The 72,089-nt window shown below is 38.3% G+C and overlaps 3 protein-coding genes across 3 annotated transcripts in view; 2 read left to right on the forward strand and 1 right to left on the reverse strand.

The window, feature by feature from the left end:
- Positions 1-10,937, reverse strand: part of LOC138821204 (interleukin-37-like) — a 13,695-nt gene extending 2,758 nt beyond the window's left edge. The window contains exon 1 of the mRNA XM_070013297.1: positions 10,856-10,937. Coding sequence (XP_069869398.1) covers positions 10,856-10,937 — 82 coding nt within the window. The remainder of the gene's footprint in view (positions 1-10,855) is intronic.
- A 25,791-nt stretch (positions 10,938-36,728) lies between these two features.
- Positions 36,729-42,984, forward strand: Il36g (interleukin 36 gamma). Its single transcript, XM_070013258.1, has 5 exons — positions 36,729-36,878; positions 37,405-37,438; positions 37,939-38,049; positions 39,193-39,332; positions 42,229-42,984. The coding sequence occupies exons 2-5, from the start codon at positions 37,423-37,425 to the stop codon at positions 42,436-42,438; spliced, it is 477 nt and encodes a 158-aa protein (XP_069869359.1). The 5' UTR covers positions 36,729-36,878; positions 37,405-37,422; the 3' UTR covers positions 42,439-42,984.
- A 3,964-nt stretch (positions 42,985-46,948) lies between these two features.
- Positions 46,949-50,297, forward strand: LOC138821205 (interleukin-36 alpha-like). Its single transcript, XM_070013298.1, has 4 exons — positions 46,949-46,958; positions 47,049-47,162; positions 47,851-47,990; positions 50,085-50,297. The coding sequence occupies exons 1-4, from the start codon at positions 46,949-46,951 to the stop codon at positions 50,295-50,297; spliced, it is 477 nt and encodes a 158-aa protein (XP_069869399.1).
- The last annotated feature ends 21,792 nt before the right edge of the window (positions 50,298-72,089 follow it).

A 72,089-nucleotide genomic window follows, 5' to 3' on the forward strand; every position in this document is an offset into this window, starting at 1 on the left:
ATGAATAATTAGTAAGACTCAAGTCAGCCTCAGAGTGTCTTTCTCTGGTTAGTTTTTCCCACCAACCTACTGATAGAGGAACTTTGGGCCCTCTAGTAGTTAATTACTTGGGTTCTGGGGAAATGCTGACTTGAGATCAAATTTCTCTTCAGCCGTTTACAAGATGAGCAAGTTGCTAAAGTTCTCCAAATCTTATTTTTCCCACTGGTAAAATGAAGATAAGAGAAGCTGTCTTTTGTTGGGTTGATATGATGAATGAGTTACTCAGTGAAAGTTCACTATTATTAGCATTAGAACTGGTATGGAAGCTCAATATTGTTAATGGTGGTATAGATAACCTTTCTGTGTGCCTTCTCTCATTGGTGGGCAATCATCATAGGTTCATAGATCCCTGTCCTATCAGGCATGATATGTGCTGATGGTGAGGACAGCAAAGAATGGGGAATGATGGGACAGGAAAAGAGGCAGCCAGGAACAGCAGCACTGTGTTCCTGCTGGGAAGAACTTAGGGGAAAATCCAGACTGGATATGCCTACCTTCATGGAATATATATGACTGGGCTTATATTTGGCCAGATATTTGGCCAAGAATGTAGTCATTCAGTTTAGTCAGCTATGCTTTTACCAAGCATTTCACTTCCTTTTTAATTTTTTAAAATTGTTCTTAAATAAAGGTTATGTACAAAGGGGTTATAGTTACACAAGTTAGGTAAAGAGTCTTGGACAATGTCACCTCTTCCCTCACTCCAAATTTTTCCCTCCCATCCTCACTGACAAGTTGTATAGTTCATTTTTGCCATAGTGTCTAGTGTGTACCACTGTGGCATTTGTTTACTCTTGTCCTTCCACATTTCACCTTCTAATGGACGTAAAATCCTAAACCAAGAACTTGTTTCTACAGTCATCTCTGATGACTCATTTATCAGTGACTGAACTTAGTTTTTGTATGGGGAATTAGTAATTATCAAATTTAGGGTTGAGTCTTTTTTTAGTGCTACTTCTGAGGCTTGAACTCAAGGCCTGAGTGCCATCCCTGAGTTTTTCTGCTTAAGGCTAGTCATCTAGCACTTCAACCAGAGCTCTACTTTTGTTTTTTTTTTGTTTTGTTTTGTTTTGCTGTTTAACTGGAGATAAAAGTCTCACAGACTTTCTCAGATCTCAGCACCTGAGTAGTTAGGATTACAGCTGTGAGCTGTGGATGCCTGGCTTGACTGAGTCTATTTAGAAAAACAAATTTAATAAGTGATAGGGTCATATAATATAGATTAGCAATTACACTATAAAATTATACATGTACAACTACATACAGTCTTACTCTTTATTCACTCCATAAAGGTGATGCCTTTACTAAGAACCCCTAATATACAGTCCCCTCCCTGTCATCTGTTGCTCTTATGCTCTATATCCTGTAATCCAAGTTCCTATGCTTTTTCTTTGCTGAAACTTTTGTCATTCCCTTGATGGGAACATTTTTTCTCCTTCAGCCTGTGTTGGGCCATAGTGTCTATATTGCAGAGCTTTTCTGACTTGTTCTATATTTTGCATAGGACCTTTTCTGGCTTATTCAATATTTGTCACTGGGACTTTACAGAAGCAAGCTCTAGGTAATCTTTCACTGAATGTGCCTCTTCGGTTCAGGAAGAAGTTATTAGCATGTTCTCCTGAGAGCTCTTCTGGGACAGTCATCTGGGCCTTTGGTTGGGAAATGAAACGGTGAGGGTGAGCACCATTGTCCTAAGCAGGAGCTTGCACTGTCAATATTAACCTAATCAGGCTACCAACAGCATTATTTACCTCTCATGTTTGTCATTTCATGGTAGTTTTGCATACAAGGAAGGTTTAGGCAGAAGGAAACATTCTGGGATTCAAAGTGAGGTCTTCCAACCTCAGTGTGATGCCAAGGAACCTGGGTGTGGAGCCAGGCAGACCACCTTGGGAAGCCCCACTCTGCTGCTTTTCTGGCCAAGGATATTGGGCAATTGATAAAAATATTTTCCAAGCACCATTGTTGTGAAGTTTAAATTACATTCTTTTTGGAAAATGCTCAGACCTTGTACTTGATTAATGTGAGCTTTCTATTGTTTTATCAGGACACCAACTTTTGGATTTAACTTCCTGAGGTGCCACCTCTCCCTACAGTTTTCAGAAGTCTCCAGAGAAAGTTCCTTCTTTGTTAGCCAGGCAATGGCACAATTTTCCTTCCCTGTTATCTTAAGATCCCTTGGAAGATTACCTGAGGGAGTGGAAGCCATAGAATCAGAGCCTGACAATAGAGTGTTCTCCTCCTGATGAGGAGAGTCAAAGACGAAAAGTTCGCAAACACAGTTCCATTAGCTAGGGCTTTACAGTTCATTAGGCCAAGTAAGGATTTAATTCTTTACTTTTGCAGTTTCCAAAGCATGATTAATGAGAACAGTCATGCAGAAATATAGTAATGTTTTTAAGAGGTTCTATGTTTAGTAATTTTGGAAGACTCTGGATTAAACAATATTAAGGAAGGCTCTTTGTATCAGAGTTCCTTATAAACAGTTTTCCCAAATACTTTGGGAAGATTAACAAGATATTTTACCACCTATTAACAGGTGGTAGACTCCTCCTGTCTGAGGAGGGATCCTCCCTAGGGACTGGAAATTTATGTAAGCCTTATGATATGAGAAGATTTCTGTTATTTGTAAATGTTATTTTGTGGGATTTTGTGGGGGAGGGGTACGGTGAGGACAGAAGTTTTGGAGTGGCACATTAGTTACTTGGAAAACAATACTTAAAAAATGTTTTCATCTGAAAGCTGACCCAGAGGCACTGATTATGGCAGTCATTTTCTGAGTGGAACAGAGAAACAGTAAACAAAAGAACTTCATTTGGCCCCAGCCAGCTGCCCCACTAAGAAACAGCTGCTCCACCAGAGGAAACCAGGAAAGAAACTCCATTGACATCTATGGTGGAGGGATTATACTCACTCAAACCAAGTCACAGAGCAGGGCCTGAGACTAGAAGTGCAGATCATCTTGAGAAAATTTAGTGTGCCACAAATGATACCCTCAACTGACTGCTTTGAGATTTTTTTTCGTGTGTGTGTGTGTGTGTGTGTGTGTGTGTGTGTGTGTGTGTGTGTGTGTGTGTGTGTGTGAATGTTTTGTTTGTTTTGGGTTGTTTTCAGTTTGTTTTGAGGTTACTTCTCTACTTTCTGCTTTTTTAAAAAGGAACATTAGAGTCTCATAGATTTTTCTGCCCAGGCTAGCTTTGAACCTTGACCCTCAGATCTTAGCCTTCTGAGTAGCTAGGATTACAGGTGTGAGCCACCAGTGGCTGGTAACTTATTCCATCTCACCCTTCCTTTATCTTAGACCCTTCTTCTCTTTTCACCTGTATCTAGCTCTTGATATTAACACTTCTCCTCACAACTGGTCTATATACCTATACCGAGCATATACAATTCCCTGTGTCACCATCTTCCTTACTTCATATCTCTTTCCTCATTCTTCCTACCCTGAAAAGCTTATACAAAAACTCAGCTCCCATTGCAACAATGAGATGTACAAGTCGGTATGTTGAAAAACAAACTTTACAACTTTGGTGGGGGGTGGGGATCAGGTAGGCGGAGGTGGGGGGAGTATGGGAAGGGATGGGAAGGGGAAACAAAGAGGAGGTAACAATGCTTGATAAGAAATGTACTCATCTTGCCCATGTAATTGTAACTCCTCTGTACGGTATTCTCACAATTAAAAAAAAAAAAAAAAAAAACAGCTCCCAATGCATTTAGTGAAACTGGATTTTAAAATAAAACTATCAATGATATCCTACTGTATGTAAAAATTTCACTGCATTTTGACTTGGAGATGGTAGTAGAGCTGAAATATACCCCCATACTAGCAAGGGGAAGTGGATCATCAAGCCATCATTTATCTAGTCCACTGAGAATACAGAGAATAACCCTTCAGGAAGACTTCAGGCATCCTAAAGCCCATACTAAAAAGGGTTTTCAATGAGTAAATTTCAACTCAAAAGTACAAGAAATACAAGAAAGCAAGTAAATACAATACATCCAGAAAACAATAATCATACAACAACAGAACAGAATGATAGTGAAATAGAAGAAATCTCATTAAACTCAAAGGACTGTTGGTAAAAATGTTTTATGATCACAAAAAGGATGTTAAGAGATAAATGAAGGAATTTAATGAGAAGACTGATAAAAAGTTAAATTCAAGTGGATGCTACTAAAGGGCTAAATGACTTTTTTTTTGGTGGGGGGAGGTCTGGTCGTGGGGCCTGAACTCTGGGCCTGGACGCTGCCCCTCAGCCCTTCAGCTCAAGGCTAGCGCTCTACCACTTAAGCCACAGTGCCACTTCTGGCTTGTTTCTTTTTGCTTATGTGGTGCTGAGGAATCGAACCCAGGGCCTCATGCATGCAAGGCGAGTGCTCTACCACTGAGCCACCTTCCCAGCCCCATAAAGGGCTAAATGACTTTTTTTTTAATTGTAAAAATACTATACAGAGGGTTACAGTTACATGAGTAAGGCAATGAGTACACTTCCTATTGAGCATTGTGCTAAATGACTTTTAAAGAAAATATAGCTACAGGGCTAAAAGAGATGAAAGAAGGCACAGGTAAAGTAATGAAGTAATGAAAGTCAAGGCATGAAAAAGGATCTCAATAAAGAGATATAAAGTCTCTATTGTCTCTATTGTTCCCTCCTGCCCACCATCACAGTAGTCACAGACAAATGAGAGGAAATAAAAAAGACAGCTGTGATCAACAGCTTGAAAATGAGGTTATAATTAGGAAGAAATAAATCAAAGATATTTGGGATTGAGGAAACTTACCATGAAACATGATATGAGAGGGGTTTTCATTCTTTAATGTTATGCCTGTAAGAAAATAATGATTATTTCACTTAACATCATCTTATCTGACCTTTTCTGCTTGTCTCAGACGTATACTCGTTATTGCAAATAAGGGAAACCATGGAACCTATGTTTCTTTGGGCCTGGCTTACTTCACTTAATATAATTTTTCCCAAGTCTTTCCATTTCCTAACGAATGAATCCCAAGATAGGGACACAATTGTTTTTTTCTTTCTTGCTTTTGATTCTAATGTATTTGTAAGGTACCATGTGATTTTTTTTTGTTGCTTTGTATAGCCTTTCCCGATGGTATAACCCCTGATTTCACTGCATTTTATGTTGGTATAATTTGGGAAGGGGAAGGGAAAAACCAAATTGTTTAAATAGGGATACAGGTTGACTCATTGCAACAATGAGATGTACAAGATGCTATGTGGAAAAACAAACTTTACAATTTAGGCGGGGGGGGTGGGGAGTGGGGGGGTAGGGGGGTGGGGGGGGAGTGTAGTTGTGGAGGTGGGAGGGAAGGGATGGTAGGGGAAAAACAAAGGAGGAGGCAACAATGCTTGATAAGAAATGTACTCATTACCTTGCTCATGTAACTGTAACCCCTCTGTACAGTATTTTCACAATAAAAAAACTTATTTAAAAAAAGAAAAAAAAGATGTCTTAAAAATTATCAAGCTAGGTAAGAAATGTATGCATTATCCTGCCCATGTAATTGTAGCCCCCCTGTACAGTATGTTCTCAAATAAAATAAAATACAATTTAAAAAAAAATTATCAAGCTAAAGGTAGACAGATAATAAAATAGAAAGTTAAAACAGCAGAATAGATAATATAGAAGACAGAGTTTCTGGGCTTGACCACAGAGTAGATATAACACAGAGGGGGTGTGGAAAAACTATACATGCAAATGATTTCAAGAATTATGAAAAAAGTAGTTTGCAAGAACTTCAGGACTTAATTAGAAGAAACAATTTACATCTGATGATTATTGAAGCTGGACAGGAGTGGATAGCTAAAAACATAAGAATTATTAAATAAGAAGAATTAAAGAATAAAAGAATTAAAGAATTAAAACAAGAAGCCCATTCAGGAACAAGAGTATTTTATAATACCCAACAGATCACATCAGGAAAAAACTCCTTTGTGACATATAATATATCAAACATTAAACACAGAAAATAAACAGCATACTTAAGGTATGCATGAGAAAAGACAGATCACTTAGCAGGGAAAACCTATCATATGGTAACAGAAGATTTCTCAATAGAAACTAGATACCCAAGGAAGGCTTGAAATGATTCATTTCAAGCATTGAAAATAAACAACTACCAATCCCTAATACTTATCCAATGTTGCTTTCACTCATAAGCAAAGGACAAATGAAGTAATCCATGATTAAAAGCTAAATAAATTTATTACCATGAAACCAATATGGCAGAAGAGACTCAAAGACATCCTGCACACAGATGATCAACGTGAACATTTTTAAAAAGCAGAGAAAGGGATCCTGCCATATGAGTAAACAAAGGAGAAACAAGAAAAGATACAAACCCAAAATTGGGGTAAGGGTCAAGGTGACAGGAACTATTGCATAATTCCCAATGTCAGCACCCAATATTAATAGACTAAATTCTCTAATCAAAAGACACAAAATTGGAAGTTAGATCAAAGGGCAAGACTCAACCACCTGTTGTCTACAAAAGATACCTCTAGGTAGCAAAAAGCACTTTCTTAAGGTAAAAGGTTAGAAAAAAATTCCTCCAAGCAAATAAACCATGTAAACATGCTGGAGTAGTAATACTTCTATCTGATAGACTTCAAAATTAATCAGAAGACCAAAGGAAGGTCACTTTACACTAATAAAGAGAACTCTTGATCAAGATATCATTTTGTGTGTGTGTCTGTATGTCTGTCTGTCTATCTGTCTATCTTGGGGCTTGAACTCAGGGCCTAAGTGCAGCCCCTGAGCTTTTTTTTCCCTCAAAATTAATGCTCTACCACTTGAGCTACAGCTCCACTTTCAGATTTTTGGTGATTAATTGGAGATAAGAGTTTCTTGGACTTTCCTGCCTGGACTAGCTTTGACCCATGATTCTCAGATCTCAGCTTCCTAAGCAGCTAGGATTACAGGTGTAAACCACTGGTGCCTGGCCAACATAACAAATTTTAACAATATGCACTAAATATGGAAGGGTCCCAATTTGCTAAACAAATATTATTGGACTTAAAACACATATAAAACCCAACAAATGAGTTTAAGACTTGAACACCCAACTTGCAATAGTGGATAGATCATCCAGGCATAAACTCAATACAGAAACCTCAGATTTAAATGACACCATAGACTAATTTAGACTAATTGGACATAGCAGTCATTTACAGATTTATTTTTTCATCCAGCTGCTTTACAATGCATATTCTCAGAAGATCATCAAATATTCTCACATAGATCATATTGTAGGTCATGAAGAAGTCTCAGCAATTTTAAGAAAATTGAAACTTTCTGTATCTTGTCAGTCCATGAAATAAAATTAGAACTTAACAGCAAAAGACAACACAATGTATTCAAACTCATGGAGGCTGAACAACAGATTGCTGATAAGAAAGTTGTTGAAGTGATGAGGGAAAATAAAAAGTTCCTAGAATCTAATGAAAATAAAAACACATTATACTAGAACCTTCGAGACACAGCAAAAGTACTTTAGAGAGAAAAGTTTATAGCTGTGAGTGCCTACATTGACCCCGAACAGAGAGATCTCAAATTAATACTCCAATGATATATCTCAAAATCTTTGAAAAACAAAAATAGGCCAAACTGAAAAGCAGGAGATGAGAAACATAATAAAAAAATTAGTTCAGAAATAAACTCTGGACTAAGAACATCAATACAATCAACAAAAAGTCAGTTATTCAAAAAGATAAAATTGATATGCCCTTGGTCAATCTCACCAAAAGATGAAATCACCCAAATAAATAAGCAAAGGATGAAAGATGGGATATCACAACAAAAGAGTAAAATCAGAACATTATTTCCAGCTAACTGGAAAATCTAGTAGAGATAGATGTTTTTCTAGATAAATCTCAAGATAAAAAATTGAGACAAGAGGATAAATTATTTAACAGATCCATAGTAAGTAATGAAATTGAAAAGGCAATAAAGAATCTCCCAACAAAAAAGTCCAGGTTGCAACAGATTCACAAGTCAATTTGGTAAGGCCTTTAAAGAAGACACAACAGCAATATTCCTCAAATTTTTCATGAAATAGAAAAGAAAGAATCATTGGCAAACTCATTCCATAAAGCCAGCATTATATTTGTCCCCAAACTGGAAATGGATTCAACAAATAAAAAGAACTATGGGCCAATCTTTTTGATGAACACAGCTGGAAAACTAATAAAATACCTGTTAACAAAATCAACAAATACCAAAAGAAATCATGCACTACAATCAAATTGTTTTCATCTCAGGGATGTAAAGCTGATTTAATATAAGAAATTCAATAAACAAGAGTGCATTCACAGAACCAAGAACATGAATCACATGATCATTTCCATAGATGCAGAAAAGGCCTTTGAAAAAATCCAACATCCTATTATAACATAAGCCCTGGAAGCTGAAATATGAGGATTGTGGTTCAAAACCAGCTCAAGAAGAAAAGTGTCTGAGATTCTTATCTTCAATTAACCACCAAAAAATCTAGAAATATTGCTGTAGCTCCAGCGGTAGAGTACAAGCCTAGAGCTGGGGACAGTGCTCAGGCCCAGAATTCAGTCTATCTAATAGCAAAAACAAGAAAATAGAAAAAGGAAGAGTTATCACAATTTCAGATTTCAAATTTTATTACAGAGCTATGGTAACAAAAACAGGTTGGTAGTGACACAAAAGTAGGACTGACCTGAAGACCAATGTTACAGACTAAAAGACCCAGAAATAAACCCACATACCCCTCGCCATCTGATATTTGATAAGGGAGACAAAAATATATGTTAAAAATACAGCCTTTAATAAATGGTGATAGAAAAACTGGATATCCATATATGGAAGCAGGATCTCTGTCAACTGGTACTAGTATCAGATCAAAGCAAATCCTCAACATAAGACCTGGAGTCTTGAAATTTCTACAGGAAGTAGTATAAGAAACATTAGATTTTATTGGCATTGAGAGGAATTTCCTGAGCATACTTCTAGGGGTTCAGCAAATAGAAGAGAGAATTGACAATTGGATTACATCAAGCTAAAAAGTTTCTGCACAGAGGAAGACATATTACTAAGTTAAAAAGACAAGACTACAAAATGGAAGAGCTTTGCTAACTATACCATTAAATAAGGCCTAATATCCAGGATATATATAAGAGTTCAGTCAAGAGAATAAACCCCTAAAGAATCAATAGCTCAATTAATGGGAACAGGGACTTAAGTAGAGACTTCTCAGAAGAAGTCAAAATACCCAATAAACACATGAAGAAATGCTTAATATCTTTGGCCATAAAGGAAATGGAAATCAAAAAAAAACCACTGAGATTCCATCTCTCCTCAGTATGACTGGTCATCACCAAGAATACCAACAACAAATACCGGCAAGGGATGTGGGGAAAAAAGGAACCCTATTACTCTGTTGATAGGAATGTACATAAAAGCAACCACTATGGAAGGCAGCTTTGAGATTCTTCAAATATCTAAACATTGAACAACCCTAAGATCTAGCAATGCCACTCTTGGGCATTTATCCAAAAGATTACAAATCAAGACATAGTAAATACATCCATCTTAATTCATTGCTATACTATCCATCATAGCCAAATTATGGAAATAGCCTAGATTCCCTAGAGTGGATGAAGTGATCACGAATACATCATTCACATATATATATATATATATATATATATATATATATATATATATATATATATATATATATATATATATACCAAGTAACTTAAAGGAATGGGCAGATTTGGGACAGATGGGGAAGAAGATGTAAGAGATGATGATAATGAGCAAGATGCACTGTACTTATCAATTGGTATGTTGAAGTAAACCCTCTTTGTCCCTTTGTCTTGTACATAAGTTTATCTGATTTGGGGAGTGGAAGGGGAAGAACAGAAATGGTGGGGCAAATGGTGAACTAAATATTCAGTGATACTCACTGGACACTATGTTGGAAATGAACTATATAACTTGTAGGGGAGAGAGTCAGAAAGGGAAAAACTGGGAGAAAATGAGGGAAGAGGTGACTCTGTTCAAAAAGAAATGCATTACCTGACTTATGTAACCGTAATCCCTCTGTGCATCATCTACACAATAACAAAAAACTTTGTACAACTACTTATAGATAATAAAAAGTAAACATTTTAAACACTCATTTTATCACTTTGTTCTTCATTTTCACAACCCCATCTGTCAACTTGTAAGAGCTATTTTTGTATGCAAGTTGTATACAATAATAAAATGTATTATTATTTAAAGAAAAATAAAAGTAATTTAGGAAAAAATAAAAATTTTAATCTAAGCACATGCATCAAAACTGTCTACTCATGATAAATCTGTTGTTCTCAAGTATAATATGTCCATTTTCACTATGTTCCATTACTTTTCCTCTCTACTTAATGTCATATAAAAATTCTTGAAGCTCATATTTTTTACAAGTTGGCTAGAGAAAGTATTTAACATACCTCCCACTCTGGGAATCACTTTTTGATGTCACAATAAATTTTTACAACTTAAAAAAATTTAAATTTATTATTTTCTTCCAATATAGTTGTACCAAGGAATTAGTTTTACCTGTCCATTTATGTGTGTAACCCTTCCATCAATTCCTTATTCCCACCAAATTCTTCTGACAGCAACCTGTTTTCTAGTTCCATTTTCACATTTGCATGTTTTGAGTCTTATGACTGCATTTGATCACTGTTCCTTTCTCTATTCATCTGCCTCCTCCTTAGCCTTGATCCAAGACATCTTTCAGCTTCTTAGTAGTCATTTCCAACAATGAATTTCTTACCTTCAGGCTCTGGTTGACATTCATCCTGGTCTCTTGAGGATGTATAAGTTTTCATGTCTGAGCTGCTACTTGAAGAGGACATTGCCCAAACTGAGGATGAACACAACAGGGCACAGGAGGGAAGGCAGGACCAACACAATTGGTTATGGAAACTTTCAGCACTAGGAAATCTCTTGTTATATATACCTTCAGGATGTAGCCCTATCACTACCTGGGAATGCAGCCTTAACGTCACAGGGTTAGGTCATTCCAATTCATGATGGAATTCTATTTTAATTTTATCCACCAAAACAATACTGTGGTTTGACCAAATGGTCATTTATTTTTTTTATTTGCTATATTTTGTTTCCTATGTGAATTAGTTCTCCAGGAATCACTTTAGGATCTTTCTAGAACACAGGTTCTAATTTAGTAGGGCAGAGGGGTTGAGAGTCTACATTACTAACGATTTCTCAGGGATGCTGATGCTGCTGAGTCACAAATCACATTGAGTAGCAAGGTTCTAAGAGACTCAGTTTCTAATGTCCAGAAACACAATAGCTCCCAGTTATACTTCTACTGTGGTGATGGGGTCTGGGCTCTCACTTCTCCTTCGGATCTGCACAACACTTTCTAGCATAAAAGCCTATTTTCATATACAAATTAGCAAATCTTACCATGGTACCAAGAATATGGGACAAGTAATTTCAATCCTTTGTTACAGAAAACAAAACAGAAGTTGAGAAATGTCTCAGAGCTAGAAACAAGTAGGAGAGCTCTGGAGTTCAAATCCAGACCTTTCCATGTAACCGAAATAAGGTTCTGTGGAGGGAGAAAGTAGGCCAGTTTTGCTAACTTTCTAAACTTCTTTGGATATTTAATATTAGCTGTATTGGAGAATATGCCATCTAGTATGGTACCTCTCAGAGGAAACTCAGCTGATAAAATACAGGTTCTGATCCTGGATCTGGGATGGGCTACAGATTCTGCATCTCTAATGAGCCCTCAAACCAGGCTGATGGGACTGATAATTAGAGGCTGTTTCGTTTAGCAAGGTACTAGCAGACATAGGAAAAGCTGAGAGTTCACTGAGCACCCAAAACCCCCTGTGTAAGCATGTATCACTCACACATGCTTTTCACAGGCATCTTTCACCTCTTTCGCCTCCCTCTCCTTTATTTCCCTCATTTTCTCCCTATTCCCATGCCCTTGGCTTGTTTTTCTTAGTACACTTCTGCTATATTGAACAGATTAGTCTAACCCATGCTTCCTAAAGTGTGAAACTGTAGAGCACCACAGCACACACACTCAAGAAAAAAACAACCAATATTTACAGTTTTTGAATGAAGTACAGAAATATATGCCAGACCCAGCAAATCATTACCATCAGATATGGAAAAATAGAAAATGTAAAAGATGAGAAAAGAGCCAGGTCCAGTTAATGTGTGTTGTTCCATCTTCCCAGCAATGCAGATCCACAGACACAAAATGAAATTCAGGCTTCCATAGGAAGTGGAAAGGGCCTGATTCATAGGTGTCAATACCAAAAAGGTATTTTTTAAAAAAACTGTAGGTGAAGATTACATACCTGGATCAGAGATGTAATGCGTCTGTAGCTCTGGGAAGATAATGGGTATTCTCTGGTGTCTTCTAACAGAATCATCTCAGAAACTTTGTCTTAAGTGGATAGTCATGTTAGTAATCAGTGTTCAGCCAATAGCACTGTTGGTGAGGCACAGTTAAGATGATGTCAGCCTTTAAGAGGAATTTTGCTAAGAGGTGGAGTCTATATTTCTACATTAATTTGGATTAGGCTCTGATAATAGGATGCAGTTGAAATAATGTATCAATTTCTAGTTTTTTCTAGGTCTTTTTTTTCCTATGCCAGTACTGGAGCTTGAACTTGGGGCTTGACTACTGTCCTTAAACTTCTTTTGCTCTACTACTTGAACCACAGCTCCATTTCCAGCTTTTTTTTTTTTTTTTGGTAATTTATTGGACAAAAGAGGCTCATGGACTTTCTTGCCTAGGCTGGCTTCTAACCATGATCCTCAGATCTCAACCTCCTGAGTAGCTAGGATTACAGGCATGAACCACTGGTGCCTGGCAATTCTAGGTCTTAAAGGGTTAGAAGATTTTTATTTTCTATCATTTGGAATATTTCTTCTTGCAACAGTCATCAGACTACAAAAAGTTCCAAGTAGCCCCCAGATGAGGCTGACATAGAAAGCAATTAAGCCCTACTAATAGCCTTGATTGAAATCTTCTCAGGTGGCCTGAACCAAATGGCCAGCCTGATGAGGAGATTACTTATCACTGCTCCTCCAGCCCTGGGTGAACAAGATGGAGCACCACTTCAGCTGAATCTTCTCCACACTTTAGAATTAATAGCAGTGCAAACCACCAAGATGTGGGCTTCTTTGCTCCACATAAGTGAAACAGAATTTGGTACCAGGATAAGTTGCTCTGACAATTGAAACTTAAAGTATGTGGCATTGGTTTCAGGGTTGGTGGCAGGTAGAGGGTTGAAGGCATCAGGAACGTTGGTAGTGAAGGCTGAAGGACGGTGAAGAAAATACTATAGGAAGCTAGGGAAATGTCAATGCGTGTTACATAATGGAGGGAAGTTTAGCAAAACCGCCCTCTGAAGTAATGTGGAGGAATTGTAATGCCTCACACTCTTAAGAGTATGTCCAGTGTGTTCCTCAAGAAATTGTAATGTTCCATTGGATGAAAAACATACGTATGCTTCTTTTCAAGATATACTTGGGTCACTAGTAAATCTTTCATGGGACAAGCTCTTAGAATTTCTAAACTTTCCTCAACTATGTAACATGCATTGATGTTTCCCTTAGGCAAAATATATCTATCCCCCTCACACAGGGCCCCAAAGTCTGTCATCTAAAATGTTTTCACGGTATGTGCTGTGTTGATTATGTACGTATGTGTTTCATCCATGTCATATTTTTTCATAACTTGCTGAAACTTTGGGGGCCTGTGTGAGGGAGATTGCTGTATTTTGCCTAAAGCACAAAAACTAGACTGTGATAGACTAACAATAGATGCAAATTCCTGATGTTTATCCATTGAGGGAAATCAGTGTATAGGATATAACAGAAATGGAGACATTTTGAATTTTGGAATGTAGGTCTAAAAGCATGACAATATCCATTCTTCTATGTTTCTGTAGATTAGGATACTTACACTTGGAATACAGTTATATTCCCTAAAGCCCAAGAATCCCCGAGAAAGGGATGTAGACAGTAACTAAGCCTCTGGTCAGTAATTTGACTCAGATACCAGTCAATCATCCCTGAGGAAAAGCTATGCCAATACAATACAATACAATACAATACAATACAATACAATACAATACAATACAATACAATACAATACAATACAATACAATACAATACAACACAATACAATACAATACAATCTAAACCCCTGTTCAATAACAGACCCAGATGCCAGTCATCCCTGTCCAAGGAAAGACAGTATGGATAGGAATCATATCCTATCCAGTCATCCTGATTCAGATCCCAGCCAATCAGCCCCAAGGAAAGGCCATATGGACAGGAATCCAAGCTCCTGGATTCCTCCCTGATCTAGCTTCCAGTCAATAGTAAATACCAATTTGAGTGAGCCACCTCCCTGATACTGCACACAATTAACACAAACTGTGCCTTGTCCACATCACAGATTCCTGACAAAATAAATGTGTTGTTTCAAACTACTATTTGGGAATAGTAATGAAGAAGAGCAGAGATATTTGGCTTTCTATAATCTATTAGTGTAACCATCTTCAACTGCATGTACTCTAAAATATGATGGAGGGAGAAAAAGAGGCTGCACATTCACTTCTACAAAGTGACAGACCACAGGATGTAACCATGAAAGAAAAGGAAAGGTCAAACAGTAGAAAAATCAGTAAGACTGAGTTCAGAGAAAAGTTCTGCTCTCTCTTTCTTTCTCTGTGATATATGTATCACATACAAATATATACATACATATAAATGTATCTATCTGCATGTGTATACATGTGAGTATATACACATGTGTACATGTGTGTACATATACATGTGCACATGTATGTATGTGTGTGTGGTATTTATTTGTGGCAGTCTCACTATGTAGCCTCGGGCAACATTGAACTTCCAATCTCCTGCCTCAGCCTTATTAGTGTTGGAATTACAGATATGTACTGAAAGTACTCATCCCAGAGGCTGACAAGGCTACCTTTCCCACAGGAGAGGGAGAAATGGCACACATCCTTTGTTTAGGGTCAAATTTATAGTTAGGGGGCTAGGGGAAAACACAGCTCCAAGAAGTGGACTGGGAGGAACTGCCAGGGCTGATGGCCAACTGCACTGCAATTAAGCCTGGCCAGAAAACTAGTTTTGTGGGAGGGGCTGAGGATCTGAGATATAGGGCATGCTAACATATACCACTATGTCAGACTTCTTTTGTTTTTTGCATAACAATTTCAGAAGTCCAGGCAAAGTGACCTCATCTATTTCTTCTGCCCGAAGTTCATTTAGATTCTAGTAACCTTTCTCCTTCTCCTTCTCATTTTTCTCTTCTTAAAATATGAAACATATTACCAAGGCACTGGTAACTCATGCCTATAATCCTAGTTATTCAGGAAGCTAGATCTGAAAATCAAGGTTTGAAACAAAATCCAAGAGACTCTTATCATCTCCAATTAGCTAGAAAACAAACTAACAAAGAAACCCCCAAACCCAGAAGTAAGAGGTAATAGAGATGTGGCTCAAGTGATAACCAGTCATGAGTGAGAAAGCTAAGCAAAAACCTGAGACACTGAGTTAGAGCCACAGTACTACATGTATACAAGCACACACCTACATATGCATGAAACATCTTAAGGAGACCTCCTTTAAGCCACATAAGAAGCTAACTTCTCTGTACAGTCTGTGACTCATTTGACTATTTATTTCCTTTTTTTGTAAACATTCCTTAAGGTTTTTCTTATATGATTTTGGATGTCTGTCACACTGCTGAAAAATGTTGGTAAATTCAAGGTAAATAACCATAAACCAGTTAGGAACAGAACACCACAATTAGTATAGGGTGAATATATACTGAATGTAAAAGTCGTTAAGTATTCTCTTTGTATTTTTGCACTTAAATCTTTTAGCATCCTTAACATATGATGAAGGAAACACAGATTTGAAGCTAAGTAAATTTCCCAAGACCACAAGGCTTGTAAATGGGAAAAGGGATATATAAATTTTTTGTACTTTCTAGAGTTATGTTCCCTAATTGTTCTACAATTTATTTCTTTTCTTTAAAGTCACTTTAGCTTTTATTTTTGGCAGAGCTGAGGACTGGACTCAGGATCTTGCACTTGTCAGGCAAGTACTCTTCCACTGAGCTAAATCCCCATATCCAACTTCTAATCACTGTAAACACTTAATGCCTATTATTTTACTTTTTATTTTACATGTACTCATATTTACTTAAAAGTATAGAACCATTCATGAAAAATAGACTATTTTGTCACTAAAAGTGTATCTCTATTATTTTCATTAGCATATATTAATTGTACAACTAAATGTCCATATGTGAATATAATATGTTTAAATATAATGTGTTTAAATGTAATGTGATTAAATTTATTCTCTCTGTCATACACACACACTTTTTAAAAACTCCTTCATTTTAAATGGGCTTTATGATTCTATTTTCATACATGGATATAAAACGGCTTGATCATATTTATCCTCTATCCCACCCCGTCCTCTGCTCACCTTGCCAGTTCCCCTCTAAAACAGTTCCTCTTTACATTCAGGAATTATCTCCAGGACTAGATTCTTCATATAAGAGATCTTATGTGATATTTGTCTTTCTGAGTCTCACTTATTTTACTTAACATGATGATCTTCAGTATTTCCATTTTCTTGCCAATGATATAATTTAATTCTCACAGCTAGATAATACTTCATTGTGTGTATATCTCACATTGTATTCATTCCTTCACCCATCAGTGGGCACTTAGATTGATTCCGTAGTTTACATATTATGAATCGTGATGCAATAAACATGAGTGTGCAGGTGTGTCTGTTGTATGCTGACTTGTAATTACTTGGATATGTGCTCAAGAATTATATAGTAGGATCATATCATAGTTCTATTTCTCTCTTTGTGTGTGTGTGTGTGTGTGTGCGTGTGGGTACCTGCGTGCGTGCACGTGCACACACACACACATACACACACACACACACACACACACACACACACACACACACACACACACGCCAGTTTGGGGAATTAAACACAAGGCCTGGGTGCTCATGCCTATAATCCCAGGTACTCAGGAGATTGATATCTGAGAGTTACAGTTCAAAGCCAGACAAGGCAGGAAAGTCCATGAGACTTATCTTCCATATTTTTCTCCAATACACTGCCACTAAGGAGCCATGGCTAAAGTGGTACAGTGTTAATCTTGAGCAAAAGAAGCTAGGATTACAGACATGAGCTACCTGTGCCTGGACTGTCATTTTTTAAGGAGCCTCCATGTTTATCCATAGTGACTGGACTGATTTACATTCCTGCCAACAATATATAAGGGCTTCCTCTCATCCCCTACATTCTCACAAGCATTCTTCTTTGTTTCCTTGGTAATTGCCAGTCTTACCAGGTTAAGTTGGATCGCAAAATCATTTTGATTTGCATTTTTTTATGTCTAAGGATGTCAAACATTTCTTCAAGTATTAATTTCCCACTTGTACTTCTTTTGAGAATTTTCTGTCAATTCATTTGCTCATTGATTAATTGAGTTTCAGTAGCCCTTTGGTATCTGTAGGTATATGGTTCCAAGAAGACTGATATTGAGTAAAAACCATGAATACTCAGGATGCAGAGAGCTGAGTGCTGTACTAATGATATAGGACACATTTCTCTATGATATTACCCAATTCCATTAAAGACATGCTGCCTTTTGACAAATCTCAAATTTCACTTTATTCTTTAAATTAAGCACATTATATACATCTTTTTAGTTTTGGTAGGTTACCATAAATTTTATTTTACATTTTGAGCATAATTTGTTCTCTGAGAAACATATACTCATAAAATAAAGGGCAGGAAAACATGACACAAAATATACAATGTTTAAATAACTCAGGACTGACTGAGAATCTGTCTGTATCAGCTGAGCTGCATAAGGTGTTCATGAGAATGGAAATTTTTGGTTTTGAAATGAATGTGTTTTTCTCCTTATTTGAATATTAGTCCAAACTTCAGGCAATAAATGCATAACTGAGGGCTTACTATAGTTATTCTTTCAGTATTTATTTTAGCTCTTTATCTATTCTTGGTATTAATCCTTTGTCCAGAGAACAATTTTAATAAGTTTTTCTGTAGGTTGTCATTTCACTTTAGTCATTTTTTCCTTTAATGTGCAGAAGCGTTTTAACTTGATGAAATCACATTTGTCAATTCTTGCTTTTGGAGTCCTATTCAGAAAGCAGCTGCCTGTACTTGCCTCTTTTTTTTTTTTCTTGTCAGTTGTGGGGCTTGAACTCTGGGCCTGGGTGCTGTTCCTGAGCTCTTCAGCTCAAGGCTAGCACTCTACCACTTGAGCCACAGTGCCACTTCTCTACCTGCATCTTTATTTTCTTGTAGTAATTTTAACATCTTAGTTGTTACATTAAGCTATTTACCCATTTTGAATTCATTTTTGTGCAAAGCAGAAGATAGTGCTCTAATTCCAATCTTTTACACACACACACACACACACAAACACACACACACACACACACACACACACACACACACACACACACACACATACACACACACACAAACAATCAGGTTTCCCAACACCATTCTTTTGAAGAGGCTGTCTTCTCAACTGACATGTTTCTGGTATTTTGAAAAAAAAATCAGATTGATGTAGCTGTGTAGGTTTACTTCGGCTCTTCATTTCCATTAGTCTGAGACTAATAGTGTATCTTGAGTGCTTGATATCACAAGATGGACTTTTATGAGATCATGTTTAATTGTTGCTTAATGTTCAATTAAGTGTGTAAAGATAGCCATTATTCTTTAGCTATTTCTAGAAAGGAATGCCTTTTTTAAAATTTAATTTTATTGTAAAGATGCTGTACAGAGTGGTTACATGAGTAACGTGAGTTACATGAGTAAGGTAATGAGTACATTTCTTGTTGAGCATTGTTACTCCCTCCTTTGTTGTTCTCCCATTTTCCCTTCCCTCTCCGACCTCCCTTATTCCTCCCTCCACCCCCAAAGTTGTAAAGTTCATTTCCAATATAGTGTCATGTGGGTATCATTGTTGCAATGGATCATCCTGTGTCCTTGTTTCAGTGTTTTGTTATTCCCCTTTGTTGGTTGAATTTCTTGTTAATCTTTCACTGGCTAATCAGAGTCCTCAAATCTGACTAAAATAGGGTAATTAACCTGTGCTCCTGGGTGTCTGTCTAGATTTTTTTTTGTTAAGTTTAAGGTCTTCATTGCAAAGCGAGTGATAAAGTGTATAAAAATTGTATACCAAAAGATCTGTACAGCAAAAGGAATCCCCAAAGAAGAATATTGCAAGCTAAGCTATTAGGAGTGAATTCAATGCATGAGTCAATAATTGAAAACAAATAAAAAATTCAATTAGCAATCAGAATCCAGCAAGTTAACATTAAAAGTTGGGAGCTATTCTGGAAGCTTATAATCTAAAAGCTTGTACTAGTTATTTTTAATTTTTTTTTAGTGTAAATGCTTTCCAAATTGGAAACAAAAAATAGGGATTAGAAGAGTGACTCAAGTGTTAGTCTGCCTAGAAAGAATGAGCCCTGGAGTTCAAAACCCTGTACAACAAAACCAAACCAAACCAAAACAAAAACCAGTAAAAGTTAGTGATATTAACAGTGGCTATGAACTGAGTCTTCCTTTGCTAAGCTTGGGAAGCACCAATTGGACAGCTGCTCCAGTAAGGTGCAACTTAGAAGGCTTGATTTTTTCTTACAGATGACAAAAAGGTGGACTCTGGCTTTGTTGGCAGCCAGAGACTCTTGGCATCAGGAAGTCTCTTTAAGGATTTTTTTATTTTTAGCAAAATGAATATGTACTTTTACAAAACCGTGGGGAGCAGGCAGGTGAGTACAGTCAATTCACAAAAATTGTCGGGGTTTCTTGTAGAGTTCGGATTTGTTCTGTAGATGGTTCAAAGTCCTTGAAAGGTCTTACTCTAGAAGAAGTGAGATGAGGTCGGAATATTAGAATTTCTTGCCCAAGGGAGTGAGGCAAAGGTGTATTATTTTGGCCAGATTCTCAAAATGTTATTACTGAGCTAAAGTTTAGTTACACCCCCGCCCCCCCACCTAGGCCATTGTTCTTGGGATTTCTTGATCTACAGGTGGATGGGAGAAGCTCCTCATACATGTTGATACATTTCCCATACCATGTTCCCAGACAAGCAAAGGCTGGATTAGTGCTTCTCCTGGCTGTGCTCATATTCAGAGGTGAAGGAAACAATGAACCACCCAAGGGCAGGGGTGTGAAATTCAGATCCTGGAGTTAATCAAGCAGGCCCCTGAACTATTGGCCTTTCAGGATTTCTAATGCTGGGCTATGAAACTGGGAAGCTTACTTACCTGCCCAATCCTATGTCAGAGGGATAAAATCCAGCTATAGGAGGCAGAATCCTGGAATCTGAACCTTCAAGACAAAGCAAATGATTGTCACTACAGCCAAGTTTGTTTCATCTCTAGCACTTCCTCATACCAATAAGAGCACTTAGTCTCCTTTCCACCACATGAAAATCACCTGGGAAGTTTTGAATATGTCAACTCTAGCCAATGAGTTGGTCATCTTGGTTAGTAATCCTCAGGAGGCTGAGATCTGAGAATATTGGTTTAGAGTCTGCCTGGCCAAACAATTCTTTGAGACTCTTATCTCTAATCAACTAGCAAAAAGCCAGATGCAGAGCTGTGACTCAAGTTGGTAGTGATAGCTGTGAAAGAGTTGAGAGTGTGAAGTTTTGAGTTTAAGCCCCAGAACTGAATAAAATGAATAAAAAACAGAAACAACAACAAAACCTCCAGAGAAACCAATTCTTATAGGTTACAGGTGATTTGGAGGCACTGTTTGAATAAAATCCGTTCCTATCAAAGAGGAATTTTTAGACTTTAACTTGTATGCAAATCATCTTGAAGACTTCTTATAGTAGATTGGTGCTCTATTCCTAAAGAGTCCTCCATAGATCTGGAGGAACTGAAAACTGGCATTTCAGACAAGCTCCCTTTGATGCGAAGGAGCTGATCCAGAAGATGGCACTTTGAGAACCACTAGTCTAGCATTTTAGAATTCACATTAGAGACTCAATTGTAACAACTTATTTATGCTCTTTAGATCTTCAGCCATCTTCTTTTTGTGCTGACTTGGCAGTGACAGTGTCTTAGCTCAAGGGGACAAAGCATCTGCCCTGATTGGCCCAGCTTAAGACATTAACATCCCAGATGGTTATGGATAAACTCAGTTCTATTGCTTGTTATCAGAAAATCTAGAAGCCTGTTATCTCTCAGAGACTCAGACTAGGGGAATTCCACAGATTTCCCAGTTGGTGAATTGGTTAGCTCCTGCTCACCTTCCCCAAGAGTCTGCTCTGCTGCTCCTGGTGGTTCCTGCCCAAGCCCTCTCTTGCTCTCTGACATTGGATTTGTGTCTTCGTGTCTTCTGTCTGCCATTTCCTTTAACTCTTATGCTGGCAGGCCTACTCAGACTCAGTTCCTTTCTTATCTGGCTTAAATTCCTAGTCTTCACTGGACTCACTCTCTCAAATCCACACCTTAACATCTTTCTCTTTTACTTCATTGTCCTTATGTGGCAAAAGTAGGACTCTTACAAGTCCAGCTCTCTGTCTGCTAATAGATCCACATGGCTGAGGGAAGCTTAAATAACAATGCACATAGAGCATGCTATGTTGCTATGCTTTTGCAACTTCTGGCCTCCAGTGTACTTTGGTACTTCCTGGCAACACATCATGTTGCTTTTCTTAGTTTCTTTGTCTTCTAGATTCCAAGATGACCATTTCACTCTTCTCCCTTTTCCCCTCATTCCCAATACCTTCTCCTTATGTTTATCTGATCACTTTATTCCCTATTTCACTGACAATGCTGAGGCAGCCAGAAGGCAAATCCCAACCACTACCACGATGTTTGCCTGTCAGCCATCATGGTCCCCACATACTCGGTGCTTCTGTTGTAGCTCAGGGTGAACTAAGTATTCTCCCAAGCCAATCCTTCTCACTGATGCACATAGCTTGTCCCCTCTCATCCTTGTGGGCCATGGTCTCAGTGGGACTCTTGTTCTGCATCATCATAGTTCTCTCTTCTGAGGATCAGTTATACCAGTGCAGAATATGCAGTCATTCCTCCCATCGCTAGCACCCTCCCTTGCTCCATCTCTCCTCCCACAGTGTGTTTTCCTCCACTACAGCAGGAATTTTAGAGTGGTACAGATACCCATTTTTCTGTAGTTCCTCCTATTCTTTTCCAAACTCACTCTCTAGATCCACCCCAAAGGGATTTCTGTTTCTATTGCTGCTCCTAAGCTGCTCCAGACCAGGCCATCTGAACCTTCATTGTGCCGTATCCCATGTGCAACTTTCTGCCCTCCTTTTTTGAGACCTGTTTCTCATATGACCATATAAATGATACAAAATGGAATACTTAGAGAAATGAAAGTATATTATTATTCCTGCCTACAAGAGATACATACTGGAATGGGTTGTAGCTCAGTGGCCAAGCACTTGCTTAGCAAGTGTAAAGTCTTAGGTTTGATCCCCAATACCAAAAAAAGAGGTGCAAACTGAAGAAAGCCAGATCTGTACAGATGTATAGCTATCCTACCTTCAGGTACTAACCTTAAAACTATCTTTTCCTCAGACTCTTTCTCACTTGGCTCCAGAATCCATGCTCTGATAATGTTTTCCTCCTTTTCTGGTGGATTGTTAAGTTTCTTTTCTGATTTTGCCTCATCCTCTGTCATATAAGTCATTGTTTTCCAAGCAGTGGTAATTTTCTTCCCAAGGGACATTGGGCAGGGTCTAACAGTAGTTTTGATTGTTGTAACTGAGCTGGTGACTTTGCTACTGGCACCAGGTTGATAGAGGTCAGAGATATTTCTAAAATTCAGAATAGTTCCCATAACTACAACAAAAAATGTTCAGTTCAAAATGTCAATAGTGCCCAAACTGAGGAACCCTCGTCAAAATGTTAGCATAGATTAATGGACCAGCCCTTCAGTGGTACTCTCCCTTTATATCCCTTAGTGATATTTTCTATAGTAAAACCCTGTTAAGCAATAAATTGGACCCCAAATTTCATCTGTGTCAGAGGCAAGCTTATGGTTCTAGGATGTTAATGCGAACATCTGCACCTGGCCAGTGGGAAGGAAGCCCATCTGCCTGGCACACTTTCATCTGCTCCTTTGCTGTAGTTTGGCACCACCTTGTGGCTGTAGTTTCCCTTAGTTAGCTGTCTTTGGCTGCAACGGACTCAGACATCCACAATTTTCCCATTGATTTCCAGTGGTACCTTTAAACTCTCAGTTGATCATTGTTTTATTTTTTAAATTTTTGGTGGGAAGGGTGCAGAACTGAGTCTTGAACTCAGGCCCTCATGTTCTCATTTGGCTTTTTTGCTCATGGCCCATGCTCTGTCACTTGAGGCACACATCCATTTCCATCACCATCATTGGTTTTATTTAACAAGATTCCTGGAAATTATACCTGAAGAACACTGAAACTGAGAAGAATCCTGCCCTGGCCCATACTTTTGGTTCTGGCTAACTCTTACTGTCTAACAAGACACCTTAAAATCTAGTATATCAAAATACAGCCTTTGATGGTTGCTGGTGGCTGGTGCCTGTAAGCCTAGCTACTCAGGAGGGTGAGAGCTGAAGATCACAGTTCCAAGCCAGCCTGGGCAGGAAAGTCTGTGAGACACTTATCTCCAATAAATTACAAAAAGCCAGAAGTGGAGCTACGGCTCAAGTGGTAGAGCAGTAGCCTTGAGAAAAAAAATCTCAGGGATAGCACTACAGTCTTGAGTTCAAGCCTCAGGATACTCCCCCCCCTTCTCTCTCTCTCTCTCTCTCTCTCTCTCTCTCTCTCTCTCTCTCTCTCTCTCTCTCTCTCTCTCTCTCACACACACACACACACACACACACACACACACACACACACACACACCACAAACATTATGATCATCTCATTTTTTTGTAAGTTGATCTGGTTCAGCCAAGTGGTTTCAGCTTCTGGAAGACACATCTAAAGGCTCTGGCTGGATGTTTAGAATGTTTTCCCTTTAATGGTAGTGTATCCTCTTATGTGGCTTTATTTTCTCGTTGCCTGGTTGATCCTAGGGCAATTCCAATTTTTATAAAATGGCTAGATTCCAAAGGAAAGAGGCCAATTGAAGACCAGAACTGGCACCAGGTCAACTCTACCATGTTCCATTGATCAGAACAGCCACAAAGCCAACCCTGCTGAAAGGGGAGAAGAAACTGCAGTGCTTTGAAGGGGCCCAAAAAGGGGTTCACCAAGCACAACATGTGGGACATGCTTTAGCCATTCCTGGGAAAAAACATGTGTGTGAGGACCTCCTATGTCTGGACTCAGTCTTCCTTCTTCTCTGTATACTGCTCACCCTCCTCACCCTCAGAAGGTGACCTAGCTTTCTCTTCACTTCCAGTTTGAAAACTAGGGCTGAATTAAGAAGAGAAGCCAATGTGTTTATATACCACATTTTCTTGATCCATTCATCTACTGAGGGGCATCTGGGTTGGTTCCATATCTTAGCTGTAGTAAATAAGGCTGCAATAAACATAGTTGTGCTGGTAGCTTTAGTATGGTTTTGTTTGTGATCATTTGGGTAAATGCCCAAAAGTGGGATGGCTGGGTCATAGGGGAGCTCTATGTGGAGTCTATTGAGGAACCTCCATACTATTTTCCAAAGTGGTTGAACAAGTTTACATTCCCACCAACAAAGCAGTAAGGTTCCCTTCTGTCCACATCCCCTCCAGCATCTGTTATTAGAGTTCTTGATTATAGCCATTCTAACTGGGGTGAGATGGTATCTCAATGTTGTTTTGATTTGCATTTCTTTTATGGCTAGGGAGGTTGAGTATTTCATCATGTGTCTATTGGCCATCCTTCTTTCCTCTTCAGAGAACTGTATTTGATGTTGATATAATTTGTGAAGGGGAAGGGAAAAAACAAATCGCTTAAATAGGGTTACAGGTGGACCCATTACAACAATGAGATGTACAAGAAGTTATGTCGAAAAACAAACTTTACAACTTTGGTGGGGTGGGGGTGGGGGTGGAGGGAGGTGGTGGTAGAGGGGTGTGGGAGTGGCTGGGTGGAGAGGGGAAGGGAAGGTATGGGGAAACAAAGGAGGATGCAAAAATGCTTGATAAGCTTGTACTCACTATCTTGCCCATGTAATTGTAACCCTTCCGTATGGTATTTTCACAATTAAACAAATAAAAACCCAACAAATAAAGCTGCATACTACATCTTAAAAAAAAAGAAGAGAAGCCAACTACTAACCATCTTATGTCAACCTAGTATGATGGGCAGGGATGTACTTTCTTGTGGTTCCACTGATGACACTGGTATTAATTAGTAGGGTTGGTAAATGAAAACCACTCCAGGTACTTAGTCTCCTTAGACTACTACAACAACATCCTTACTGAATAATTTATAAATTAAAAAACTAGGACTTGGTGTCATGCTACATGCTGATAATCCTGGCACTTGGGAAGTAGAAGCTGGAGGATGATGAGTTCAAGAGCTACATACAAACAATAACTCTGTTTCAAGAAGAAAATGAGGCATTTCTAGATACACACAATCACATAAATGGGACAAGTTCATTAGAAGTTTATTCTCAGAAAAGCTGTTAGCACAAGGGAATTCTCCCTTAGGTTTTAAAATTATTTATTTAAGGGGCTGGGAAGGTGGCTCAGTGGTAGAGCACTTGCCTTGCATGCATGAGGCCCTGGGTTCGATTCCTCAGCACCACATAAGCAAAAAGAAAAAAGCCGGAAGTGGTGCTGTGGCTCAAGTGGTAGAGCGCTAGCCTTGAGCTAAAGAGCTGAGGGACAGTGCCCAAGCCCAGAGTTCAGGCCCCAGGACTGGACCCCCAAAAATATATATTTATTTACTTTCTTATTTTAGTGGTACTGGAGTTTGAACTCAGAGACTTACTGTGCTAGGCAAGTACTCTACCACTTGAACCACAGTTCCAGGCTAAGAATTCCTTCAAATAATTAATAAATAAATAAATGTATAAATAGAAACATGTGCTCTGTCTGTCTATGTGTGAGTGTGTGTGTGTGTCCCCGTTTGTGGGCTCAGGTGCTGAGGATTAAACTCAGGGACTCATGCACAGCAGGTAAGTGCTGGTCCACTGAACCTCATCCCCAGCCCAATCAAAGAGAAATTGAACTATGGCTACATGAGTAGCAGTAGCTGTGTTTTTTAAAGTAAGGAGTGATTTTTTTTTAATACAGTAACACTTCTGGCTTAAATTGTTGGGTCCCTGTCAGAGTAGATCAATCAAGAAATGATCATGTCATTTACTAGAGCCTTTTTTTTTTTTTTTTTTTTTTACAAATGTTCTACCCTTGCGTAAACTAGGATACTGGCAAGACTACAGAAAAATAACCATACTTTAAAAACGAAGTGTATGGTAAAGAATTGTCCTCAAACTTTACTCCTAAATGAAAGTAGCCAATATGCACCACAGAAATAAAATAGCACTCTGGGATCTACCTTTTACAAAATCTTTAGACAGTGATCATTTTAGGGATGAATTCTATCAACTTCTGAAGGAGCAGTTAATTTCCTAAATTCCTGTTTATATATAGGAATCAGAAAGAAAAAGCTCAGTGTTTTAAGGAAAGTATAATTTTGATTTTGGAAGCAGAAAATGATAGCACCTACAGATGAGAATGAAAAAAATCCAAATAAAATAGTAGCTCTCCAAATCTAACAAGGTATTGAAAATATTTTGGGATAATATAAGCTTTATCTCACAAATACAAAGAAGGTTCAATATTATATAATCTGCCAAATTTACCACATAATAAGCAGAAAAAATCATATGATTACCCCAATTGATGAAGAAAAAGCATTTGATGATATTCAGTATCTATTTCTGACTTTAAGCACTTTTTAACTATAGAGGGATAGCAAGAGGAATATTTCTTTAACTTATAAATGGTTGTAAAGCACAAATCTATATTAAATATAAGATGCAATTGAGAAACTTTAAATTCATTCTATATAAGGACAAGTAAAATAAAAAACCAATAAAAAATTAATATTGCACTTCAAGCACTGAGAGATAACAACATTGGAAAGAAATACATAAAATTATTTGTAGGTGTAACAAATTTATATCACTAAACAGTATCTCAACTAATAACAAAGTTCAGTGAGTTTATTAGATACCAGATAAAACTTTAAGATACCATTTCCATGTGTTAGCAACAACTAAAATACAAATGATCTTATGGAAATTCAACTTAGGATTTTTAACTTTATGATGTTGCAAAAGTGGTCTGTATTTAGAAGAAACTGCATTTTGAAATTTGAGGAAAGAAGGATGGGCAATAGGCACATGAAGAAATATTCAACCTCTCTAGTCATTAAAAAAATGCAAATCAAAACAACATTGAGATACCACCTCACTAGAGTAAGAATGGCTATAATCAAGAACTCTAGTAACAGCAGATGCTGGAGAGGATGTGGACAGAAGGGAACCTTACTGCATTGTTGGTGGGAATGTAAACTTGTTCAACCACTTTGGAAAATAGTATGGAGGTTCCTCACAAGACCCCACATACAGCTCCCCTATGACCCAGCAATCCCACTTTGGGGCATTTACCCAAATGATCACAAACAAGACATACTAAAGCTACCAGCACAACTATATTTATTGCAGCATTATGCACCATAGCTAAGATATGGAACCAACACAGATGCCCCTCAGTAGATGAATGGATCAAGAAAATGTGGTATATACACAATGGAATTCTATGCCTCCATCAGAAAGAATGACATTACCACATTTGTTAGGAAATGGAAAGACTTGGAAACAATTATATTAAGGGAAGTAAGCTAGGCCCAAAGAAACATAGGTTCCATGGTTTCCCTTATTTGCAATAACTAGTATATGTCTGAGACAAGCAGAAAACGTCAGATATGTTAGGTGAAATGATAAGTATTCAAATGTTTTTTTTCCTTTCATGCGATTGTTTCTAACATATTTATAAGATGATTTCTTTGTTGCTTTGTATGTCCCTCCCCCATGGTATAACCCCTGCTTTCATTGTTTTTGATGTTGCTATAATTTGTGGAGGGGAAGGGCAAAAACAAACCGTTTAAATAGGGATACAGGTGGACCCCTTGCCCATGTAATTGTAACCCCTCTGTACGATATTTTCACAATAAAATTTTTTTTAAAAAACTAGAAAAAAAAGAAAAGAAATTTGATCCCTGAATGCCAATCTGAAGTACTTATTCTCTAGAGACAATAGATGGCAGCAGTGAGTCTCAGAGTCAGGCCAGCACATAATCCTTAGAATAGATCTCAAGTGAACAAGTAGATCTCAGGTGAACAAGTCTGCTAATTGTAGCTTTAGGAATGGGATAGCAATATTAAACAGTCCATAATTAATATGCAAATTCATTGTAATCCCAATAAAAATCCATTTATATTTTTACAAAAGCATCCCTGGCATTGTTAGCCTTAGGGATTCAGCATATTATCAATTTTTCCCCAAAATATTGTCTACATGTGGTTGCAATTGTACTTTTTTCTCCCTGTAGTACTGGTGATTGAACCCAGGGCCCTGTCAGGAACCAAGGCAAGTGCTCTGCCACTGACCTGTACCCAAGCCCTTGCTGTGTTTACTTCTTATAAATATTTTGGAAGATACATGTTTATCAAAATATTTGATAAACATGTTTATCAAATATTTTATATGATTTCTTTTGAAGTATCTGTAGGAATAGAAATACCAAAACAGTTAAGAATTAATTTTTGGTTCTATAGAGGCCTTCATGTACTTTATATGTAAATATATTTATTGTTTTAAAGATATTTATCTTTTGCTCAAGGCTAGCACTCACACCATCACTTTTGGCTTTTTTTTGTTTATGTGTACTGAGGAATCAAACTCAAGGCTTCATGCACTATATATTTAACATATAGCAAATATAATAAACAACTTTTTATTAAAGCTAAGAAAACTCTGGCTTACCAGATAACCATTAGTTATCAAGAAGACAAAAAATTAAATCATCAAGTAGGTAATATTTTACAGAATGTCTCTCTTCGTATAGGCTACTCCATTAATTCCTTTTAAAATTATATTTTATTATCTTAAGTAGTTGTACAAAGGAGTTATTACTCAACCATCTGTAAATACAGTGAATCTTAATTGATGTTGTCCCTTCCATAATTTTTCTTCTTTAGTTGAAATACATTATTTGCTTGAAAAAAATTATCAAAAGAATCATTAGTACCAAACCGCTCTTGGAGTTTACACAACATTTTACTTTACTTTCTATTCCTTGCCTGGCCTTCTCTTTCCTTCCCTTGCCTTCTTTTCCTTCCCTTTTCTCTCTTTCCCTTTTCTTTTTGTTTTTTAATCTTCTTCTTGCTATTTTCTTTTTATGCTGGGCCTTATCTATGCTAAGCATGTGCTTTACCTCTAAACTATACCCATAGCCTCTATTTTCCTTTTTGAAAGAAACTTTACATTGAAAGAGTTGAGGAAACAGTAATGTTTAAATACATGAATCATCCAGTTTTCTTCTATATTAAAAATGTACTCCTAACATAATAACCAAATTTAGAATATTAGTACTGGTAAAAACATGAAAACTACCGATTTATTTGAATTTTGTAATTTTCTATCCTCATGTCCTCTTTCTGATGCCAGTCTGAAACCCTACTGTCTCATATGTGCCTTTATTCTTTGTATCTGCTTAGTCTTCTGGCATCTGTAGCAAAGGACTTTAACTTGCATAACGTTGACACTTTTCAAGAGTCTTATTTAGTTGCCTTTTAGATTTGTTTGATATTTTCTCTAATTACATCAAAGTCAAATGTTCGGAACAGGAACAGCACAGAATTAATGTGTGCTCATCATCATGGTGCCATATCAATCCTTGAGTATATCTGAGTCATATTTCTGATGATGTAAACTTGAATCATTCGTTAAGGTTACTAATCACAAGGTTACATTTTTGTAATTTATAATGATCACTAGAGAGATACTTTAAATTTATTTTTATCTTCTCTCTGAGTTTGTTTGTGTGATGGTTGCAGATTTCATTTGGTCAGAGCCACAAGGTTAAAAAGTAATATCAGTTAAAGCATTTATTGGTGCATCTTGCCTGTGACAATTGTTTCTGTGGTATTAGTCTCACTTATTGCCTCATTTCTTCTTTATTTGTTAATTGGAAGTCTTTTGTATGGAAGAGTCATTATTTTTCCTCCACTTTTAAATCTTTTAATTTATAATTTTATGGACTCCAGGGTGATCATTTCATATACATTTAATACTCCATTTTTTTAGCTTTTAAAAGTTATTTTTAAGTAGTTGAACAAAGAAATTTCAAATGATTATGTCAATTTATGAGTACAAAACATCTTGATTAGTGTCACCCTTCCATCATTCTTCCCCATCTGTCCCAATTCTACCATCTCCTCAGGTTACCTAGCTTCATTTTCAATGTATGTCCATTGAGTGTTTTGACCATAATCCCACTCTTCCTCTCCACCTTTGTGCCCTCTCTTAAGCCGTATACCCTTAAGACAAAACTCATTTCAGCCTCCTTAATTTTTTTAACTGTAAAATAATTCTTCAAAGGAATTAGAGCATGGGATCCAACCTTATGTATATCATTCTTTTTAGTCAATTTGTAGATAGATAGATAGATAGATAGATAAATAGATAGATAGATAGATAGATAGATAGATAGATAGATAGATATGGCCCGAAGTATGTTTTCATATATGTTTTATATTTTAGGTCTAACTTCCACTTATGAAAGAAATCAATCTACTTGATTAAACTTCAGTTACTGGTTATAGGGTACCACCATTTATAGCTCAAGAGACTATATATATATCATAATTACTAGCTTGTGTGGAAGCTGTTAGAGCTATGTTGAGGACATGAAGCAATGAGGAAAAAGAAACATTTTGCAACACTGTTGTTGGTAGATAGGAAGCCATCCTGAGAGCAGTTACAAAAATAATGAAATCTCAAAGATGAATTACCAAAATGAAATGTGATATTGCGAATTTATAAATCATCAGAATTCATGAATCATATTCAGTTCATAACACTTATAGAATTATTGCAAAGAAATATTTCAGAGCACATTCTGCAAAAATAAAATTCCTGAGCATCAAGTTCTGGTGAGTACACAGAAATGAATGTGGCTGTATACTGGTAATGTGGTTGCCATGACAGTTGTCAATGAAACATATTGTACAGATGTAAAGACATCCAGGATATCAGAAAGAATCAGCTAGGTTCTGGTGGCTCATATCTGTAATCCCAGCTACTCAGGAGACTGAGAGCTAAGGATTATGGTTCTAAGCCAGTCCCAACATGAAAGTCAGTGAGACTTTTTCTCCAATTAACTGCCCAAAATGCCAGAAGTGGAGCTGTGGCTCAAGTGGTAGCCTTGAGCAACAAAGCTCAGGGACAGCACCCAGGCCATGAGTTCAAGCTCCAGGACCTGCACAAGGAAAAAAAATACGACTCTCTTAGTCAGAAGAAAAATAATAAAAATTCCTATATTTGCTCCCACTTACTTATGGGAATAGTCTCTCATTGATGGTGACAGTCAAGAATTTGAGGATACTTCAAAATATTTTTATTAAAAATACTTTTTTCCCTAAGAATTGCAAATGATTATTTCAAGCATGGAGTTATTTAAAAATAAACACACTATAGAAGCAAACTCAAATTTCTTGCTAAATGTTTAGGAAATAAAATTATTATGTTAGCACCTTTGCATAGGGCTTGTCTAGAATTTGAAGCTGGAAGTAGCTTAAAGTAATAGTCTTGTAAGTAGAATTATCAAGTCATGAATATGCACATTTAAATTTGTAATTGCTTCTGCAAAATTGCTTTTCAGAAGCAGGCTAAACTGATTTGCACATTTACTCATGTGGTGAGGAAACATTTCCTCACTCTGTTGCCTACCATCTTAATCTGTGTCTTCCTGGTAGGTGGAAACTAAACCTGATTTATTGCTCTGATTTATATTTTGCCAATTGCTAGTGTCATTAATCATAATTATATTTATTGCAAACTTATATACCTGGCAAAATGCTTTTTGTATCTATTGCCCTTTTTTAGTAAGGTTATTTAGTTTTTCCTATCAATTAGTAGAAACTACCAAAAAAAATAGGAAATATATTGTTTGTTAGATATTTTGCAATTATTATCTCCTGAGAAGCCTGCCTTTTTATTTTCTTTCATGGTGTGTTTTTTTCAACATTTCTCTAAAATTCTATAATGTGATGTTAGTCAATGTTTCATGAATTTGCGCACGCATGCATGCACGCACGTGGTGTGTGTGTGTGTGTGTGTGTGTGTGTGTGTGTGTGTGTGTGTGTACCATTGGACAAAAGCTTAGAGTTCTCTGTTATTTGGCTCTTTGTCCAGGAATTTCAAACTTTATCTATTTTCCTTACAAGTATTTCTCAATGTTGCACTAGGGTCTACTTGATTTTCTTTTTTTAATTGCTTGAGCTTTGTGGTCACATGTGATTTGCAGTTTGATCAATATAGCTACTATAAAATAGAAATGTATCTGTATGGTTCCATTCTTTATCATATTTTTTGTTTTGTTTTGAGGCATGGTCTTTCTACAAGGTGGCCTTGAATTTATGATACTCCAAACTCAGCCTACTAAGAACTGAGTGTGTGCCACCAAGCCCATCTATTAAAATTTTCTTAATGTTTCTTTTATTTATCTCTTCCATATTGTTGAGTAGCTTTGGGGTTATTTTTGATAATGTGAAGCAGATAGAAGATGTTAAAGAGGATGTGATGGGTCAGCCCACAAGGAAGCACAGGCTATGATTAGACCACAGGCTTAGCTATTTGGAGATGAGAAACAGAGGTCTTTGAGCTTGTCTAACCACATTATTTCATCCATATTGGGCAAAGGCTACACAGAGCCTGCCCCAGGGATGTTATTGACCTTTCTAGTCTAATAGAGTATAAATGGACTCTGTGGTTCTGGTACATATCATGTTTTCCTGTCAATACTGCAGAGATAAATGCCAGTGCCTTTCCAGTAGCATCTCCAGAGCAGTCTGCCAGCCATGGTTCTAGGTAGCTCTTGACAGCAAGCAAACAACAGTGGATTTGATCCTCTCTGGATACCGAAGTGAATTTTGTGAGCACCCCAGAAAAGAGACTGGATTTGGAATGGTAGTTATAGATTCTAAGTCTGGTTCTCTCTGTATTTGATTCTGTGTAGCTGGCTATTGGGTGTGTGTTGGGGAAGGGGTGTCATATAACATTTATTGCTTCACAATCCCCTCTGTTTTATTGGTTTTGAGAGTCATTCTGGTTCTGTGAATAGGGAATTATAGACTAGGCGTCTATACACAGATTTTAGAGATTTTCTTGGCAGTGAATGATCAAGCTCGAGCACACTTGATTCCCTTTGATGGCGTGTCAACATTTTGAGGTAAGATTTACAGTTTATCTACTAAGCTGTAGCAATAAATACATAATATCTACCAACAGATTTATAGTTTTGATCCATTTTAAAAATATAGGAAACAGCAATCAAAAACTGGTTAAAAAAGAAAACACCAATATTTCTTATTCAAAATCACTAGTATTAAGTTGGAACAACCAAAATAGCATATAAAGGATAATCTGTAAACTTTAATATGGTTATTAACATAAGATGTGAGTAAATTAGTAAGCTTAATTACCAAAAATTTTAAAATGGTGATGATAGCATCTTAGAGCTTGAAATTGAGAACCTGGACTGAAGGATCTAAGAAATTTTGCCTTGTAAGGACTTAATAGAATTCAAGTTAAGCCACATTTGATGTATAACAATGACATTGTTCCACATGATAATTTAAATTTTTTCTATATATATTTTTATTGTTAAAATTAATTAGAGGGGCTGGGAAGGTGGCTCAGTGGTAGAGCGCTTGCCTTGCATGCCTGAGGCCCTGGGTTCGATTCCTCAGCACCACATAAGCAAAAAGAAAAAAAAAACGGAAGTGGTGCTGTGGCTCAAGTGGTAGAGCGCTAGCCTTGAGCTGAAGAGCTGAGGGACAGCGCCCAGGCCCAGAGTTCAAGCCCCACGACTGGACCAAAAATAAATAAATAAAATAAAATAAAATTAATTAGAGGGGTTATAATTACATAAGTAAGGTAGTGAGAACATTGCTTGTTGAACTTGTTACCCCTCCCTCATTTTTCTCCCACTTTCCCTCTCCTTCTCCCCCCCTCAATTTGTACAGATCATTTCTAACATATTGTCTTGTGAGTATCACTATTGCATTGATTCTCCTTTGTTTCACCATTTTGTTGTTCTCCTTCCCTTCCCCAATTCAGATAAACAGATATACAATACCCAGGGTACCAAAATCAATTACAGTGACAACAGGAAATAAACAAGAGGGTGGGGGGCCACAAAAGAAAAAATCACATAGTATTTTAAAAACAACAACAAAGAAAAACCTTCTTGAGTCCATGTCTTGGAGTTCATTTCCCTTAGCATGATCTTGTATTATCATATGTACATAGCTAGTGAGCTACTCTGCTCATCCACATAATAATTTTAACAAAAAGCATTAGGTAACTGCATAGTGTTAGCATAGCAAAACTATGATATTTACACTTGTACCTAACATCAAATTGACCCAAGTAAAGCTGACTACTAGGCAATCCTAATATCCATCTCCACCATTCTTAAGATAAAAGTTCTAGGCCATTTCATTGGGTCTCTGTACCATTCAATGTTCAACCAACTTCCCTTTTACCATCACCCCTTGTTGCTATAGTTTGGATATGGTTTGAGTATGTCCCCCAAGGACATACATGTGTTGGGAGTGTGGTCATCTGTGTGTATATGCTGGGAACTGGTGGGACTTTTATGAGGTGATTAGATCATTTGATGTCATGCCCAATGAAGGGATAAACATAGCTTTTGTGGAATTCAAGTTAGTTCTTGTGACAGTGTTGCTATAAAAGAGCTGGCTTTTCCCACTCTGGCTTCTCTCCATGAGATTGTTTTCTACAGCTCATGATTTTTTTTTTCTATCCACCAAGAGGCTTTTACCAGAGGCTGAATCAACAGGTTTCACCTGCTGTTGGACTTTCAGCTGCAAGACTGTGAGCTAAGTGAGTTTCTTTTACTAATAAAGTACCTAGCCTATTTCTATTTCCTCTAATTTAATGCCATTCATTCATACTAAAGTTTAAACTAGGGATTTTACCATGAATTCTGGTGCTGGGTATTTGGAGGAGGGCTGGAGTGTCTTTATACTATGAAGGTATTGAAGGGTCAGGACCAAGTTGGAGTAAGAGGCTGAAGCTGTGGGGGCAGGGTACATATCACCAGACTATGAAGGTTTTGCGGTTTTCATTTGGGCATATTAGAGGCTTTTTGATCAAAGAAAATCCAATTCTCCAGGTTGAGTCACATGGACCCTCTGAACATCTGCTAGTTGATAGCTCTTCTCCACCTTTGTGTCCCATGCATCCACTAGACTTCACACTCTTTTTTGGGATCTGAGCAACAGTTTGGTCAAAGATACATCCCTTTCCTGAGATCAGTCCTAAAATCTTTCAGTTGAACTCCCAGGTTTTTCCCTTTTGTTTTCCCCCATAGTTGCTAATTATTTAGGATACCACAGAAATAAATAACTGTTTCTTTTTTTCTTTTTTCTTTCTTTTTTTTTTTTTGCCAGTATTGGGGCTTCAATTCAGGTCCTTGAATTCTTGCTCAGCATTTTTTTCTCACAGTGAGTGCTCTACATCTTTAGCCATGCCTCCAGTCTGGTTTTACTGGTTAATTGAAGAGTCTTTCTAATTTGTCTGCCTTTCTCATTTGAACATCAGTCCTCAGATCTGTCTCCTGAGTAGCTAAGAATACAGGTGTGAGCCACTAATGCCCAGCTTCCTTTTTATTTCTTATCCTTTCAACGTAAGTATATAAAGTCCTTATATTTAGTTCTCTTTGTTTGCAATTCCTACCATGAGTTATGTTTTCTAGACAGGATCCCACTTAAATAAGACCAGAGAAATTTAGACGCCAAATGGCAGGGTGTTGTAGATACTGTTATTTTTTGGTGAGCATACCAAGAACGGAGATATGTCAACAGACAGATAATAGAGGGGATCATCAGCTGGCAAAAGGAATTCACTAAGCTTGAGTTTGAGGTGTATAAATAATAGGATTGGGACCTCAACCGGATAGGACCATGTTCCTCTTAGTCCAGAAAGGAAATAAGGATAGAAATTATTAAAGACTGAGCAAGGAGACTGTTTGGATCCCTTTAACCTGACTATAAAGGGTCAGATTGCCATTGGAGTCTCAGTCACGAAGCTGCCTGGCATTTACATTCCTAACTCTAGAGTGACATGTCAAGAGAGCCGAATGTTGGGGAAGTCCCTTCGTTTTCCCTTTGTGAGAAACCTAAGGTCTGTCATCAACTCATTTCCTTGTGTCTGATTTTGGCTTTGCTCAGCATTTGAGTCAAAGAGCCCAGACAAGTCATACTTGTGCGACTTTGAGATTGCTTCATCTAAGCTTCCTGGGACCTTCTGAAAGGAGAAACTGGATTTCTTTAATGTTTTGTCATATGCCACGGAAGAAGCCGGTGCCTCCCTTCTTGCTCATCCAGATAAATGCTCAGTCCATTAGAGCCAATCACTCCTCATAGAAGCTGCTGGAGCTGTGATCCAGTGCCTTGGACTGCCTTGTCAGGTATAGACCATAGTTGGAAAGCCCTCTGATCTTGGAGCCGTCTGTACTTTGAGGCTCAGTGAAAGGATAGGGCCATGCCAGGGGGGCTGTGGGTCTTGGCCTGTGTGGGATTTGATGTCTCTCACTGAGGAGTTTCTGGGATTCTGACAGAGCTGCTTGGTATAGACCTTTTCCTTACCCCTAGGGCAGAAACAGATGTTGGTAGAGGGGAGGGGTCATTGGAAAGAGGAAACTAAGGAATCCAGGGCCCTGTGGAGGATGTACGATCAAATGTCACACTTGCCCTTGGCACTTAATAGAGGGATAATGTTGGTGGAGGAAAACTTTAGGGAGAAAATTTCTGGATAGAGGAAAATTCTGCATGTTCACCCCTCCCTTGACGTTTTATCCCAAGAGGTAATTCAAACTTTCTGGTCCTCATATTAGGCCAAGCATCCTAGCTTCTAGTCTAGAATGAGAGCCTGAGGGACCAGGGTCCTGGGAAGGTCTAAGAAATATTTCATCTCTCTCATTATTGTCTCTCCAGGTGCTGATACAATCTCACATGGGTGACATAGGAGGTAATATTTAGATGGGGTTTTGGAGGGCTGAGCTATTTGTACTCTACTCACAGCTATGTCCTTTGGACACTTCAGCATTCTTTAGTCTTTTCTATGAATGGCCCATATTACCCCCTGATGCTTTTCACCTGTGACTGGGCCTTGAACATGTAGAGGGTAAGGACCATTGCGCATGCATTACTCTAGCTTCAGGCCCTAGAATTAAGCTAAACACAGCTGGCTCCAAAGAGAGCAATTGGGCCTTGACACAGATATGCTGTTGGAATGCTTGTTACATCTGTCTTGGTGCTTTATCCTCTTACAGTAGTTATCACCCTTGGTAGCCCTTGATCTCCTCATGGGAATCCATGAATCTTCCCTGGAAAGAAAGCTTGGGTTTATAAGTCACAAGAGGGCTGCTAGTTTTGAAGTCCCTGATCTGGATTGGGTGATTTTTCTCCTAGTGTCGAGGCAAGTAATTTTGATCTTCATGCATCTTTTGCTTATTTCCATCTAAACAGCAGCCTCCCATAATGTTCAGCATGTGAAGGTCTCTGATTTAGATCATCAGGTGTGGATCCTTCAGGGTGAGAACTTGGTGGTAGCCCCACGGAGTAAAGATGTGAATTCAGGTGAGTGGTTTTCATATGGCTGTTTGGCTCTCACATTGGCATGGCCTTTTGTAAAAGCATCAGTGCCAATGGTCTGTTGTTTAGTAGGGTGACTGGAGTAAACAGCAATGTATGTTCCAAAATGACAAGAAATGAGATATTTGGATGTTTTCCCCACAAATAAGTGGAGTATATGACATAGTGGATATTCTAATTACCTGGATTTGATTAATATCACATAGTATGTACACATGCCTCAAATCATCTCATTATAACCCATAAATAAGTACAGTAATTACATGTCATAAAAAGTGGTGACTACCTGAAAGGGGGAATATTCACTCTTTTTTGAAAAAGTAATAAGTGAGTGGTTTTCCTCAGATGAGACAAAAGAATTCAGATATGGTGGAGTGTTTTGGGGAATAATGGAGATACTTTTATTTATCCAAAGCTGCCATTTTTTCCTGTAGAAGAGGAATAACGTGTTCTTCATGACTTCAGGGTTGCAGATAGGCGAATACCACAGGAAAGGAATTTCCATATTACATTAGGCAGAACATGCTAATAGAACTCTCCAAAGATCAAAGGAGCTGTTGAGATAGAAACTTCTCTGTCTCCAGGTGCTTACACTAGGTGTTAAAATCTTAAGGATAAAGGGGATGGGCCATCTATTTAACTCTGTGCTCTACTTAGTAGGGCAGTCTTTGTTATATGGGATGGATGGATCAGAGAATGGATGGATATGGTAGTTGGGTATTTGATGGGTCTCACTTAGAAGCCAATACTGCCCTGCTAAGTCAGGTAGAATTGATAGTGACAGGCCACTGGAGGGCAGAAGCAGCCAAGAAAATTCACTTCCTTCTACACCACTTGTCCCAATCATTCTTCAGGGGCACTAGCCCGAAACTATTCAAACTTGCAAAACAAGTTACATGCTAAAAGTTCCTGCTGATCCCAGCCATATAAACCCTGCTAAAACCAGACTCTGGGCAAGCTCTCTGATCCTGACCAGGGAGTTCGCCTGGTAGTGTACCCCAATAAACTTTCTTTCTTCACTTTTACCTCCTCCTGTGCGTTCTTTTCTCGCCTAAAACCTTACAGATAGGATGATTCTGTTTTTCTGATTCAAAAGGGAAATGACACCCTCTTCTTTTATTTTTACAGTAATAGTTACTGTCATCCCATGCAAATATCCAGAGTCCCTTGAGAAAAACAAAGGGACTCCCATTTATTTAGGAATCAAGAATCCAGCTATGTGCCTGTGTTGTGAGTCTGCTGGAAGACAGCCCACACTGAAGCTAAAGGTCAGTTCCTAAGAACAAAACTGTTTAAAAAGCCAGTTTTTCCTGACACAAACTTCATTTGGCAGGAGATCGAATTTTAAAATGGAAAGAGAAATATTCTTATTTTCCTAATCGTATTTATTCATAATTTCCTTTTGTGTCATGTACATGAGATAGACGTTAGTTTACCCTGCCTCTCACTAGAGGAGGACTTCTGCCCTTTTCTCATTTCAAGATGCTCCCTGGATTGTTTTTCGAAGAGTGGTCTCTCCTCAGTTCTGCTTTATCTCACCTTTTGGAATTCCTATTCAAAAGTCTTTGGAATGTTAGATTTCACTTCATGTTTCATAACATCTCACCTAGTTTTATACTTTCTGTCATTTCACTATTGATTTGTTTATTTGTGCTATGCTGTAGGAGAATTTCTTGGTATAATCTCCCAGTCCATCACTACATTTTAGTCTTTTTTGCTACATTGTCATTCTATAGCATATTCTGAAATATCAACCTTTATAATTCCAATTCCTAAGCCCTCCTGTTTGTTTTATATAGATATGTCTATATGTGTTTATATATATATAAATAGAGATATATGTCTATATCTTCATGCACAAACATGTATATATGTTTAGACATAAAATACACACATATAGATATGTATATAATATATATTTATTCCATAAAGTTTATTTTGATTCATTTAATTCAACTAGATCCAATTCAATTTGAAAATGTGTGAGTACTTAACTTGCTTCCAACATTGAACTGGGACTTGAGACATAACTCTACATAGAATGGTAAAGAACCCTGGCCTTAGTTTCTAAGGAAGGATAGACAGAGGAAATAATAAATATAATAATAGGTAGATTTGTGATACATTAAAGGGCATTATTCCTTCTAAAAATAACCCAAAAAACATAATACAACAAAACAAATCAGAACAGAACAAGGACTCAGAGTCCCAGAAATACAAGTGGAGTCAAGTTACAGTGACAAATGGTGCAGCACATGTCACTGAAGTGAAATTTTAGCAGAGTAGAAGGAGGCAGGAAAGTTAGTCAGCAGGGTGTCCAAGTGAAGGCAAGTGCAAAGACTAGAGTAAACAAGTATGTAGAAGTAGAAGGAGAAATTCAGAGAGTGAAAAGTAGTTTGAAAAGAGCCTTTTCATCTTCTATAAGGACTGAGCCTTATGATCTAAGTGAAAATGACAAACCCAGAATAATTTCAACAGAAGAATGACATGAATGGACTTAGTGCTAAAAGGATTACTCTTGTTCCAGGTTGAACACAGACTTGTGGAAGGGAGGCAAAGGTGAAAGTCCCCAGGAGTCAGACTAGAACTCTTTTCAATGAAGATAATAAGCTTTGCTGACAGTATGAATGCCATTCTCAGTCAGATGAAGTACATTTTCAGTTCTATCCTGCCTGAAAACTTACTCGTTGTACTTTTGTCCTCAGATGAAGACTTAGGGTTGACCATTGCATATGGCAATGTGTGGGTCATTAGGGGACTTGGTGAGAAGAGTGTTGGTACAGTGGTGCAGAATTAGAGATTGAAGCCAGATGGAGTAAGTTTAAGAAAGAAATTGTGAGAAAAAAATCATAGATAGCAAATATTGGCAACTATTTCAAGGAGCTTTCTGGAGGGGCACCGGTATTGATGGTAGGTCAACAAAATACGGTAATGTGCCACATAACAATGCTTTAGCACTGTACACAACTTCCTAATGATGAGGCTGTCTTTGTCTGTGTAATAAGCACATTGCACATTGTTGACATAGTGATAACATTGCTAAGTGATGTTTTTCTCAGAATACCTCCCCATCACTGAATGAACATGATTATTAAGATGATAGAAATTAAAGCAAATACTCCGATAAAAATGATTGAGTGCAGAAAGCAAAATCAGTGGAGCACCTGAGAGCAAAGAGAATGGCTAGGAAATGCCAGTAAGTTGGTGAGTTTAGACAGTGTTCATTTCTCAGTCCTCAGGAAGCAGGAGCAGGGATGGGTGATGTACTAGGGACCCAAGCTATAGGATGGTATGTAGAAATTATTTTCTAATCAAATTTTCAAGGGTAGAGTATTTAGAAGTTTTAAGTGGGATAGAAGAAGAAGTGGTAGAGGCATTAAGGATGACTAAGGCTGAAGCTAACCAAAGAATAAGATAAATGGAAGTCACTAGCTGAGTGAGGAAACCCTATAGCAGAAGAATTCTCCCACTCAAGGTAGAATGTGGCTGAATTATAGAGTATCTTGTGTCTATCCTGAGATCTTGTATGTATGTAATTTACTTAGAAAAACTCATTTTTACCTAAGTTTACAATGTTACACCTATGCACATTATACATTTCTATATACAATAGAGAAGGTATTTTCTAATTGCTCCTTTCTTGGTTTCTTTGGATTGTCCTTTAATTTGCTACACATTTCTGTATCTTTTTTATGGTGGTGACCTTCCTCATATCTTTAGCAACTGGTCCAAGACAGTGTGTACAGACATACCACCACCACCACCAACAACAACAACATGTTTGTCTTAACAGCTACTCTTACATGGTTTTAGCTGTCACTGTGAGGCTTGGTAAGGGAATTCCTAAACTTATTTCTGCAAATTTTCCTCTAATCCTTTGAGGATTCCTTCAGCTTATTTTGCAGGAAGAGTAGTAGTTTGTTGTTCAAATATATCTGCTTATTTACTAAGATGCTCCTGATACTCTTCCTGTGATACCTCTAGGTTGGAAGGGGGATTGGGAAGGTGAGATATTTGTGTCTTCAGTCTTTTTTTCCTTTAAAACATATTTTGCTTGTCCTAATTTAATGGATGGCTCAGGTTTTCTGAACTTTGGAATATTTATTGTTTTGTACAAATAGCTGAATATCTCAAATAACCTATTTTTCATCTTTTACATTTCAGAAAGGAAACATTTCAGATTTGTATAACCAACCTGAGCCAGTGAAGCCCTACCTCTTTTTCCACAGCATGGTAGGTAGAACCTCTACCTTTGAGTCTGTGGCCTTTCCAGGATGGTTTATTGCCTCCTCCAAGAAAGATCAACCCATTTTCCTCACTTCAGACCTGGGGAAACAACACAATATTAACTTCAATTTAGATATAAGGGGTTGAACTCAGTTTGTAGGGGGCATCTTGGTCAGAGGACTTCATGCCAGATTTTTTAGTTCTTGGAGTTCATTTTATTTGTATGATTTCAATGATGTTTTCACATTGGTGCTCAGATGTGAGCAGAGCTGCTGTCATCTCATCTTGTAGTAAAAGAAGCCATGACATCATGGCCACTGAATCATAAGTAGATGGGATTAGTGGTGTTAGGGTGTCCTTTGAAGCATTTGTTTGTGGTTTATGAAACCATGGAAGATCATTGGCCTGGGCCACATCGGATGAACCAATGCAACAGCAATACTCACTGTCTATATAACAGATCCTTACATTTGAGTAGCAGGAGCTCCAAGCTAATATGCACTGAACAACTTGATTCCCTTGGATGTTTAGCAACTGATTGTTGTAGGGGGACCAGGATTCCAGGCAAGGGGGTTTTGGATTCCAGCAGGAGTAAACTGTTTAGAATGATTAGAACCATTTAAACCATGCTAGAGTATGATGGCTGCTGGACCTGAAGAAAGTTCCTGGTAACTCATGAACAACTGGGCCCAGGGACTGTAGAGGATGCAGTTTCTTCCTAGCACCAATGAAACCAATGACTGTACTTAGTAACTTGTGTTAATAAAACATTAATTTTTGTTGCTGAGACTTTTTTTTATTATTGTCTTTGAGTAGTTGTACAAAGGGATTTCAATTCAATGTGTCAGCTTATGAGTATAATGCATCTTGACCAATGTCACCACTTTTATAACTCTTGCCATTTTTCCCAACCTCACTCATCCCTTCAGTTTTCCTAGTTCCATTTTCACACACACACACACACACACACACACACACACACACACACACACACACACACACACACACACACACATATACATAAAATATTATGACTGCATTCTTCCACTATTCCTCTCTTCATTCTTCTGCCCATCACTTTCTTTGATTTCACCCCCTTCCACTAATACCACAAGTTCCTCTTATAAAGGTTTTAACCAAAATAATGCATATCTATGACCAAAAGCAATATTCTCCCACCCCAATCCTATATTTTCATGAGGCAATGTCTCTAGTTTTACCTTTTCTAGTTTCCTCCATGAATTGAGGTATATGCTCTGCTTCTAGTTGACAGATTATTAATTTTACATATTGTGTTTTCTATCATTTACATCTGTCATTTACATCTTCATTGAATTAAAATAATATACTCTTTTTTATTTTTTCTTCAAATTTACAACAAACAGTAAATCCAAGCAAAGTTGTATTTACAGACAATGAGATTACTCTTAGGAGAGTAGGCAATGTGCTAGGATGATGCTTTTGCATTTTTTCATAGTTTGATAATTTTTATTAATAATATCAGTTCTTTGAACCTTTTCAGGAGAGAAAGGTGAATAGAGTGGTTATGACTCTGGTAGTATTTAATACCAGAACTAGAAATCATGACACTCATGGTTTTTGGTTTTTAAATTCAGTTGAAGCTGGGATATTATGAAATAGGATGCAAGAAATCAGCAGCAATCATTCCTGAACAAATTGTCCTGGAGAAATCTGAGACACTTCATGTCAAAGGCCAGAGCTCTCTTAGTTTTCCAGTGTATCAACAGACAGCCTGGAATACCTCTGGCTACCTAGGCATTATAGAATTATGTAAAGGCTGAAATTGACTTATTACATACTTCGAATCAACATCAGAATCAGCTGGGTTGGTCACTAAACCCCAGAGATTATACCTCATAAATTCAAACACCTTCTTCTAGAAAGTACAATTTATTAGGTTTAAGGTGGGGCTTAAGACTCAAGTTTTTGTGAAGGACTTGTTTGGAAGGGTTGGGAGAAAATGGTGAAAGGGGTGATATTGATCAAGATGTATTTACTTAGAAACTGATTTGTTGAATGGTGATTCCTTTATAATAAATATCATAAAATATAATTTTTACACATAGTAAAACTCCACCAAGTTTTCTTACCATTGTGACTTGTCCAGAAATTCTTATTCTGGGATTGAAGTCAAGGGTCCTAAGTGAAGAGTCCCTACATTTGAAGAGAAACTTCACAAACCTTTACCTGCATCTGATGACACATTGAGATACCAGGAGGCAAAATTAGCTATATAATTTTCCACCACTTTGAAATCTCCCTGTATGATATAAAACTAGAAAACAAATGTATATGGTTTCTAAGGTGTGAAGTAGACAGACACACACCACCTATCAGGGCAGGGCTGGAATTTCAGTGGACAGTCACCTGCCTTCCCTTCTCTTCGTATAAGATAGCTTCTTAAAATGGGTTTTCTTTCCTTTTCTTTTCTTTCTTTCTTTTTTTTTTTTGGTTCCAGTGTGGGGCCTGAACTCAGGGCCTGAGCACTGTCCCTCAGTTCTTCATCTCAAGACTAGCACTCTACCACTTGAGCCACAGCACTACTTCCAGCTTTTTTCTTTTTGCTTATGTGGTGCTGAGGAATCGAACCCAGGGCCTCAGGCAATCAAGGCAAGCACTCTACCCCTGAGCCACCTTCCCAGCCCCTTGAAATGGGTTTTCATAGTTAGTTATGTAAATCTGCTCTGATTTAGTAACTCCATGATGCTTCCCTGGCATGTCCCACTGACTACCCCCCACTCCCACCTCAGGGGACTTTGTTGAAATTCCCTAGCCTATGCACTAGCCCACACTGGTAGTGTAACTGTGAAATCCCACTTACTACCTCCACCCCTCAGGTGTCTTGTATCTGTTTCACATGCAGGCTAAACCTGGCTCCAGGAACCAGGCCTTTCAGGCCATTACCATGAACTCTCAAAGCACGTCCGCAAACTCTCAAGGCATGTTCCAAAATTCCTTGCAATTCTCCAGCTACATACAACCTCTCTACCCTTGCCCCTAACACATGCCTTGTGTCTCCTGATTTTCCTCAGGTCACCATGGCATCTCTCTTCAACTTTCTATTAAATTTTATCCGGTCTGATGAGGTTGTTTATTGCTCTTTATTCTAATACCTTCATGACTCACTTCCAAGTACCAGGCTCAGCCTAAGCCATGACCTCTTTCTTTTTTTTCTGGTGTAACTACATTACTGAACATGAGTGTGTGCCACAAACACGGAGCATAGAGCTGTTTTAATGCCCCCTGGGTTTCAGATCTTGATTCTATAAATCTAGGGTAGGATTTGAGATTCTTCAATTCTGCCAAGCTGTCAGATAATTCCAACACATCATCTGTAGACCACACTTCGAGTATTAAGGGTGTACATATTTATGAATGTTGCAAAACTTTTGAACACTGGTCTCTGATCTTAGTTTTGGTTGTCCCTAAGATAGATGCCAAGGAAAGAGAGTTCATTCAGAAGATGACCCCATAAAAGTCAAGTAGAGACAAAGCCACTACCACATAGGCCTCTAGTAGGTTTGAGCCCACTAGGGGCCCTCTGAGAAGGCTTAGTATTATTCTACCAAAGGACATGTTGGCTGGGATATTTATCTACCAGTATCCGTTGGAAGTAGATATCCCTGAGATACAAACCCTGGAGGTGTAAAGCTCACAGGCTCGGATCTGGTTCAGAGTCTGGGCTGAAGGTTGGCATCAAAAGCATTATCTCTGTTCCCTTCAATGGAAGACCTAATGACAGGCACTGAGGCATGTGGAAGCCAAAGCTTCCTCCCAGTATAGTAGGGTAATGACTTATGTTAACTGTGGGGGACAAGGTATCTAAGAGTTGCCTTGCTCTGTGTAAGGCTCTTTTGGTAAAGAAGCAACATTCGTGACATTTGTGCTGGCTCTGAGAAGCATGCCCAGGGTGACTTTTCCTGATCTGAGATTGACAGAGGATGTGGTAACTGCAGGCTACATAGGAGTGGTTAGAATTTATCTAGGTCTTAGGAGACTGGTTCCCTCCTCGTTCAACCTTGGACCTGCTAGGGGATCTCACTGTTAGAGACAACATTCCAGTGTGTCATTTTACATCATTAGAGTCCAGTCATTCACCCTGGGGAAGTCCCATAATGCTTCCCTCCTCAGTCACTATTTGTGACTCCATTTCCTCATTGTTTCTATTAAAGGGTTACCATGCCCTCCTGTTTCAAGGTGCTTGGATAAGTCACAACCAAGCTGAATTGACATTTATTCAAATAAATCCTCAGTGAGTCTTCTGATATAAGGAACCAGCAATTGACCAGGATACAAGCAGTTCTGGCTTCAACCAAGCAGAACTTACTTCCTTCTCATCATTAATAAAAGGCATGGGGCATTGTACTCTCTATCCTTTTAGGGCTCTAGTTCTTGCCCTTCACAGGAGTCACGGGTGCTACTGTTTCTCTGGGCAAAAGGCTGATCCAAGAAAGTGAGGGAGCCCTGTGAAATCTGAGGATATAGGACCTAGCTGAGATAATTACCAACAGAGTTCACTAAATCTGAACCCGGATCAAGCTGTGTTAGTTTGGGCCTGACTTATTTCTTATTTCTTCTGAGGCCTATCTACACATAAACAACCTCATTGCTTGGCAGTTGAAACACCACTGACATAATGGCTAAAAGTAAGGAAGCTATGGGAGAGTGAATAATTGGGAAAGGGGACTATTCTGTACCCTTGTTCTTACATGGTTGCATTTTTACTTTCTCTACAGCGTTATCCATGCCAGTACCTTTGCAGAGGTACATTCAAGATCTTAGTAATCATGTGTGGACCCTTCAGGACCAGACTCTCATAGCAGTCCCAAGGAAAGAACATACAGTTCCAGGTGAGTGGCCAAGGTCCAAGGGAGGCAGCCACTTTGTCCAGTGCTGTTGTGTGTTCTTTCTCAGCCTTTCACTTCACAGTAGGTGTGTTTACTGGCTGAAGGAGCCAAATGAATGGAAGAACATCATATGATAGTGGTCTTAGAGTTGTCTGTGATTAAATGAATAAACCAGGGAAGATATGTGAACTCCATGGAGACAGAAGGGTTAGCCAATGATAAATGTGAAAAGGAGTCAGGCAAATGTATGAAATCTATGGTAAAATTAATTGGTTTTTTTTTCGTCGCTTGTGGGGCTTGAACTCTGGGCTTAGGTGCTATCCCTCAGCTATTCAGCTCAAGGTAAGTGCTGTACTGCTTGAGCCACAGCACCACTTCTAATTTTCTAGTAGTTTATTGGAGATAAGAGTCTCATGCACTTTCCTAACTGGGCTGGCTTTGAAATGTGATCCTCAGATCTCAGCCTCCTGAGTAGCTAGGATTATAGGCATGAGCCACCATCACTCGGCTAAAATTAGTTTTTGAATCTATAAGAGAATGACTTTTCTAATGGAAAGAGTCTGGGCTACATAGTGAGTGGCAAACTGACCCTTCCATAAAGATTGGTCCAATCTCTGTTGCCTTAAGTCTGAATCAGAGATGCTACCTGGACAAAGTTAACTGAAGGCCACTTTCTGCACTGTATTTCCAGTCATTGTTACCTTACTCCCATGCAAGTATCCTGATACTCTTAAGAGGGACAGGGGGAATCCTGTGTACCTGGGGCTGAAGGAGCCAAATTATTGCCTGTTCTGCACAAAGGTTGGGGAGCAGCCTGTGCTGCAACTGAAGGTGAGTACTGAGAACAAGGGTCTGGTATTGCATGGCTAGTGGGGAAGGGCCTGGTTATTCTATAGGGTGCTCACTTGATGGAAACTGACTTTAGGATATTTTTAAAGGCAACTTACTAATCATTCTTATGCTTCTTTAGTTTTGGTTCTCTGGTGGCTTCAGGTACTGTGAAAGAATAAGAAAATGTTTTATGGATGTTTTGAATCTCACTTGCTAAACCACTTACATTTTTACTATTTATGTTTTAAAATAGATTTTACTTTCTTTAGATAATTGTACAAAGGAGTTGCCATTCAACAGAGCAGTTCATGAATACAATGCTGTTTATTTTATGAAAGTAAGTAGGCAAGGAAGAAAAGAGAGTTATACTTTTTTTTTGTGCCAGTAAGGGTATTGGACTCCTGGGCAGTGTCCCTCAACTTATTTGCTCAAGGCTAGCACTCTACCACTTTAGCCACAGTTCCACTTCTGGCTTTTTGCTCACTAATTGGAGATAAAAGTCTCATGGACTTTCTTGCCTGGTCTGGCTTTAAACCACAATCCTCAGATCTCAGCCTTCTGAGTAGCTAGGATTACAATCATGAATCCCTGGAGCCTAGCTTTCAAGAGCTATCATTCAGAGCTGGGAAGATGGCTCAGTGGTAGAGTGTTTGCCTCACTCGCAAGAGGCCCTGGGTTTGATTCCTCAGCACATAAATAGAAAAGGCTGGAAGTGGCACTGTGGCTCAAGTGGTAGAGCGCTAGCCTTGAGCTGAAGAGCTGAGGGACAGCACCGAGGCCCACAGTTCAAGTCTCACAACCGACAAAAAAAAAAAAAAAAAAAAAAAAAAAAGAAAGAGAAGATTTTAATAAAGGCATTTACTTTGTGATAATTAACTTCTAAAAATATGTGTAGGTGTTTCTACTGAAATGATAATTCTTTTTTTTTTTTTTTTTTTTTGCTGGTCATGGGGCTTGAACTCTGGGCCAGGGTGCTGTCCCTGAGTTCTTCAGCTCAAGGCTAGAGCTCTACCACTTGAGCCATAGCCCAATTCTGGTTTTCTGGTAGTTTATTTAAGATAAGAGTCTCATGGACTTTCCTGTCAGGGCTGGCTTTGAACTGTGATCCTCAGATCTCAGCCTTGTGAGTAGCTAGGATTACAGGTGTGAGCCACCGGCACCCAGCCTTTTCTTTTATCTTTTTAAAAGCTCTCTCTGTCTCTGTCTGTCTGTCTCCCTTTTAGGCAGTGTCTCACTATATAACCCATGCTATCCTTGAATTCAATGTGTAACCCTGGTTTGCCTCAAACTTATGATCTTCCTGCTTCAGTCTCCCTTGGAATTACAAGCACTCACTACCATATCCTGTCATCTTAAAATGTCCAACTGACAAAACATAGTCACAATATTAAGTGAACAAAGAAATCTCTATTGCAAACATCTTTAACAATTGTGATTTTCCCATTGCTAAATTACTATAGATTATAATGAAATAATTAAACTAGTCCTCTGGGCATTCTAGGAAGACTCTCAACATTTTTGGTAAACAAGTATAGGCAGACACTGTATTTGTTGGAAAGACATAAAATAATGGTTTCACCTAGTGATAATTTGCTCATTTGTCAACATCTGGATCCTTTTGGTTATCACAACAAAAGACTATGGTATGCTACTTGTGTTTACCTGGTAGAAGACAGAAATGCTATTCAACATCCTCCAAAGCACAACAGAGAATTGTGAACCTGACAACAAAGAATTGTCCCATCCAAAATATCAATAGTGCTATGATTGGAGAGATCTGACTAAAATGTTTACATTTTTATCAAAATTCATGGCAACTATTTTGTAAATATTCTTTGGGCTTCTCCTTTTGTAGGCAAGAGACGGTAGCTAAACCAGTGCTTTGTCATTTCAGAAACTTTGGTGTCAGTATCTTCTCTCAGAGACTTACATTAAGAACACTAAGATATGTGGCTCATCTCCACCACCAGATGTGTCCAGGCTTGCTTTAGAGAATGGGGAATGTGACTTTGGACAGGAATATTAGTAGGCAAGGGAATGTGGAACTATTCTGGCAGTAATGTTTTCCACTGGGATCTCCTTTTCATCCTCTAGGAAGGGACCATAATGGAGCTGTACAACCAAACAGAGCCTGTGAAGCCCTTTCTTTTCTACCACAGTGTGAGTGCCAGGACCTCAGCCTTTGAGTCTGTGGCCTTCCCTGGCTGGTTCATTGGCATTTGCTCCAAAGGGGGCTGTCCACTCTTTATGACCCAAGAACTGGGGCAGACCTACATTACTGACTTTGAATTGACTGCAGTGTATTAAGGTCAGTCTGATGTTGGGGAATGCTTCCCATGAAGAAAATCCTGTCTTTTCTTCCTCCATTTTAGTTCTTGAAGTCTGGATGACATGGTCATTCAAATCCACCCAACAAGAAGAGGCCGAATTGTCACAATTGTGCCCAATTTTCAAGAACAGAAACCAGGTTAAAAGGGAAATCCAGTAAAATCTTAGCTAGATCAAGAAGAGAGAATCTGTTGTTGAATTCTCAACTCAAGGATGACTTGCCCTTCCCCTGCTCCCAATAAGGCATCACTTGAGAATGAGGATGATAACTGCCTCATTTTATGTCCAGATCTCTGGATTTTCAGATACATTGCTCTGTGGTGTTGTATCAAGACCCTTTGAAACCTAACTACTAAAAGAAACACAGAAGTTCCAGCAAAAAGGAGAGACCAAAAAGGCAACTGAGTCCTGCTTCCCTAGGTTTGGCTTCTCTTTCAGTAAAGTTTGTATTCTTTAGTGGTTGGATGAAGAACTGTTGATACCTTATTGTTTATAATGCTTTCATCTAAAGTGTTAGCACTGTGTCTCCAGAGGAGTGAGTTTTTTGGAATATTTTTTCTCCTCTCATTGTCACTTTTATTACTGTAGTAAGAAATTATGGTCATGATATTGATTTCTTGCATTTATAAGAAAATTTACAGTTTATAAAATAGTCTTACAAAAAGTCTTTTACTCCTGAAAGGAATCAGCAAGTTCACTGGGAAAACACTGGAGCAGGGGTGGAGGAGGGAAGTAAGGAGAGACAAACAGGTTGCCATTAATAAGAAGTCTAGTCCATAGTTCAGTACATAGGAACACAAGACAGGAACACAGACAGCTCAAAAATCCCTTTGCCACAACTGGCCAGGGCTGTGTGAATCCCTGTGAGTTTTTCCCATGAAAAAGGTTATTTATTTGGAAGGGTTGTCCTTTTTCCAATCTTTCTTAACAAAGTTTGTTCATAGATTATATCAATTGACATTAATAATTTATATAGTCCTGTTATGACTTTGCATATTTTAATCATATTTTTACTTGTCCCTCTGTTTTGGAAAAATGGAGATATTGTTTTCTGAAGCATACCAATAATTTCCAGGGACCTTCTGCTGACATCTTTGCTTTCTGCCCTTAGGTAACCTGTTTGATATGATATTTTTCTTGATGACAACACAGCACTCCCTGATGCTATTTTTCCCATAGTTCCTATAAAAACGTAGGCTTTCCAGAGTGGTTGAACATGTTTACATCCCCATGAACAGTGTTCCCTTTTGGCCACATCCCTGCCAGCATCTGTTATTATTTGTATAGAGGTTCCTTAAATGACTAAATATAGAATTTCCCTATGACCCAGCAATACCACTCCTGGGCATTTACTCAAATGATCACAAACAAGGTCACACTAAAGCTACCAGCACCACCATGCTCATTGCAGCATTATTTACCATAACTAAGATATGGAATCAACCCAGATGCCCCTTAGTAGATGAATGGATCAAGAAAATGTCGTATATATCCACAATAGAATTCTATGCTCCCATCAGAAAGAATCACACAGCCTCATTCAAAAGGAAATAGAAAGACTTGGGAAAAAAAAAATCATATTAAGTGAAGTAAGCCAGACCCAAAGAAACATAGGCTCCATGGTTTCCCTCATTTGAAATAATTAGTTTAGGATAGTCCTAACAGAGGATTACAATAGCCCAATAGCTATGTATATATGACCATATAAAATGATGATAATCTAAATGAACTCCATGTTATGGAAAAAAGAGGGTTTTTGTTGTCATTTTCTCTTTCTTTCTTTTTTAGTGTACTGTTTGCAAGTTATTGCTCTTGTCTAGCATAATTTTCCTTTCTAGTTTATTCCCTGTGGTCACTGTTTCTGATTTTGGTATTCTTTGTCTTGTATATAAGTTTATCTGATTGGAGGAAGGGAAAGGAAAACACAGAACCGGTGGGACAAAAGGTGAATCAATGCAACAGCGATACTCACTGGACACTATGTTGGAAATGAACTTTACAACTTGGGAGGCGGGTTTGGGAGAGAAGGAAAGGAGGAGAAAATGAGGGAGGGGGTAACACTGTTCAAAAAGAAATTTACTCATTACCTTACTTATGTAATTGTAACCCCTCTGAACATTACCTTTACAATAAAATTAATTCTTTTTTTTTAAGTTGACTTGTTTCTCCCCTGTCTTTCTCTGTGTAAATGAGTTCCCTAGAGCTGTTGAGTGACCACTGCATTTAAAGGAAGGATAGAGCCTCTGTTAACAATTTCCCTGCATTGATGGGCATTAACTGAGGTGCTCTTGGACCAGATGGGGTAGATAGCTACCAAACAAAGAGCTATGAATACACCTAACACTTCTGACACTACCTGGACTTTTTCTAGCGGAAGGAGCTCAACCCCTTTAAATAATTTGTGTTGTTTCCTTTTATTTTTATTTTTAATAAATGTCTACAACTTACAGCATTTTCTGTTAGTATTTATTGGGACATGTACTATAATATTTTACTATAGTAAAAAACACAATATGAAACATATCTGCTTAATAATTTTTTTTAAATTTTAAGTGTACTTATTAATTTTACTAAGCCAGTTTTAGCTGTTGAAAAGAAGCTTCTTGTTTCTCTTCCCCTGTACTACTCTACTCTGTTTCTATCACCTCAACTGGTTCTTAAGACATTGACCAAGATGTGTTGTACTCATAAACTGTTTTTTTAAATGGCAAAGAAACTTGAACATTTCTCATGAAAAAAGTAGAAAGCATTGTATCAAAGTTGTGTTGTCTCTTTCTTTCTTTTGAGTACATAAAATAAATGTATATCTCACAATCCACAGCATCTTAGAGTTAATAAACATGATAATATAAAATATCTGTGGCTAATATTTTCCTTGTATTCATTCCAACGTATTAAAACACTTTGAATTATTTTCCCTTACACTCATGCCAACATACAAGTAGCTGTGTGTGTGTGTGTAAACTTGATAACTTTGATCTTTTTATTGAAATTTAACCCATTTTCTTTTATTATGATCATTGGTAGAGGTATATTTGACATCTTTTTGTGTTTTTCAGCTTATTCCATCTCATTATCATTATCCAGAAATTTCAGTTTGACACATACTATTGCATTGTCCTATTCTACAGGCAAACATGTCCTCTTATGAGTTCACTACTGTTAACTAGTGTTTTAATACATAACACTGACATATTACATAGATATTTAGGGACATTTAGGTGGTATTTGTTATTCATGGGAATTTGGATTGTTGAACCCAGACCCTTGTTCATAACAGGCAAAGGTACTATCATTAAGCATCTCTAGCTGTTTACCAGGATTTTGAGTGGACCGAGAATGTATCATTACTCTATTCACTATCAGAATCAGCATGGTTTCTTGAATGAATGAATCACTTGAATTTCTGCTTTGTGAGTTGCCTATTGGTTAAGTTTGCCCCTTCTGCTTTTTCTGTTACTTTCATATCTCTTATCTTTTCTTGTTGATTTGTAGAAGCTCCTTGTAAATCTTAACCTGTTATTGGTTTTAATCATTACAACCATTTTGTTTTGACTGTTAACTTTGTTTTGTGGCATCATCAACAAGAAGAGTCATTCTGTTTTCTGTCAAACTCATCATTTTGGAAAAGTTTATGGTTTGAACAATTGTGAATTTTTTCATTTTCTTTTGTTTTCTTTTTTTTGGGGGGGGAGTCCGGTCATGGGGCCTGAACTCTGGGCCTGGGCGCTGTCCCTCAGCTCTTCAGCTCAAGGCTAGTACTCTACCACTTGAGCCACAGTGCCACTTTCTGCTTTTTTCTTTTTGCTTATGTGGTGCTGAGGAATCAAACCCAGGGCCTCAGGCATGCAAGACAAGCACTCTACCACTGAGCCGCCTTCCCTCATTTTCTTTAAAAAAATCTCTTTTTTCTATTTTCTGGAGTTCATTGCGATAAATATAATTTTGTATGATCAGATGCACATAGGCATTGTGCCTTTGTGTTCCTCTCCTAATAGTGTCTTCTTTTGGTCTCACTGTGTGTGAATGCCTAAACATTGGTATAATTTATTATATCCCAGTGTATTTTAGATCCAGCTTCCATGTATGAGAGAAAACACGTACTGTTTGTCTCTTGAGCTTGGTTTACCTCACTTAACATGATTTGTTCTAGGTCCATCCATTTCCTTCAAATGACATAATATTATTCTTTTAATGGCTATGTAAAATTCCGTTGTGTATAGGTACCACCATTTTTGGATCCACTCATTTATTGAATGATTTTTTTTCATTTTTAAAACATTAAGCTTTACATGCTGAACCTTAGTTTTTGTATTTTTCAAATCTTCATTCTGGATGTAGTGTTTTCACGTAGAATGCTTCTTGCAGAGTGTTTTTAGGGATAATGTTTCAGAAGGACAAATCTCCAGAGAGTAAGAGTTGCTCTGAAGACTTTACATTTCTTGTGCTTATTATCCTGGGAAGTGACTTTTGAGGGCTTGGTAAACTGAAAAGAGCACAGAGTAGTCATAACTAAAGGAAGCCTTCATAAAATTGCAGATTGGAAGTGAAAAAAAGATTCTGTTAATAAAGTCCAGATGAACTAGAGTATCCAAGGGCCAAAGCAGGTGAGTGTTTAGACTGAATCGATTCTTAAGAGAGTGAGGGAGAGAGCTAGTGTGAGAGCATGAGCGCACATGAGAGAGACAGAATGGCACTAATGCAGCAGATACTGATGTTTGCTGAGTGGATAATGAGCTCAGTATGTTCTGCCTTTTAACCACAACATCCATTTTTTTGGGGGGGGAGTCCGGTAGTGGGGCCTGAACTCTGGGCCTGGGCGCTGTCCCTCAGCTCTTCAGCTCAACACTAGCGCTCTACCACTTGAGCCACAGCGCCACTTCCGGCTTTTTTCTTTTTGCTTATGTGGTGTTGAGGAATTGAATCCAGGGCCTCATGCGTGCAAGGCAAGCGCTCTACCACTGAGCCACCTTCCCAGCCCCACAACAGCCATTTTTAAAGTTATAAGCATTTTTTTTGAGACCAGGGCAGTTGGCCATGCATTCAACCAACCCCAACCCAAACCCCAACCCCAACCAACCCCAACCATATTGAATAAGATTAGTGGAACTCTGGCTGAATGCACACATCTAGACAGCGGCAGCATTAGCTTTTCACTCACAGCTGTGGGATGTAAACTCCTTACACACACACACACACACACACACACACAGAGGCACCGACAGACACACACACACACACACAAACACACACATACACACAGCCCAACTGAATCCCTTTCATTTCTAAGCACTATGACTTGAGAAAAAGGCTCTGGACCTGGGAGCCAGAGCTTAGCCTTAAAGAAGATGCCTCAGTTCCTGGAGTCCTGAAAGAAAAGCTTGACTCCATCATTAGAAACTGGGGTAGCCACACTGGTGGCCTGCCCTAGGCTCCAAAGTGCTAGTGCTTCAAGGGAATAGCTGCTTTCACCAGAACTGACCCCAGGGAGCAACTTCTAGGCACCCAACCTGGTAGATTCCCATAAAGTGTTTCTGTCAATTATTGATTGATTGATTGATTGATTGATATTTACTATTCTGGAGATTACTCAACTACTTTCTTGACTACTTCTAATCAGCCTGTCCTGGGCTATAGCAGTCATTTCCTCTCCCAAAGCCTCACCAGGAAGCAGCTTTCTGCTTCATCTTTACCTTTGACCAAAATTCAGAAGCTTTCTTTCAGCTGGTCCCAGTACAGCCATTATGTCCATAGGAAAATGGGGATTCCAGTTTACACTGGTGCCTGGTCCCATGAGCCCTGATGTTGCTGAGAGGCAGCTGGCTGCTGATTTCAAGCTTGGTGAAGCACCTTTGGTCTGGTCATGGTCACAGATGACGGTCTGTGCTGGAATCAGGAGACAGCTCTTTCTGATTGAACTGAATTAGAGGATCATGGTCCTTGTTCCTCACAGCAGGGATCAGGCTTGGAAGGACTGGGATAGGACTGCATTTGGTCATATAGGCAGAAGATCTATGTAAGGCTGTAATAACAAGGCACAGATAAAGCCAGCTTCAACAAGAAACAATGTTTCTTCATCCTAGGATATGCCACAGCTGTGTCACAGCAACCTTGCCCCACCCCCACCCCACCCCCTTTTTCTGGAATGATTACAACTTTTTTTAGTCACTAAGAGATATGGTGTGTGTGTGTGTGTGTGTGTGTGTGTGTGTGTGTGGTGTGTGTGTGTGTGTGTGTGTGTGTGTGTGTGTGTGTGTGTGTGTGTGTGTTGTGTGTGCCAGTTCTGAAACCTGAACTCAGGGCCTAGGTACTGTCCCTTAACTTTTTTGCTCAAGGCTGGTACTCTACCAATCGAGCCACAGATCAAACTTCCAGCTTTTTGGTAAAGTTCTTGGGCTACTTTGAACCTCGGTCCTCAGATCTTAGCCTCCTAATTAGCTATGATTACAGGTGTGAACCACTGGCACCTGGTGTTATTTACTAAGAGATTTTATTCCTTCAAATTTTAGACAGTCCAAAATTGTAGTGTTTGAATTATAGCAGCCAGAATTTTCATTTCATTTTGTCACAGAGACAAAGGATTTTTCATTTCAGCCTGGACACAGATAAATGGTTTCCAGATACAGAGCTCTACTAGGCTTAACCTTGTACTTTCAGGTGATAAGGATCCTGGATCCACTTCTCTGGCCCAATGCAGACTTTTTTTCACATAGCATTTTTTTTGTTTTCATCTCATCCAAACATTGCTTCACTTCAGTTCCACCAAATGCTACCTTTCCCTGCAATTCTCTTATGACTCTAAGAAGAGGAAAACAGCTTCCTGTGATGGGATGGGCCATCATTCCTGGTGGATAGTCTCCCTTATTGCAGCAAGGCAATAAAAGTCTTTGTTGGACTAGGGGGATGTGGCGGTGGTTTTAGGCTGATGATAGGATAATGTGACAATCTGGCACAGGATTTTCACAACTGTGCCTTGATGGCAGATTCCAGTGTACATCATGATATATTTTATTCTCTATTTTACCCCAATTTTTGTTAGTGAATATTAGTTTACAAAAGGGTTTTATTGTGATGTTTTCATACATGAACATAATATACCCCAGTCAAACTCAAACCCTCTATTGCTCCCCCTTATTGTCCACCCCTCTTCTTAGAACAATTTAATAGGCTTCATTGTTCTATTTTCTTATATATATTAGACTTTGACCGTGATCACCCCTACCCCAACACTCTTGCCTTTTGCCATCCCATCTGCTGCTGGTACCTAAACATAAGCAAAAGATGTTTTGCATTCTTGTCATTTTTAAGTACTAGATTTTGCATATGAGAGAGAACATGTGATATTTGACTTTCACAGTCTGTATGTCTTTATTCAACATGATGATCTCTAGTTCCATCCATTTTCCTATAAATGTCATAAAATTTCATTCATTATGTCTGAATAACATTTGTTAATATATACATACTCCATTTTTGTTATTCATTCACTAGTTGACAGGTACTTAAATAGGTGGCTACAGAGCATGTTGCTGTCTCCCTTACAGGACTATTATGCCCTTTGTGTCTGGTTGTTATTTCAAGCTGATCCCAACTATTGGCCTGCCTGAAGTGAAGACCATCCATTAATATGATACGAATAATGTTAGAAATTGATCAAGAATTGTGTTTTTTGCCATGTTAATTGTTAGAGTGTGAGGGAATGGGTCATAGATGACATTCTTCTTCCCTACTTGGGTTATATATCAATATCTGTTTATTGATGAATTCACTACTGATAAAGCTGCTACTAAAGAGCATGAATTCTTTTTTGCTAGGGATGTGTAGAATTAGACCATGAACATGGCAGTGAACCCAGTCACCAGAGGCTCTGCAGTGCCTTAGGCGTCCCACTGTTGCTCTTGTAACATGAAAGAGCGGAGCAGAATGAATGCTTCAGTTGATTTACATCTGAAATAGGCAACTAGAGTGTCATATACTGTGGCACTTTTGAGAGTGGAAGTAATGGGAGAGTAATATACTTGGACGATAGGTGTGCACAATAATGTCTGGCCTGGCCTCCACTTGGGCATTGTGAGACAGAGAAAGTAAAGCAAGCAACTGTATAATGGAAGGGCACATCAAGAATGAAGAAAGTTATTCTCTCTCTGGTGATTTGTGTCAGAGAAGAAGGGGAGATTAAAGACAGTCATGATAGTTGCCTCACAAAGCTAAAGAGCTTGTATAAAATAGGAGCCCCATTGTTCTTTGTGACATCCAGGCTTAGGAAAAAGGAGGAGGATTTTACTTGGTAAAGTTATTTGTGTGAGTCAGCTTTCCATTATGATCGCAAATCCTAGAGACAATCAACTTTTACTTGGGGACTAATAGTAAGGCTACAACACAAAGAAGCAAACCTGGTCCACCATGCAGGGTGTAACTCATCTCCTACCCAGGAAGCAAAAAAAGAGAAGAGGAGAAGCTATCCTCTTTAGAAGCATGTCTTCTATTATGGTTTGATTCTAAAATGTCCCCCAAAGGTTTATGTGTTAAAATCTTGATCCACAGTGAAGCAGTACTCAGAGGTGGGTGTTTTGGAAGGTGAGTGGACCAAGGGGCTCTGATCTTGTTGATAGATTAGTCTGTTGATGAATTCACGATGTGATGTCATTAGTAAGAGATGTGGAACTTTTAGAAGGTAAGGGCCTATTTGAAGAAATTAGATCACTGTGGTGTGCCTTGGAAGCATATATATTGTCTAAAGCCCCTTCTCATTTCTTATGCTTCCTGGCACTTTTCACCATGAGATTCAGAGTACAGGCTCAGAAATAATGGATTTAACTGGTCCTGGACTGACATGTTTGAGATTGAGAACTACAATTCATCTCTCCTCCTTAACACAGCCCCCCATTGTTATACAAGAATTTGATCAGTGATATACAGAGAAGCCATACTTTAAGAGGTGCAATTAGGAGTCTTTAATAAAATGCTGGCATCTACAAGCAGACTCATGCCCAAAAAACTTGCAGCAGTGAATGTAGCTAGCACAAAGCTTATATAGACCAAAACCATGTACTTGTGAGGAATTAAACTTAACTAAAGTGTTTTATATAAATAAAGCTAGCCAAGTGAGGAACTAAATCTGACAAAAGTATTTTACATAAGTAAAATAAGTCAGGTAAGGAACAATTATGGGCTAAAGCAAGAATTCCACGGAGTAAGACTTTTCTGGAGCTAAATAACAATTCAAAGAATAACCTATTTCATCTCTAGAGTTTTTCAGAAAGTCTCCCTTCTCTATTAAAATGCCAAGATGGCAGTGAAGACAAGATGGCATTACTTAGTCCCAGTATCCATATTTTACAATGACCTATAGGCCATCTCTTAAAGATTGCAGCACCCTGCAACAGTGCTGAGCTGGGGACTAAGGGAGACACTTGAGTTCCAAATTATAACAGGTGTTGTTAAGGAGGGTAGGATCCCTGGGGAAAACTTCCTTTCTTTTTTTTTTTTTTTTGTGGGGGTGGGGAGGGGGGTGTGGTCGGGTCGTGGGGCCTAAGCTCTGGGCCTGCCACTTGAGCCACAGTACCACTTCCGGCTTTTTTCTTTTTTGCTTATGTGGTGCTGAGGATTCGAACCCAGGGCCTCATGCATGCAAGGCAAGCGCTCTACCACTGAGCCACCTTCCCAGCCCTGAAAAATTCCTTTTTTTAACAGTTTAAGCCAGGGGCTGCCTGTGGCTCACGCCTGTAATCCTAGCTACTTAGGAGGCTGAGATCTGAGGATCACTGTTCAAAGTCAGCCCAGGCAGGAAACTCTGTGAGACTCATCTCCAATAAACCACTCAGAAAACTAGAAATGGCATTGTAATTCAAGTGGTAGAGCACTAGCCTTGAGCTGAAGAGCTCAGGGACAGCGCCCAGGCCCAGAGTTCAAGTCCCATGAATGACAAAGAAAAAAATTAGTTTATAAATATCTAATTAGTTCATTAAACAAATATGTATTAAGGACAATTAAGGGAAATATAATGATCAACTAGACAAATGATTCTTCCTTTCAATCAAGGACTTTGTACTGAGGTAATGGGGAGAATAAAGAAAGATAAAGGAAAATTAATTATGTGATTATCAACTGCATGGTAGAAAACATCAAAGACTAGAGAAAGAAAACACAAGAAGTAAAAGAAAGAGATTATTTTTGACATAGGGGCCAGGAGATGACATATAAGGAAGTAACCTTAAGAAAACAGAAAACTAGCCATCATTTGCATTTTATTATTTCCCAAATTAGACTGGTTTATAATAGATGGTATACTAGATTTAATCAAACAATGATTGAAAATTGGTGGTCTTATAAGAAAAAGAAGAGAAACAGAGAGACACATGTGGAACTTTTCTTTTGCCATGAAACAGCCTGATCTTCCTGGAAACTCTGCTAACAATACAGCCATTGTCAGATATAAATCCCTGAGCCTCCAGATTTTTAGGTTAAATAAACCTTTTATCTTAAAAAAAAAAAGGATTTCTTCATGTGTCTATTGGCCATTCTTACTTCCTCTTCAATGAAGTCTCTCTTTAAGTCTTTAGCCCACTTATTTATCGGGCAGTTCTTTCTTTGAGGATTTGTTGTTGGGGGATTTAATTTTTTGGATTCTAAGTATATTTTAGGTATGAGACCCTTGTCTGTTGTATGGCTAGTGAAGATCTTCTCCCAATCCGTGGGCTTTCTATTGATCTTGCTTGCTATGTCCTTTGCCATACAGAAGCTCTGCAGTTTCACGCAATCCCAGTTGTTCAACCTTTCTTTGATTTGTTGTGTTTCTGGGTCTTTATTAAGAAAAATTTGGCCTGTGCCAAGGAGCCCTACAGTTTCTCCTATTCCTTCCTGTCATGTTTTCAAAGTGTCTGTTTTGATCCATTTGGTGTTGATTCTGTTGCAGGGTAATATATAAAGATTTAGCTTTAGTTTTCTACAGGTGTTTAACCAATTTTGCCAGCACCATTTACTGAAGAGGCTGTCTTTTTTTCCATTCTATTTTTTGAGGTCCCTTATCAAAGATTAGATGGCTATAGGTCTGTGGGTTCATTTCTGGGTCTTTAGTTCTATTCCATTGGTCCTCAGGTCTGTTCTTGTGCCCGTACCAAACTGTTTTGATTAGTATGTCTTTGTAGTAGAGTTTGAAATTTGGTATTGATATTCCTGTAGCACTGTTCTTTCTGCTAAGGATTATTTTTGCTCTTCAGGGTCTTTTATTGTTCCATATGAATTTTTGGGTTGCTTCTTCTATTTCCTTGAAGAATGAGGTTGGAATATTGATAGGTATCACATTGAATTTGTAGATAACCTTTGGCAGTATTGCAATTTTCACACTATTAATCTTCCCACTCTAGGAGCATGGGAGTTTTTTCCACTTCCTTAGTTCTACTTTAATTTCCTTTTACAGGTTTTTAAAGTTTTCATCATAGAGATCCTTCACTTCTTTAGTTAACTCCTAGGTATTTTTTTTTTTTGTGGGGCTTTTGCAAAAGGAGTTGCTTTCCTGATTTCATCCAGGCTTTTCTCGTTATTGGCATACAGAAAAGCCATTGATTTTTGAGGGTTAATTTTATACCCTGCTACTTTGCCAAAGTTTCAGATCAGCTTGAGCAACTTGTGAGTGGAATCCATGGTGTTCTTTAAATACAAGATCATGTCATCTGCAAAGAGGGAGAGTTTTACTTTGTCTTTTCCTATTTGGATCTCCTTTATGTTTGCATCTTGTCTTATTGCTCTAGCTAGATATGAAATGTACTCATTACCTTTCTCATGTAACTGTAACCCCTCTGTATAGTATCTTTCTAATAAAAAATAAATACAGAAAAAAGAAAATTTGAAAAGTTCATAAATGCAGAACTAGGGCAGAAGATCATTCATTATTATTTTAGTGAGTTCATGGTGCTTTCTCTATTTGCAGGCTGTTCAGATATTTTCATGTACATGAGACTAGCACACATTATGAAATAATGCTAATACTTCACAGGTTTCTACGTAATGTCTTGAATTAGTACTAATTATATTACTATTATTTATAAAATTCAAAAAAGCAGCAAACTATGAATAAATGAAATTAGGTACAGAAATATGCATGATATAGAATATATAAAAGTTTAGGGAACTTGGCATGATAAAGGAACTGAAAGTTGGCATAACTAAATATAATTATGGAGTTATCTTAAAGAGTAGACAGTTAGTAGCAAGTCCCAAATTATCTAGGCAAGCCTGTGAACTGTGGTAAATAATTTGCATTTGGTGGGAGAGAATGTTAAAAGGAGTGACATTGATCAAGAGGCACTGTATTCATAAACTGCTCTGTTGAGTGGCAACTCCTGTTTACAACTACTGAAAGAAAATAAAATATTTTTTAAAAAAGAATTTGCATTTCCTTCTAAGTACAAATGAAACATTGAGAAAGTCTAAACATTGGAATTACATAGTTATGAAGACAACCCTGGCTGCCATATGGAGACTGGATTTATTTGGTACAATTGTAGACTGAAGGCACCAACCAGGAGCTGATCTACAGCTCAGGTAAGCAAGCTATACTGGTATCTTGGCACAGGGTGGTTGGTGGCATGTTAAAGAGAAATGAATGATTTGCGATGTATTTTGGTGGTAGTGTTTGCAAATTAACTTTTTGATGGAGTAAATGTAGAGATTAGGTAAAAGAATCATCAGAGATAATACCTAGCTTTCTGTCTTAAAAAGCCAAGAAGGGGAAGACTGGTTGTGGGACTAGATAGGTTGAGGAAAATTAAGGATTTGGCTTATGACATCCTCTATTTGTAAACTCTGATACAGTACAAACTGTCAGGAAGACAAAATATGAAGTTTAAAAGTGAGTTCTGGGACAAATAAATTTGTCATGTTAGATCTAGAATTTAAGGTTATAAAAGCAAATAGGGTTACTCAGAGAAATACTATAGAGAAGGGGACTCAAGGATGATTTCTAAACAACTTCTTCCTTTAGATATCACATGAGAAGCAACCAGTATACAAGAGAAAGCCAGTGAGGCTGGGAAAACCCCAAAGTAACTTAGTCACCCAATCATTTGCTCTGAATGCTAAAGTATGAGAAGCACAAATGGCATTCAGTGTTGGCTGAGATGAGGAGGGTAGAGCAGCCACAGAGTAGGCAGCGAACAGAGATGCCCTGAATGATGCTTAGAATAAAGATTTGGGTGGAGATGTCAGAGCTCAGAGGTCAGACTGGAGCATGCTGAGCATATTAATAATGAGATAAGTAAATTAGAATAACCATGACTAATACTGAATGACAACACACTAGGTCAGCAAAAATATTTCTTCTAATTTAAAAGCAAGTGTTGAGCAAGGAGGCATGAACACATCATTGGGAGTATAAATGGTCATAGTCATATTTGAGAATATATATCATCTGTCAAAAATAGCACATTTATCTCTATGGTCTCATAATTCATTTTTCTATAGCAAGGAAATAATTGCATGTGTACAGTACTATATTAGTATATCACTGTCACATTGTTTGAAAAAAACAAGAAATGCAGGCATGGTTGAACAATTGACATTTAATCCATTTTGCTGGATACACTATGAAAACTATAAAGAATTAGACAGAAACTGGGTACTAGTAGCTTATGCCTGCAACCCCAGCTTCATGAGAGGTAGAGACGGGGGAGACTCATAGTTTGAAGTCACCTGGGCACAAATGTTCACAAAATCTTTTCTTAACCAAGAGCTGGGCCCAACGATAGGCGTCTATTTTTATCCTGTTATCATAGCTATGATGGGAAGCCTAATACAGGCAGATTATACTGAACTACTTGCCCAGGAAGAAAGCAAAAACCTATCAAAAATAATTAGCAAAAACAGGGCTGGTGACATGGCTCATCAGTAAAAGCATATACATAGCAAGGCCTTGAGTTCAAACTTCAGTATACCCAAAAATAAATATATAAACAAATAAGAATGAGACAGTATCATGCATACCAGTGTAGATATCTGCTCAAATGTACTGTTGAGTCAAAAAAGTACATTAGCAAAAATACAATCCTATACCAATAAGAGAAATGCCTGTGGGTAAGCAACATACAATTACAAATACACAAAGGGTTACACAAAACAACACCATATACTCCTATATTTAATGCATAATAAATGAACCAGAATGATACGAATGCAAATTGATGGCTATCATCAGAGGAGGGGAACAGGAGCCAGGATTTGGCAAAAGGAATTTGGATTTACTGGTATGTTTTGATTATTTTCTTTTAATGTGATTGCATCTGTTTACTTTTATTTTTTCCTGTATGCCATCTTTGGCATCTGTTTATTAACAATAGTTGACAGTTAACATTTTTTAAGTGAAAAGAATAAGTGGCATGTGAGGAAAATAGCTGTAACAGAGACTGTGAATTTCTCAAAGGTTGGGACCCTGGAGGTAGACACTGCTTGAACTTTCTCTGACAAGATAACCAGCACATGGTCATCGGAGCAAATGGGAGACCATGAATATATAAGATGACCATTTGATGGTGACAAAACTCTAGGTGTTAAACCACTCTTTTATCCTAGGACTGAAAATAAGTGTGTTCCCCAACTATTTGTTACCATATAATACTTCATTATTAGATGATAATTGCACATCTCTTTTGATACCAGTATTGTGGCTTGAACTCAGGGCCTGTGGCTCTCAGTTCTTTTTTCACTCAAGGCTAGCATTCTACCACTTAAACTATGCCTCCACTTTTTTTGATGGCTAATTGGATGTGAGCTTTATGGTAGAGGAGAATGATGAACAGGGTGACATTGATCAAATGCTTTGGACCCATAAACTGACAAGGTGAATTAAAATCTCTTTGGTAAAAATAAATAAATAAAGTAACTTCATGGATTTGTCTGCGCAGACTGTTCCTCCTTTGTGTCCCTGTACAGTTACTATATTCATCAGCATAACTGTACCCAGAGCCCTCTTAGAGTCAGGCAGTGGATACTGGGTTATCATGGGCCACTCTGAGCTGTGGTTTGTTCTGCAACTATCATTTCCTGAGTGGACATCTTAACATCATCAGAGTCCTCTGAAGTCACAGTGAACATACGGGGAAGAGGAGGAGGAATTGGGAAGGGAAGTTCCTAAGCAGCCTCTCCCTGCTTTTCTGCTCCAGTCTCAGTTATTTCCTGAAGTTGAGGGCTGCTGGGGCTATTGTAATGCAAGTTGCTCCCAACATACTTCTGTATCAATGGAAACATACTAATATGTGATGAGAATTTATTCCCACAATATTGTTTGAGAAACCAATACACAGGAGGCATAGAACAATGTATGAAAAGAGAAATGAAATGTGCCTTGAGAAGGCAGAAATGTTGTGACTTAAAGGAGAGATAGTATTGTCTTTGGAAGGAAAGTTGAAGAGATGTCTCTAAACGCTTCAAATAGATCTAAAATGATATGAATAAAGCACTGAGGGCTTGTAGAGAAGTTTGCTTTGATAGACACTCTCTCACCAGAAAGCAGAATTTGTGATGAAAAGTGACTCCAAGGAATAGGAAGAGAAGGCTGAGGGACTAAAGTAAGGAAATGAGGAAGCTAATATAAGCCAGAGTTCTTGATTCTGCCCTGCCATGTGATTTTGGCTTATTCCTTCTGGGAACAATGTAGAATGTATCTCAGAATTGTCCTGGTAAGATTTGGAAGAGACTAGCTAGCCTCACCACTCCTATCCCCCACTTGCCAAGGGTTCCCTGTGAGCAGCCCTCTGCCTCTCTCTGTCTCTGTCTCTGCCTCTGTCTCTTTCTCTTTCTGTCTGTCTCTGTCTCTCTGTCTCTGTTTCTATTTGTTTCTCTCTCTCACTTCCAGGTTTGCACCATGTGGGTGCAACTGTACTCTCCCAGATGTCCTAGAAGACCCTTGAAGGGAGAAAGATGCCCATACTGTCAGATTATACCTTCTCAAAGTTCCTTGTACAGAAGTGACAGGACTAAAAAAGGCTAGCAGAATGTAAAATAGTGCTCAAGGAGTATTCCTAATAGAATCATGAGCAGGGAGGAGACAAAACAATGCCAGAATACTAGGGTTTTGATTGTCTGAGAAATTTTAACTCAGCAACAGGTATGCATCTGAGAACTGGGCACCTCAGCTGGTGTAGGTGCAGGTCTACTGAAGGAGAAGAGCATATGCTCGTGGTCATAGTCAGTATATTATAATATATTGTGTTCTATGTGTTTGGTTCCTGTATTTATAGGTTGTATTATGGGCTTTAACGAAAGTATCCTTCACAAAGTGAACAATGACTTACCATGATGACTCTATAGACTATTTCTATTGTTGATATCCCAGAACACATGAATAATAAGATAATATCTTTCATGCTTCTTTCCAATGTCTTTATAAAGTAAAATTATGGCAGTGCAATCAGTTCTGAGAAGTGGCCTAAAAGAAATTAAAGCTGATATGAATAATTCTTTGAAAAAATGGATTTATTTTATTCATCACAGTTAAAAGCCATACTTAATATTGCATACAACAATTGCATATTAAATTATTAACTAAGAGTATTTTGAATCCAATGTAATAATCAAGACATAAAATTTTGTTTTATATTTGTCCCATTCTTTAGATGTATCCTTTTGAGTATATTTATAATATTTATCATACATAAAGTTAATAATTTTATTGATGTAAACAAAAATGCTTAGAATTCACCTACTCCTTTGACTATGGGTTGGCAAAGGAATAAGAAATATATGGTTTAACTGGACTTGACCGCTGAATGGGTACTGAGATAAGATCAGGAAGGAATGAAAAGCAATTCTAAGGTTTCCTACTAGAATACTTTCCATCTGAGAGGCACAATATAAACAATGTCTGGAGGACAGGTGGTTGGCATTGAACTATTGGAAACCTCATCAGGCACAGTGTCTCTTAAGCTCACTTAGCATTTTCAAGTAAAAGAGTCTGATGGTTTGATTCTACATCCTGGAATTGATTGTCTATATACAATGCTGGATTGAGTTCTTAAGATATGAATAGAAGTTAATAGTAATTTTGCCCCTTTCCTGGGTGAGAATGATGGAGTGTCTTGCTGTGGAGTAGGTGCCTATGAACCAGCCAGGATAGGAGACAGACTCAAAGACAGGGTGGAGCCATCCATACTGTGGTAAAAGAGCTTCTGTGCTTTGTTCCAGTATGCAACCATGATGTACATCTCCTGGGAATAGAAAAAATACTTGTTAGTGAGGAAGACTGTAGAGTGGAAGGAAATACGTTTGAAATACGTCTTAGCTGCATACCTTCAGTTGCAAAGCAGGTGTTCCCTGATTTCTGTGCAGAAAAGACAGATTTTTGCCTTCAGTTCCCAGGAAAACCAGATTATCTTTTTCTCCATCTTGGAATTTTGTATCTCTACATGCTATTAAGTGAAGAACATGTAAGGAAAAGTGGAGAAGATGTCAGGCTCCAAGCACAGAGAAATTTAGTCCTCTGGTCTCATTCTCAGTTATTTCTTCAAACCATAGGAAAGGGAACTTCCAGGACTCCCTCAAGCAGGTTGCCCCTACCAGTGACATGGCAAAGATCCCTTGGTTGCTTTTCTGAAACCCATTTCCTTTTTCTTCCTTCCTGCCAGAATCTCAGTTGTCATTAGGGCACATTGTTCCCCAAAAGTTAAAATAAAACTGCTACTACCATTGCAGCTACATGTGAGCATATGCTTAAATTATGGCCCAGGAGATATAACTGGCAGTGTTTTATGGAACTTTAATTTTTTTCTAAAAAGAGTTGGTTAGTTGCTGCTGCTGTTGTTGTTTGTTTATACTGGAGCTTGAATTCAAGCCTTGTATTCTTGCTTATAGCTGGTGCTCTTCAACTTGAGTCACTCCTCCACTTCTAGCTTTTTGCTGGTTAATTGGATGTAAGATTCTCTCTGATTTGTCTGGGCTGGCTTCAAATCATGATCCTCATAACTTAGTCTTCTGAGTAGCCATGAGCCACCAGCACCTGGCAACATGACTAATCTTGAAAGAGTTCCTTTACTATACTCTTCCTCAGAGAAAGCTTCCATGAGTCCCTTTCCCAGATGCACATTTTAAAGTTAGAATGGTGAGCAAACCCTGAGTGAAGCTCCCATCTCTGGCAACTGCAATGGTCCTGGGTCTCCAGGAAGTGATATCTTGAGATACATCTGGGATGGTTAGGATATTCCCATGTATCACCCCAGATTCTATCTGGTGCAGCAAATTACTATGGCGAATCTACCATACTCATTACTTTAATCTGAGAACATTTTAGAGCCTGGCAGCAAACTTGTCCCTCTGACAACCTCTGCCATCCCATCTTCCTCCACCCTTCACCCAAAGACATCTTTAAGGGTCCTGTTTGTGGCCATCCATGCTACTTGAGATGTTTGACTCTCAAGGAACATATACTTCTGAGCTTCTGGAAGAGGATGCCAGAGCAGTTTCCTAAGATATTCATGATGAGAAGCAGTTGTTCACAGTCCTTCCTGTTTTAAGATCTTCAGAGATTGATTCAATAATTATCCCTAACCAGGGATAAACATTATTAAAAGAAACTCCAGTTCCTCCAGTACTCCATACTTTGGACCAAGATCTCCCTCCAGCTACTACAAGACTGGGGAAAGAGCAATGAAAGCTTTACCACACATGGCTTCTGAGCCATGGAAGCTACCTGTGTCCAGAGATGTCTTATTGCTTGGGATCAAGCTTCTGGCTTTAGCTTCCTCTAAGGGTTGTGAGAAGCTAGTCTAGAACCCTCAGGCTTTTGAATGAACAAGGAATGCACCTAGTCCCCTGACCCTAAATGTGCCCACTTTGGTAAGAAACCTGAGCTGACACAGAGGTCCTGTGAGACTTTGGAGAGAGCCAGGAAAGCAATACAGGTGTATCTGCTCTGGGCCCCTAGAGAAACAAGAGCAGAGCAAGCACCAGGAAATAATAGTGAAGAAATGCAGAGGCCAGCTGCTGAGTTAAGAAGGAGAACATCTTTGCTACCACCTTAGAGGCAGAGGTGTAGCTCTCCTGACTCATGAAGGATTGTGAGCTGTAGTCCTGATCAACTTGATCTCTGAAAAAATCAGTATACTCTTTTTAGCCATTTTGCATATACAGTGTTTCACCCTTATGTTACACAACTGTTGACAGCCTGTTTTGATAAAGGTGTAAGAGCTTTATAAGCCTTTAGGGGCCATGACTCTATTTTCTTACATAAGAAAACAGTGTCCCTTAGAGATGACAAAATTTACAGTCTAGTCAATGTAGAAGCCAAATCTTTGTTTTTAGCCACTTCATGCTTTGGGTCCCAAATTCTTGCATACTTTACTAGCTGAAACACAAACTGAAACCTCCACTATATTCAGAGGTGGAGAATACCATGAGACACCTTGGAGGTTTGGGACTTTCTAATTATGAGCTAAGAATTACATGGAGCTGAGTGTCAGTGTCTCATGTCTGTAATTTAACTGCTCAGGAGGCCAAGATATAAAGGATCAAAGTTCAAATCCAGTCTGGGCAGAAAAATCTGAGAGGCTCCAGCTTCAATAAACCATCAAAAAGCCAGGCTATAGATATTCCATCTGTGACCAAGAAAGCAGAGTGAATGCAAGGCATCCTACCCCACAAAAAGAATCAGATACAGCATGCACATTGACAATGAAAGAAAATAATTATTCCTGAAACAACATTGCTGATCACCACTAATCATTCAAACAATTATCAAACAAACAAATGGCTACTTATTCTGTTTTCATGTATCTCCCAACTACTCTACTGGTATTAGTTCCAGACTCTGAAATCTAACAGTAAGTCTTTTCCTTGGAATATTGCAATACCCTCTAACTCCTGCCTTGTTAAAATTAACAGAAGTGACAAACAGGAAGCATAAACATGGTCTTATCATTTTTTTTGTTTAGCACTTCCTCATGGCTTTACTTTATACCCAAAATAATAACACACAAACCCACATGAATTGGTTTCTCTATTTTTTTTCCTCTGTCTCTGACCCTGCTTAGTGGTTTTCATTGCCCTAGCTACATGGGATTCCTGCTTATTCTCCTAAATTGTTCCTATTTGGGCCACTGAATATATCCATTTAGCTCCTTATTATTGTAGTGTTGTTTTGAACTTTTTTCTTTTACTTTCTGTCGCTATAGGTTGATGTAAGCTACTCCCGTGTTGAGTATTTTCATGATTGTGTTGAGTATTTTCATGATTGTTATTGCTGTTGAGTTTCATACAGGGTACATTTAAGGTAACTGTAAGGGATTGGATTCTTATGGGCTTGATTTTAAGATTGATATGTGGATTCAGAGAAATATTTAATATAGGCTGAATCATTTTCCACTACTTAAGTAATGTCTTTTGAATTTTTTCTCCAGTACCTTGTGAATCTTTTCCAGGCCAATTGGTAGAAACAAGTATTTTTCGCTCTAATCCTTTGGAATGCTGTTTTTTTTTTAATCCATACCATTAGAAATAATAATTACAATACCATCAAGGGTAGAAATGAAAACTTGTGAAATACCACTATATAAAACTCTTACATCAAGCTTAAAGTGGCTTAAATTATTGGAACTTAGTCTCATTAAGAATATGTAAACCTGAGGGTAGCAAAAATATTTAATATTTAAAGAGGTACAGCTAACAGGACAAATAAACCAAAAGAACAAAAAGTATTAACTGAAGAAAAGACAAGAGAAGATAAAGAATGATTGGAATCATAGAAAACAGAATGATGATGGATAGTAATCTATCTACATCAAAACTTAACTATAAATGCTATGAACGTAAGAGTTAAAAGATTTTTTTCAGACTGTATAAAAATGTAAGAATTATAATCACAAGACACATAAGTCACTTCAGAACTGAAAGATAAATGCTATTTTTATTCACATATTCCTAAAAGGACAAAATGAGGCTTAGAGAGATTAAGTGACTCACCTAAGACCACAAGATTAGGAAGAGATGGACCTAGTATCAATACTAGCAATTTGATTCACATATCAATTAACCTTCACTCCCCAATGTGGAAACCAACAGTCCAACCAACTCATTTCACAATTGTAGATTGAAGCAGTATAGTAAAGGAGATAGTAGAACTGGATATCAGGGGATCTCATTGGAAGGAGTTTATTTATACAAAGAACCCAGGGGCTACTGGAGAAGAACGAATGTATCAGGAACCACAGCAGGGACCAGCTGAGTTGTTCTAGAGAAAAGTACCATGCCACTGTGTAGCAAATATTGAAACGGGAAGAAACTTGAGTTGCTTACTCAACATGTGATGACTTGGAGCATTCATGAAGGCCTTGCATGTCAACAGAGAGACAAAACAGTCTCCAGGGACCTTGGGCAGAATTGGGCCTCCAATTATACCTCAGTGCCTCCTTCTCTGAGCTATACTAAGGAACATCATGGGGAGAAATATATAAGTTGTTAATTTGGCTCATAACACAGTAGAGAAATATAAGGATGTCCATGAATAGAGGGAGGCTTGTGGGCCAGGATCTTAGCACTGCAGCTGGTATAGGGTGTGATATGGTTTTGTTGTTGTACTTGTTGAGTCTTCTGGCACCTTCTGGACTGAGATGGGGTGGAGTGTTGTAATGGGGGCAGGAAACAGCCAGTTCTACAGGCTGGAATTTGAGGGAATGTGTGGGCACCCACAAGACAGGTGAGGCTCCAGTAGTGTACGTGACACCCACATGCAGTTTCTCTTGATTGAGTCACCAAGGGCAGGACCATAGCCACCTCCTTACCTGAAATCCA

Source organism: Dipodomys merriami, unplaced genomic scaffold (genome assembly GCF_024711535.1).
Source record: "Dipodomys merriami isolate MVZ:Mamm:240054 unplaced genomic scaffold, mDipMer1.0.p SCAF_90, whole genome shotgun sequence".
Lineage (NCBI taxonomy): Eukaryota > Metazoa > Chordata > Mammalia > Rodentia > Heteromyidae > Dipodomys > Dipodomys merriami.

What these genes read in the sequence shown, in the direction of transcription:
- Il36g (XM_070013258.1), top strand. An exon ending in GAGTAAAGATGTGAATTCAG is followed by an intron (nt 38,050 to 39,192) that starts GTGAGTGGTTTT and finishes TTATTTTTACAG; the next exon opens with TAATAGTTACTGTCATCCCA. An exon ending in AGCCCACACTGAAGCTAAAG is followed by an intron (nt 39,333 to 42,228) that starts GTCAGTTCCTAA and finishes TTTACATTTCAG; the next exon opens with AAAGGAAACATTTCAGATTT.
- LOC138821205 (XM_070013298.1), top strand. An exon ending in GAAAGAACATACAGTTCCAG is followed by an intron (nt 47,163 to 47,850) that starts GTGAGTGGCCAA and finishes CTGTATTTCCAG; the next exon opens with TCATTGTTACCTTACTCCCA. An exon ending in AGCCTGTGCTGCAACTGAAG is followed by an intron (nt 47,991 to 50,084) that starts GTGAGTACTGAG and finishes TTCATCCTCTAG; the next exon opens with GAAGGGACCATAATGGAGCT.